Genomic DNA, 70,526 nt, shown 5'->3' on the forward strand with positions numbered 1-70,526 from the left:
CCAGACTGCAACCCCACCCATACCCAGCACTTTACACTACACATGGTGACCCAGGGACTGAGCCTCCCCCCATACTGGTCGAAAGAGTTGTAAGGTATGCTATAGATAAGAACATGTGCAGAGTGTGGTGTTAAGACTGGGACTGGGAATTCCTGCTTGAACAGGAGCTGACTCTGCGAGAGTTCTGATTGGCTGCAGCAGGGGGCGCTCCAGGTTCATTAAAACTGAGATCAGAGTGAAGCGGTTGGCTATTTTCCTTATTACACATCTGTGACCAACTGTTTATGTAAATCAGCTTACTGAACGTTTTTACAGTAAAAGCCTCTATGGCAGTGGGAATTGCACACACATGCCTCAGAGAATCCTATATCTTTTAATTCTTTTTCTTTTTTTATGAAGAATGGAAGTGTGTTCTCAGTGGGTGATCTTCAAAATGGCTACACACCTCAGCTACATACATCATCTTTGGTGCTGCAGGTAAGACACAACCTCAGGAATATTACAAATATTGTTGATTGTAAAGTGACGCTGTCAGGTGATGAAAAAGCCATCCACAGTGTGTGGGTGTTTAAACAAACCTGTGACACTAAATGGAGTGTGTTTGTCTCATCCCAGGCCCTCGGGAATTTGACAGACACTAAATGGATGTTATAAAAATGCACTGGTGTCAGCAAACAAAACTGAAGTAAGAAGCACTGGGCAGAACGTGAACTTGGAGTGATCGTTTTTAATTGTAGCAGTTTAAGTAAATATATTTATAAAGCACATTTAAAAACAAGACGTCCAGCAATATCTAGTAAAAGCAAAACATAAGATATAGATAACTGATAAAACATGCAAAATACAATACAAAATAAAAACACAGAAATATTTCTCTCTCTCTCTCTTACAGAATCAAAAGCCAAAGAATAAAAATAATATTTAGGGCGAGATTTAAGAACTGACACTGTGGGGGACCAGACTAGATGAAATGGCTGATTCTATCTGTTTATCCAATTTAATCACTACCCATCACCATCCTAGATTCTTTACAGAAGAGCTCACTTGTGGATCCTAAGACACCAAGTCCCAACAGGAGGCATTAGAGAGACCAGAGTGCCCAAATATCAACAGCATTATTTTTATTAAAGCTTAAACAATTTATTTTTATTTAAGCTTAAACAATCTGCATAGCACTGAAAGGAAACACTGTATTTCCTAAAGATGGAAAAGAGAAGTAGTATTCATGATATCCACTGAGAAATATCTGGATTATTTTTTTTAAACATTCTGCAAATTCAGGAAATGTAGAAAAATGTCTTTTTTCAGCGACCAATCACAGAAGCTCGGGGAAAAGACTTCATGCACTGCGCCTGAACTGTCGAAGAATTTTTACAAGGACCTGTGGCAACATAATTTGTGTAGTTGTAAACTCTGAGCTGATTCAGAGCCTGAGATTGTGTACATGAGTCAACGTGTGGGAATAATATGTGCCATGAATCCTGACCAAATCCTTACTGATGTTGGGAAGCACATGTTAAAGGTGGGGTATCAGCCCATAGTCTACAGTGTGTACGAGAGAAGAGGCCAGAAACTGGAATTGATTGATTTACAAACCCAGAAGAGTTAGCACCTTTAAAAGATGGAAGATCTCAAACCCAAGGAAGGACATGGAGACAGTCTGAGCTGTCAGGGTGACACACCAGGCTTCACTCCAGCATTAGCCAAGGAACTTGGGAAAGTCCTGCTTAAAGTAAACTGGTGAAGAACGCCAGTGAGCTTCAAGACATCCTCCAGGGAAAGTGGATAATGAGATAATGTCAGCTGCAGTGTTGAGGAACATGAGGAAAGCAAAGTGGAATGTACCCACCCTCGCATCTTTTACTGAAGAGGTCCAAAACGGCATCTCTCAGTCAAGTACATGAGGGGTGTACTAGTCCCTCTACAAAAACCTTTCTCTGGAAAATGGGAACCGTCTCACTGTACTCATACCGTGCTTTTTTACTGCTCCCACAAGCGAAGAAGTGCTTAAAGGCCGAAGACCGGCGGGTTGTGGCTAAGAGTATGTCCCATCTAGGGGAAACAGTTCTACACAACCACTTCAACGGTCAACGATGCAGTCAGTGCCTGTGAGCTTGGGCTATGAGCCCTTGAATCTGCACTGGGCACATCAGCCTTTGAACGGTGTGAATGTCACAATTACTGCATTGGAGCGTGGAGTGTAGTTCAGACACGAATAAGCCACGGAAGGTTGGACACACACACACGTCCCTTCAGTTAAAACTCAAGGCCGAGCGCCATATTCTTACGTGGGGGAATGGACTTTTTTTTAAACATCTATTTACATCAAAGTGTTGCATGAAAATAAATCTACATTCTGAGAAAAAATATCTCCAGCTATAAGAGTTTTATTTGCATGCAAACCTTGGATGAGCAAAAATTACTTGGCAAGTTTAAAAAAAATAAAAAAAATAAGGTGGTAAGCATTTGGAATGTTTTCTTTCCGTGGTGGTTTTGTGTCTAAATACAGAAGTAAAAGGAGTGTTAATTAGTGAAGTAAAAAGTGTAGACACACAAAAAAAAATAAATATCGGTGTACTACACCTCTCTGCTCAACATTTTCCTCTTTCTTACTTCACAAACTTCTCTGGGCAGCTGAAATGCACTGTGTTCTCATTGGCCAATTTGAATGCGTGTGTGTGCTCTTGCTTTACATTATTACGGACCAGTGACTCTTCACACATGCGGTACTGATGTGGTTTACTGATTAGACAGTTAACTACGGCTGATTCATTAATGGTCCCTGGAGTTGGTTTGTGGGTAGATTTTAAATATATTTTTTAATTAGCTAGGTCTTGAAGATTATTTCCTAAATAAGGAAAAAAAATTCCTGTTTGTTTTACTCTGGATATTTATGATTTTAAAATATAAATCTTTCTAAAAATAAATATAATTAAAAACACCAACACAATCTGGATTTAATAAAGTCTTTTTTTTAAAGGTGCTATAAGAGGCTCTCACAGTATTATTATTATTATATAAAAGAAACATGAATCATGAACATTTCAGAACATGAAAATTTTGTTTTTAAGGCACTTTTAAAAAAGTCACCAACACAAACTAGGAACTGGGAAGATTATTAAAAATTTTCAAAAGATGTTTCACCCTCATCTCATTTATTATAAAGTCTCTCTGTCTGTTCTTAATGAAACCCCGAGTAGATCTTTTAATAGTATCCTCCCAGAATCTTCGTTTTGGAGTTTTAATTTCTCTTTTGTGAAACACACTCTGATATTTAGAGTAACTCCTACACTAAATGTCCCTTAATCTGAGCAACACCTGAACTCAAGAACACCTCAGATACAACCTTTACTGACCACCACGGTGCACTGTAAAAAGAAAATTGCTTCAATTGGTAACAAGTAATTCAATTAAGTTTATCCATCTTAATTTTGTAAGTTTTTTAAGGTTAACCTTAAAAAATTAAGTTGGATAAACTTAATTGAATTACTTGTTACCAATTGAAGCAATTCAATTAAGTTGGATCAACTATTTTCTTTTTACAGTGTGTGACATTCAACAGAGTACCACCTCAATTCTTAGAAATTTAAGTGACTTTTTTTTTGCCACCAAACACTACATTTAGTTCCATGTGGAAGGATTCACAGAAAATGAAGGATGAGACTGAAGGGTCAGGAGAGTTTTTAAAGTGTAAAGTATCCCCGCATTGATCAAATTTTTCAACCCTCACACGTCTCATTTACAAACACGACTCTAAAGAGAACTGGAGCCGTTCCTCTGTTGGAACTCGCCAAAAACATTTGAGAGACTGATTTTCACAGAGGTCTGTTCTTGTCACTCATTCATTCGTCTATACATTAATTTATTTTTGTGTTGTTTAAATATTCCAGTTACTCTTTCCTTTCCTGAGGAATGGACCAATAGAAATGCTACAAATTTATGAAACAATTAAGTTGCATTCACTTTCATTAAAAAAAGTTTGTTTTGATGAAGGATTCAAATAAGGCAGGGGTGCACAACTCCAGTCCTCGAGGACCTGTGTCCAGCAAAGTTTGGTGATTCCTCTGCTAAAACACAGCCCTTAAACCTGTCAATTAACAGATGAGTTGAATCAGGTGTGTGTGAGCAAAGGAATTAGAAAAGTAGATGTAGTGGTAACACATCTGCAATAAACCAAATGCACTGTTTACATTGTGTCTGAGAATCATCTTGTTTCTGTAGAAAACCAAAACCATAACTTTAATTTGTTCATTACTGTACACATAAAATCCCTTTTATATAAATGTTAAAGACATTTCAAGTTACTTCTCATGAGTTGAGCAACGTGCCGCACTTTCAGATGCAATTCACTGAAACCTTCAGATTTCAGTGAATTATGTACAATTTTATAATAAGCCTGGCTCTTTTATAAGTGTTTATATCAAGTTTATAATTAGGTACTGCCTGTCAAACATCCTGAAAACCATAACAACCAATGTTAAATGTCACTCTGACGGTCTCCAACACTGAGTCTGTCTCTCAGTGCTGTCTATACTCTGTGTTTTAGCTGCAAAAATGATTAATCATAAGACGCTTGATTTCGTTTTCCTCTTTTTAATTACATGATTGTCTTTAGTTATTTGAGTGTAATTGAGTGACCAGCGACCTACTGCAGGACTTTCTCTTCTAGTCAAAGTGTGTAAGGTGTCCATGACCTTGACCTAATGTCTGTGACCAAAATACACATAAACGATTCATAATTAGTTCTCACCTTAGAAGAAGTGTCTGGTCTTTGCTTTTTCTCTTCTTTGTCATGAAACATTCTACACCCGTGTGTGTGTGTGTGTGTGTGTATCTCTGAAATGGAGTTGTGACATTTTGCATTGATATAATCTGTCTCTAGACACAGTGTTGACTCATGGAAATCCAGTGTGAGGTAAATTCACCGTCCTTCAGCCCTCGGTTTACACTCGTCTTTATCAGCATGGGACCCTTCATTAATGGAGGACCACGCGTGTAGCTTTGCTACAGGGGGTTCTTTAGATCTAAGACACACAAGAGCAGCACATAACACAGGCGTCACGCGTCAAAGAAATACAGTGCTGATGTGTTGTTGCTTCATCACTAAATTTGGCACTTAGTTGTTATGAACCAACAGGAAGAATGCCATAGCAACGAATCACAACGAACCCGACTTCAGATGTAGCTCCTCCACCAGCACAGCCACCTCACACTATGAAATTTAACACACATTTATTTATTCCTTAATATGTGCTGGGTGTAAAAATATGTTGATTCATTAAAAGGTGTTGTCCCAGATGGCAGCAGTGGCATTTTGGTGCCCTGTGTGTTTTTATTTTGTGATTGTTAAACTCAGGTATGGCACCACAGTTCAACATACTTTCAACCAGAACGAGCTCATGTACATCGTCAGGGTCTTAGTGCGTCTGAATCAGTTTAGAGCGCATTGGTGTGCTGAGAAATACATACAAACCTGACGCTACAAATGTTCCTTGACATCAGGTGATTGTTAGCAGCAAATTTCACCACCAGTACAGAGGGAAGAGTAGAGAAAGTCTATACACCACTGCTGTGTTGTGCAGGACGTATTCGCCTGTGTTTACCAAAGGGTAGGAGACTGTTTTAAAAAACGCATAAACAGTTATAATATCTAAAACATGTAAAGTGAAACCTGTGGTGTTATCCGTATTAGCAGACGGATGTATCCAGAAGTTCAGTCAGTCAATTGGGCCAAGTGTCAGTACTGTGGTGGTCTGCTGCACAGTGACTGTGCTGGAGGGGAGATATTGAGACCTGAAAATTCAGATGTGGACATCACTAACCAAAGCCCTGTTCATACACTTAAAGGATTCATTTGTTACTTTAATATATTTAATGTGTGTTAAGTAAAATATTGGTTGATTGATTAATTTTTTGAGCTTCCAGTTCATGTGCAGCAGCCAGAGAAGGAAAAATCATCACGAAGAAATGTTTTTATTTGTGTAAAACTAGGCAGATCTCTGACTGGACTGCAGACATCCAGCACAAACTCTCCATCTGTAAAATCTCCATCTACAGCAGAGATCTATCTATCTATCTATTCACTTATATAGCACCTTTCTAGACACCCAAGGACGCTTTACAATCCACACTGCTCAGAACACTCAATCCACACTGGTGAGAAGTGGCAGCCAAATGCGAACAGCGTACTCTCGACCAGGAACGACCATCCACCTGGAGGAATGCATCGGGCACTAGGATTTCACCCAGGACAGAGTGCCAATCCATATCTGGGCACACACACATTCACTCACACATACAGACATTCATTCACACTCATTCACCAGGACATTTATTAGACAGAAGCCTCCACGTTTTTGGACTGTGGGAGGAAACCAGAGCCCCCAGAGGAAACCCACGCAGACACAGGGAGAACATGGAAACTCCACCCAGATGGGACTTGAACCCAAGATCCCAGCGCTGAGAGGTGAATGTGCTCACCACTAAGCCACCGTGCTGCAGAGATCACATTTGTGCCATGGTCTTTTGAAGAGGTTCAAACACTCCTTTGTGAGGGAGCATCAGTGCACAGGCGCCCTAACAATGTGTTGAAATATTGCTGCTTTTAAAGCCTGTCTCTAACGTGACTCCGTTACAAACATCTTCATTTCAAGTAAGAGTGCAAGGTGTCTGCTGCTTTGTTTCAGACAAAAGCAGTGACGAAAGTGAGAAACTTCCGTCTTCTCTCATGAATGAATTCACAGCAAAGCCGTATGTCGGTGTGTGCAATCTGACACTGTGTGGTGTTCTGTGTCTCACGTTGTCAGGATCGGTCAGAATTTTTAAAACCCAGGCATTAGTCACATTTTTATTCTTCGTTTTAAATCATGATGTCGCTAAGTGACATTTCCATATCCTGGATGCAGTCAGATGACAGTTAGTGTGACTTTATTTACAGAATGATGGTGTGCTTGGTGAGCACAGAGACCATAGGAATGTTCATTTTAAATCATATTTTTTTGTTCCTACCTTTTTAAACCATTCAAATGCTTTCGACCCATTCTGACCCCATTTCAAGAACAAAATGTTGGAATACAAGTTACAAAATGGTTGTTGTGATGTCTGTTACATTGGGTTTTTAGCTCAACGATAATTGAAGTTATGTAATAACATCATTTTGCAAGTAGGACCACGCCCAAACTCCTCCACCCTTTATATAAGGGGGGGGGGGGGGGGGGTCCGGCTTCATAAGCATTCATTAGCCACCCTGAACTCCTCCCCAAAGACTTCTGAGTTCACCTCTCTGTTTCAGCGTCTACGGGCGTGGTCCGTACCCCCAAATGACAAAATAGAGCAAGAAATGTGGAGAAAAAAGGGTGTTCCATGTTTCTTTGGTCTGTTTTATTTGTACCATAATTGTGCTTTATGGTGAACTGAGTCTGGGCTCTTATGAGTTCATGTATTTACAAGCTTTCCTGAACCTTTAACCTCCGTCTAGGTTTCATTGAATACCTTGGTTTTCACATCGGGCAACATTTTCGTTAAGTCCTCCGCTGGAACACGCCTTATTTATTCAGATGAAAGAGTGTCCCGTGCTGTACGTGTTCCTGTGGATTCCTCTGCAGTCAGTGATTTCACCAAATGTGGAGTACAAGAAGGGTGCTGCTACAGTTTCTACCAGGTGTCTGTTTGTGAGTTTAGGGAAGGACTGTCCCTTTCCACTAGCCCTGAGTCTTCACTCACTCTTCCCACTGCCATGTGCTCCTCAGTCTCTGGGCCATGTATTAATAAGCTTACTCTCAAAGCTCAGGTTGTTGGCTCTGAAGTCAAATTGCATTTTTAATGCGTCTGTAGAACGATTCAGGTCCTCAGTGAACAGTAAGATAAGTAGATATAAAACTATGTAATTCTGTAAGTATGTTCACTAATCTGTACCCCTCTTTGTAGGATTCTTACTGAAGCAGAAAATCATATACAAAGACAATTAAAAGCACTGTTATTTGTAATTTACATTAAAGACAACACTGGTGTTCTCTCTGGATATAATTAAATATAATCATTTGTGGTGTGACTAAGTGCTGTCTGAATTCTCAAGATGAGTTTGAGAACTCCACACACACACACACATTTTCTCTTTAGTTTCATCTGGGTTTCTCCTCCATCTCTCAGCACCAGTTCTCTGAGACAGCGGTCAGATCGCTACAACAGCAAGGTCTTATTTAAACACTCTGCCTGACAGGTGAAGGCAGTGAGTGCTAATTAGCTGTCCGTGCCTGTCCCTGCTTCCCTCTGGTGCCTGGAGGTGGTAGTGCTAATTTGGGCTTTGACAGAAAAAGTAAAGTTATTAATTGACTGCGTTTTCTGATTGTGAATACATTTGCAATAAATTTACAATTATTTTTTTTTCTTTTTACACAAAGGCGGCTTTCTCAGTAAAACTGATGAATCAGATCTATTTTTTTTTTCAAAAGGAAAACAGACATTCCTTTTGGAAAATTTATTTCTGTGCTTAAATTATCCGGCTAACTGTAAAATCATGCTTTTTAGCCAATTATTTGTATGTTTATCTATTAATCATTCATTTTTTTTATTTATTCAAATGCACATTAATCAACATTGCAGTTTCCACGTCAATGTAAATAAATAATTTAGTTTTCTGACAGCAGCGCCATCTGTCGGTAGCGTCGTCCCTCTACAGTTCGCCTTAGCAGTGCTGTTCGACTCCGTGTGTTTTAGAGTCGATTCTTCAGCAGGAGACAGAATCGACTAATCCACTTCATTGTAAACGAAGTTTAAATAACAGAATCCTCTCCACTTTTAACATGACTAACCCACTTTCTAGAACAGGTACAGGTGATGAAGTACAAACTCATAAACAGTGACTGAATCGACTCCAAGAAGCATTTACCCGACTCACAAATGAATCGACTCTTCATCGCTCCTTCTGAGTTCGGATAAAGAGGGTTTATATTAATCCGACTCTGTGTACACTGTTGATTCAGCAGTAGCTGACCATTCCGGATAAATAACATGAACCTCAGGAAAACACTGGTTAAAGGCTATGTTCGGCTGAATCAATTATAATCTATAAGTACTGTGGCACTTTATGATTCGACCACAACCAGCTGAACCCAAACCACTGACTCACTTCTGAAATACAGAATCAAAATGCTGAGATACCAACTCATAATTCATGTGTCATAGTACTTAATCATAATTCAGAGGTACTGATTCATAATTATGAGATAATTAGTCATAATTTTAAGATACCAGGTCATAATTCTACTTAATATTGAGATAGTCCTAATTATTCATTCATTCATTATCTGTAACCCTTATCCAGTTCAGGGTCGCGGTGGGTCCAGAGCCTACCTGGAATCATTGGGCACAAGGCGGGAACACATCCTGAAGGGTGCGCCAGACTTTCACAGGGAGAACACACACTCACACATTCACTCACATCTACGGACACTTTTGAGTCGCCAATCCAGACACAAAGAGAACACACCACACTCCTCACAGACAGTCACCCGGAGGAAACCCACACAGACACAGGGAGAACACACCACACTCCTCACAGACAGTCACCCAGAGGAAACCCACACAGACACAGGGAGAACACACCACACTCCTCGCAGACAGTCACCCGGAGGAAACCCACACAGACACAGGGAGAACACACCACACTCCTCGCAGACAGTCACCCGGAGGAAACCCTCGCAGACACAGGGAGAACACACCACACTCCTCACAGACAGTCACCCGGAGGAAACCCGCGCAGACACAGGGAGAACACACCACACTCCTCACAGACAGTCACCCGGAGGAAACCCACGCAGACGCAGGGAGAACACACCACACTCCTCACAGACAGTCACCCGGAGCGGGACTTGAACCCACAACCTCCAGGTCCCTGGAGCTACCTGCTGCACCACCGTGACGCCCACTAAGTCATTATCATTTAGAATTATGACTTAACTCACAGTGACTTAGTTATTTTATATATTACACTGGCAGAAATGGTCCTCTATCAGTATGTTGTGTGGGGAATGTGCTCAAAGGCGGCACTGAGAACGATGATGCCACTGTTTGATTCGTCCTCAGCTTTAAAAAACTATTAAACCTCTTCAGTGTATAAATACATACTGAATAAAACACTGGGGTAAATGTTTACCCCCAGGCGCATCTTTAAGATTGGTGTTTTATAAAGGTAGAAACCTGCCTCATCATTTTGCTTGTAATTGAAACTGACCATTAGGACTTTTTGAAAATAAATAATACATTTTAAGGGAAGATTCTATTTGAGTAACTATTTCCCCATTCATGACAACACTTTTACTTCAGCTTGGATTTACTCTACTCTTTTCTTTCTGCTTGCAGGTTTGTGGTCAGAAGATGACAGAAAGAGAGGTACACTCATTTATCCTCCCTCTCTCCATCCCTGAGCTCCACTCTTAGTTTCATGCCCTTAGATCCACCAGAGAATGGGTAACTGTCCACTGATCATTAATGTATCTTTCCTCTTCAGTCATGTACAGACACTCTTGTATGTCCAATAGTTTGTAGACACTCCTTGTAATAAGGAGTTTTCAGGGTTAGGGTTTCTGTAGAGACTTGTAATGGCCGAATGCAGTCAACTCCACCCTGAAATGTTCTTTCATCTAGTGCAAGTCTTTCCCAGAAGCTTCCCAGGGGACAGGTGCTGGTGCTGGAGGATTAATTCTGGATATGAGCTCCATCACCTAAGTGAACACAGCAGCTCTGGCCCAAAGAGCAAAGCTGGAGGATATATACCCCTCAAGCTGACTGTTGGCATTGGACTCATTCGTAGTTGTCTGCTCCTGAGTGACCCATTTTAATGGAAATATGCATTGTAGTAGAGATTACACAAGCAGCAGCTTTGGTTCTTATGTTGGCTCTGGTATATTATTTTTTCTCTCTCTCTATCTCTGTAGTTCTGAGTGATATAGTGGGCTCTATGTTCAGTAAGGCCTTTATGGAGGAGCTGCTGAAGCCTCAGGATCTCTACTCTCTCAGAGCTTTGCGCTGTGTGATAACACGCCTAGCTCACACCTCCATCATGAGACTCAACCCAACCAGCATGGACCGGGTAAGAGCAGGAAGACAATACTTAATCCATCAATGGTTGCTCTACATAATGAATCAGTCAGTGATCTGTTTGATTTATACAACAGAAATCAAGAAAAAAAAAGAAAAAAAATCCCTGATGTTTGTGTGTAATAAAAAGTGTACAGTGTCAAGGTCTCCTGAGCTTATCTAGTGTCGAACCTGTCCTCCAGGAACGGACACAAACCCTCAGGTGTGAAACGTGACGTTAACGTCATGCCTGAAAGACCGTAAACCAATGAGGGCAGAGCTGGGTTATGGTTTAACGGCTGTCTGCTGTGTTTTTTACATTTAGTTTGTGAGAAACTCCTGCCTGCTCTCGCGATGAAGAGAGAAACTCCTGAGCTGTCTGTTTGGTGTGAGAAATTTGAAAGTGTGTGGTGTGTTCAATCAGGACGGGTCATGTAGTGTGGGCACTCTGAGAACAGCAATCAAACACAATACTCTGTGAGAAACGTCCTCTCAGTACGTGTGGGGTATTCACTAGAGAGAGAAGAGAGAGAGAGAGAGAGAGAGAGACGAGAGAGAGACAAGAGTGAGGACAGTTTGTGAGTTCACTAGAGACAGAAAGAGAGAGTGGCATGAGAGTTTGAACAGCATGGTCAGTTCAGTAGAGAGAATGTCGCCCCCTTGTGGTGAACTGTTTACTGCTAAAGGTGAGTGAGTGAGTTACAAGCCAGGTCCATGTGGTGAATTTCATGTACAAAAAAATAATAAATTGCATCACTAAGGTGTGTGTTTTAGCCCAAACTGAGATCATGGGGTCTGTGAGGATCTCTGCACTATGATTGGTGAGTGTGGGGGGTGGCACAGGGATAGTCCTCTGGGATTTGCTGCTTATTTAAGTGTGCATGTTGTCCATTCTCAGCTGTATGACCTGATAGTGATGGCATTCAAGCACCAGGTCCTGCTGTGTCCGCGTCCGAGAGATCTGCTACTCATCACCTTTAACCACGTGGACGCCATCAGAGAGATAGTCAGATCCAGCCCCTGCCTCATCCACCAGATCAATGAGGCGCAGCGGCAGATCATAGAGGTCCAGCTCTTCAAAACACACACCTACATGAGCTCCACTCACTCCAAACACCACATCACTGATTTATCCATCTGTTGGTTGAGTCCAGCTGTTAATGGATTTATTTATTATTTCATTAAATAGTTGTGCACATAATTTACACAGTTTTCCTCTTTAGATTTCCCTCTAAACCCATGAATGAGGATCAATCATAATATCAGCCAATCAATTTGTTAAAGACAAATCAACAGATTGATTGAAACATTGATTCATTCACTGTGGCTGATTCATCCTAAATATAGTCTGTCAGCAGACTGATTAAACGACTGATTCGTTTATTGATTGATTCATTGAATGAGTCACTCAAATCCATCCTCTAAGATGTTACCACCGGGAGGACACCTCTGTGGCCACTGGCTCTGAGGGGATATATTCTGGGGGGGGAAAAAAAAACTTGTTCAGTGTGTGTGCTCATTAAATTTTATAATCTGCAGCCCACCAACCCACACACTGTGAAACAAAAGCACGCAATCCATTTTGTGTGCATTGTCTAAGTCTGAAAACATGTAATATAATGAATCGTTCTGATTCTGCTCGGCTTTTGATTTCAAGGGCAGAGACTTTAGAATCGCCCCACCCCCTCATCTGAGTCTGTCCAATCACAGCACTGGGCCTGTGTTTATGTGAGAGCACAAAAATGAGTTTAAACGCAGCAAAACAGACACAGAGTGAAAACAGAGAAAATGAGAACGGAAAAGAAAGAGAACACAGCTTCTGCTCCTAGCTCCTCACTGCTATGCACTCGGGGTCGGAGTGAACAGCGAGCGGCTCGTTTTCATTTAAAGGAACAGGTGCTGATACCATGATTTCTAAAAGCAAAGCATGTCACAAACGTTTCATCGAGACTCCACAACTGTAACTGAGTTCCCTTATGGGGAAAGACATATGTCCCCTTTCAGTTTTAAGATTATAACTGTTCTGGCTTATTCACTTTCTAACTTTTTCTTTGGTTTCTTTCAGATGTTTACTCCTTTATCTGACGGGGAGTTTCAGCTCATAAGGCAAACGCTGCTCACTCTCCTTCAGGACATGCACATTAAGGTGAGATTTCAGTACATGGGAAATGTTTGGAATATTGTTCATGAGCTGTTCCATGTGTTCATTAAGGTTTTGCTGATTAAACCCTAAGTGTGAGCATTTACTCTCAGTTAGAGTAATACCATCAATTTGTCAATCAATAGTATTGTTTTCATCTGTAGTTTGAAGAGACCCTTAGGCCTCATCCACACGGATACGTTTACTTTTAAAAACTGAGATGTTCCACTCTTCATATTTGACAACATCCCCATCCAGACAAATATGAAAATGACTGCATTATCTATGCCAGTCCACTAGCTCCATGCTCCCTCTGTAGTGCACTACACTGGTCATAACATGACTGACTCTAGATCTAAACAGTGCATTATATATTTCTAATACAACATCATTTTTATTTATTCACGTGTGGGAATCTGAAACCTAGTGCTGTCTGTGTGTGTACAGTGTAGTTTATGACTGATGTACTTCACTATAGAGGGAGTAAGGAGCTGTTTGAAAAGTCCTCCGCTCTTTTCCTGTCCACCAGAGAGGTCACCAATTCCTCAAACCTGCCAAACCCACAGAGGGCAGCTTTAATGATAATTGATTACAATTCATTCCGTTTTTCAATTCATCTCCATTTTTCTTTTTCTCTGCTTTTCTCCATTTCCTTCTTTCTCTCTCTCTCTCTCTGCAGGTCTCCATCTTTATGAAAGAGAAAATTCAGAATCCAGATGGGCGCTTTGTGTTGTCCACTTCTGGCCCTGTTCCCCACGGCTCTGAAGTCCCTGGGTTAATCAGGTAAACTCTGGCTACTGAACCCTACGTCTGTGGACACCAGCTCCCACAACATTTCTTCTGAAACAAGGGAGGTAACGCAGAGCTTGTTCTGCCTCCTCTGAAAACACTTTACCCTACATTTTGGAACATGGTTATGAGGATCTAGTGATCCCCAAAATACTGGAGGGAGTTTCTGCCCAGAGAACACAGCTGGGGGTGCTTTATACCCTTCTGGCTGATTGCTGGCACTGGGTGTGATGCCCTTTGGTTCATGTGCAGTGTCCCATTTCATCTGTAATCTTACTTGACAAAGATGATTCTCTCTCTCTCTCTCTCTCTCTCTCTCTCTCTCTCTCTCTCTCTCTCTCTCTTCTCCAGGTGGTTTAACAGTAGAGGGAGGGAGGTGAGGAGGAGGGAGTTTCCAAATGAAGGATGTTACTGCAGCCCTGTGAAAGAGGGATCATTTGACATCTCTGGAGAACGAGTGACACGCCTCGGCACAAACATGTAAACATGGACATGGTTCGGTTCAGTAGATTTCAGTAGTAGACTGATTTAACACGGTGTGTTGCTGCAGTGCATTCGAGACTGTTCCTGCACCTGCTGTGTTTGGGGGAGGGGTTGTTGGGTGGTGTCAGTTGTATTTAAATAAAAGCACAGTGTAGTAGTGTTTACATCAATGCTATTGTATAAATAACTCCACCCAGTTTCGAGCCAGAGTATCGGGCCAATTATTTACTGCAGATCAGTGGTTGTTTTAGGCTGTTAAACCGTCACGCTCAGATTTACACCTACTGAAACCAGACAGGGGTTTGATTGTAGAGATTTTCCAAAGAGGAAACTGATGAAGATCAGAAGGGTTGGGGAAAGCTGTGTGCACTCGTTTCACAATCAGATTTGTCTGCAGGCCATTTTGAAGATAGAGGGTCACAATGGAGTTGCTGTAGTTGTTGTTTTTCCACTGGTGCCATTTTGGATGTAGCAGACACGTGCAGCTTGCTTGAATAATAACCTTAAAATCACTGAGCAAATCCAAACTGTTGAGTGGTGAATCTCTGTGAACTCTGTGAATCTGTGCAGGTACAATGCGTCGTCACCTGAAGACACCCGCACCTCAAACGCCTCCAGAACCCCTAAAGTCAAACAGGTAAATCCCAGGATCTAAACAGTCTTCTGTGGCTTTACACTAGATTTTGGCAGCTGCTGTGGGTATATGATTGCATCCTGCCATTTAAACATTAGTGAGGTCAGGTACTGGTGTCGGAACCCAAACTACATAATGTTCTGAATGGAGCGCATTCATTTCAGAGATCACACTTCCACTGTTCCCCGTGATCTGTAAGGTCATTTGTGACTTTATTTTGCTGTGTTCACTAAGAAATTGCAGCTTTTAATGAATTTAAATGGTTAATATAAACTACAGTGAGGTCTGGAAGCTGAAGACGTGTGTGTGTGTGTGTGTGTGTGTGTGTGTGTGTGTGTGTGTATTGGAGTGAGTGGGTTACCTCAGAAAAAGATAGGGAACCCCTGATCTAATGTAAAGACTTCAGGACGAGGCTGTCACTGCTCTAAAGAACACACTCCCAATGAATGACTTCACTTCAGTAGAGATTGTAGTTGAACATGTGTCCACATACTTCTGGCCTTAGTGCCTATGTGTAAGTATGTGCGTGTGTTGTATCAGAGTGTGGAGCCCAACCCTCTGGCGAAGGAGGAGCTGAATCTGCTGGCGAAGCTGATGGGGGGAATGGAGGTGTGGAACATGGCGAGCGGTGACGGAGGGGTTCGAATGAATCTGTTCCTCTCTGAACAGGACGAGGACGAGGGGTATGACACATATCGAATAAACCATTAGACGTTTCCTTCATAGCAACTGTTGCAAGGTCAGACAAATTTCACACAACATTTTTTTTTATTTTATTTAGCTGTTAATTTATGCAGGCAGGTCTTTAAGAATTAATTCTTATTTACAGTAGTGGCCTGGCAAGTGCTGAACGAGGCTTGAAAACATTGGCACCAACACCATTTCAACACATCCCTTATGTTTTTGGAGGGATTTTCATTACCTCAGACAATACAGTTCCACTGCTCAAAAGCCCAGCACTGAGAGGGGGTTACAGCCTACAGTCTGGTCTCATGTAGTTTCGGGATTTTGGGAGAGTGTCTGTAGCCACAAAGAGGAACCTTACAGTCACTTGAATTAATGAATTAAAATGGTGTCCAAACTTTTGAACATATAGAATTCTTTATTGTTATTGTAACTTATACAACAACATTCAGGTGCAATTCTGTAAATAAGTTATTAAACTAAAAATAATAAAAACATTTAAATTTGGTGTGGTGTGTTCTCCCTGTGTCTACGTGGGTTTCCTCCGGGTGACTGTCTGTTAGGAGTGTGGTGTGTTCTCCCTGTGTCTGTGTGGGTTTCCTCCGGGTGACTGTCTGTTAGGAGTGTGGTGTGTTCTCCCTGTGTCGACGTGGGTTTCCTCCGGGTGACTGTCTGTGAGGAGTGTGGTGTGTTCTCCCTGTGTCTACGTGGGTTTCCTCCGGGTGACTGTCTGTGAGGAGTGTGGTGTGTGTTCTCCCTGTGTCTGTGGGGTTTCCTCCGGGTGACTGTCTGTGAGGAGTGTGGTGTGTTCTCCCTGTGACTGTGTGGGTTTCCTCCGGGTGACTGTCTGTGAGGAGTGTGGTGTGTTCTCTCTGTATCTGCGTGGGTTTCCTCTGGGTGATTGTCTGTGAGGAGTGTGGTGTGTTCTCCCTGTGTCTGTGTGGGTTTCCTCCGGGTGACTGTCTGTGAGGAGTGTGGTGTGTTCTCCCTGTGTCTGCGTGGGTTTCCTCCGGGTGACTGTCTGTGAGGAGTGTGGTGTGTTCTCCCTGTGTCTGCGTGGGTTTCCTCCGGGTGACTGTCTGTGAGGAGTGTGATGTGTTCTCCCTGTGTCTGTGTGGATTTCCTCCGGGTGCTCTGGTTTCCTCCCACAGTCCAAAAACACACGTTGGTAGGTGGATTGGTTACTTAAGAGTGTCCGTAGGTGTGAGTGTATGAGTGCGTGTTGCCAGTAACAGTTGGAACAGATGATGACCTGGGTGGGATGTGTCTTTAATGATTTGTAGGTCCTCCACAATTCTCGCGCATAAAGCAGAAGTGATGAATGAGGGATTGTTCAATGAGAATTTGATCAGAACTCAGAGGTTCTGAAACTGAAACGTTGATATCTAAAACTAAACTTGAGACGTTTTAATGAAATAAACCCACTTTCACTCACTGTGCTCCCTGTGAGCTCCATGCCTCATGAGCTCATATCGCTCCGTATTCAGCGACGCCTCTACCCAGTTTTCAGTCTGGCACAGATCAGCACTGTGGGCCTCGCACTCACTAACAATACTCAGGCAACACCTCTGAGAAGACGTCTCAGGGGTCTGAAAACTCCCACCAAATCAGTCCAAACCGCTGACCCTGAATATTAGCACACATTTTTGTATGAGAGACTGGGTACTAAACATGTTTTATGAAGCATAAATTGGTTCAAATGACAGGCTGCACCTTTAATGTACAGATTCTCACTGAAAGGGGCTTAAAGGGATCTGACCCTTCTGTTGTGGATCTTCACAGGGGGCTGTTGGTGGGGGCTGACGAGACAGCTTTTGGGGTCATAAATATTCAGGCAACAAAGGTAAGGTTCCTAAACTCAACCTAATTTTGCACGTTTACCCTCTGAGTGTGTGTTCCTGCAGGGGGTGGGCAGATACTCACTGGCATCTGCTGCTGACCATAAACATATTCATAAAGTGTCCAGACTTACTAACCCAGCTCAGACTAACATCATTTTATTTGTGCTGCTGTCTAAATTTTTATTTATACTTATTTTAAGTTTTCTGTGTGATGTTTACCATGATATTTTAATTTCATACAGAACCAACCAATAGAAATGCTTCAAAATTACTATGAAAAAAAATGCATTACATTAATTGACAGTGAAAGATAAGGATGGTTTGTTCTAATAAAGTGGCCAGTGAACGTCAGTAGAAGGGGGGGTGTTTCTAATAAAGTGGCCAGTGAGTGTCAGTAGAAGGGGGGTGTTTCTAATAAAGTGGCCAGTCAGCGTCAGTGGTGGGGTGTTTCTAATAAAGTGGCCAGTGAGCGTCAGTAGAAGGGTGGGGTGTTTCTAATAAAGTGGCCAGTGAGTGTCAGTAGAAGGGGGGTGTTTCTAATAAAGTGGCCAGTGAGTGTCAGTAAAAGGGGGTGTTTCTAATAAAGTGACCAGTGAGCGTCAGTAGAAGGGTGGGGTGTTTCTAATAAAGTGGCCAGTGAGTGTCAGTAGAAGGGGGGGGTGTTTCTAATAAAGTGGCCAGTGAGTGTCAGTAGAAGGGGGGTGTTTCTAATAAAGTGGCCAGTGAGCGTCAGTAGAAGGGGGGTGTTTCTAATAAAGTGGCCAGTGAGTGTCAGTAGAAGGGGGTGTTTCTAATAAAGTGGCCAGTGAGCGTCAGTAGAAGGGTGGGGTGTTTCTAATAAAGTGGCCAGTGAGTGTCAGTAGAAGGGGGGTGTTTCTAATAAAGTGGCCAGTGAGTGTCAGTAAAAGGGGGTGTTTCTAATAAAGTGACCAGTGAGCGTCAGTAGAAGGGTGGGGTGTTTCTAATAAAGTGGCCAGTGAGCGTCAGTGGTGGGGTGTTTCTAATAAAGTGGCCAGTGAGCGTCAGTAGAAGGGTGGGGTGTTTCTAATAAAGTGGCCAGTGAGCGTCAGTGGTGGGGTGTTTCTAATAAAGTGGCCAGTGAGCGTCAGTAGAAGGGTGGGGTGTTTCTAATAAAGTGGCCAGTGAGTGTCAGTAAAAGGGGGTGTTTCTAATAAAGTGACCAGTGAGCGTCAGTAGAAGGGTGGGGTGTTTCTAATAAAGTGGCCAGTGAGCGTCAGTGGTGGGGTGTTTCTAATAAAGTGGCCAGTGAGCGTCAGTAGAAGGGTGGGGTGTTTCTAATAAAGTGGCCAGTGAGCGTCAGTAGAAGGGTGGGGTGTTTCTAATAAAGTGGCCAGTGAGTGTCAGTAGAAGGGGTGGGTATTTCTAATAAAGTGGCCAGTGAGTGTCAGTAGAAGGGGGTGTTTCTAATAAAGTGGCCAGTGAGTGTCAGTAGAAGGGGGGTGTTTCTAATAAAGTGGCCAGTGAGTGTCAGTAGAAGGGGGATGTTTCTAATAAAGTGGCCAGTGAGTGTCAGTAGAAGGGGGTGTTTCTAATAAAGTGACCAGTGAGTGTCAGTAGAAGTGGGGTGTTTCTAATAAAGTGGCCAGTGAGTGTCAGTAGAAGGGGGTGTTTCTAATAAAGTGACCAGTGAGTGTCAGTAGAAGTGGGGTGTTTCTAATAAAGTGGCCAGTGAGTGTCAGTAGAAGGGGGGGTGTTTCTAATAAAGTGACCAGTGAGTGTCAGTAGAAGGGGGGGTGTTTCTAATAAAGTGGCCAGTGAGTGTCAGTAGAAGGGGGGGTGTTTCTAATAAAGTGGCCAGTGAGTGTCAGTAGAAGGGGGGGTGTTTCTAATAAAGTGGCCAGTGAGTGTCAGTAGAAGGGGGGGTGTTTCTAATAAAGTGGCCAGTGAGTGTCAGTAGAAGGGGGGGTGTTTCTAATAAAGTGACCAGTGAGCGTCAGTAGAAGGGGGTGTTTCTAATAAAGTGACCAGTGAGTGTCAGTAGAAGGGGGGTGTTTCTAATAAAGTGGCCAGTGAGTGTCAGTAGAAGGGGGTGTTTCTAATAAAGTGACCAGTGAGTGTCAGTAGAAGTGGGGTGTTTCTAATAAAGTGGCCAGTGAGTGTCAGTAGAAGGGGGGGTGTTTCTAATAAAGTGGCCAGTGAGTGTCAGTAGAAGGGGGTGTTTCTAATAAAGTGACCAGTGAGTGTCAGTAGAAGTGGGGTGTTTCTAATAAAGTGGCCAGTGAGTGTCAGTAGAAGGGGGATGTTTCTAATAAAGTGGCCAGTGAGTGTCAGTAGAAGGGGGTGTTTCTAATAAAGTGGTCAGTGAGTGTCAGTAGAAGGGGGGTGTTTCTAATAAAGTGGCCAGTGAGTGTCAGTAGAAGGGGGGTGTTTCTAATAAAGTGGCCAGTGAGTGTCAGTAGAAGTGGGGTGTTTCTAATAAAGTGGCCAGTGAGCGTCAGTAGAAGGGTGGGGTGTTTCTAATAAAGTGGCCAGTGAGTGTCAGTAGAAGGGGGGTGTTTCTAATAAAGTGGCCAGTGAGCGTCAGTAGAAGGGGGGTGTTTCTAATAAAGTGGTCAGTGAGTGTCAGTAGAAGGGGGGTGTTTCTAATAAAGTGGCCAGTGAGTGTCAGTAGAAGGGGGGGGTGTTTCTAATAAAGTGGCCAGTGAGTGTCAGTAGAAGGGGGGGGTGTTTCTAATAAAGTGACCAGTGAGTGTCAGTAGAAGGGGGGGTGTTTCTAATAAAGTGGCCAGTGAGTGTCAGTAGAAGGGGGGGTGTTTCTAATAAAGTGGCCAGTGAGTGTCAGTAGAAGGGGGGGTGTTTCTAATAAAGTGGCCAGTGAGTGTCAGTAGAAGGGGGGGTGTTTCTAATAAAGTGGCCAGTGAGTGTCAGTAGAAGGGGGGTGTTTCTAATAAAGTGACCAGTGAGTGTCAGTAGAAGTGGGGTGTTTCTAATAAAGTGGTCAGTGAGTGTCAGTAGAAGGGGGTGTTTCTAATAAAGTGACCAGTGAGTGTCAGTAGAAGGGGGGTGTTTCTAATAAAGTGGCCAGTGAGTGTCAGTAGAAGGGGGTGTTTCTAATAAAGTGACCAGTGAGTGTCAGTAGAAGGGGGGTGTTTCTAATAAAGTGGCCAGTGAGTGTCAGTAGAAGGGGGGGGTGTTTCTAATAAAGTGGCCAGTGAGTGTCAGTAGAAGGGGGGTGTTTCTAATAAAGTGGCCAGTGAGTGTCAGTAGAAGGGGGGTGTTTCTAATAAAGTGGCCAGTGAGCGTCAGTAGAAGGGGGGTGTTTCTAATAAAGTGGCCAGTGAGTGTCAGTAGAAGGGGGGTGTTTCTAATAAAGTGGCCAGTGAGTGTCAGTAGAAGGGGGGGTGTTTCTAATAAAGTGGTCAGTGAGTGTCAGTAGAAGGGGGGTGTTTCTAATAAAGAGGCCAGTGAGTGTCAGTAGAAGTGGGGTGTTTCTAATAAAGTGGCCAGTGAGCGTCAGTAGAAGGGTGGGGTGTTTCTAATAAAGTGGCCAGTGAGCGTCAGTAGAAGGGTGGGGTGTTTCTAATAAAGTGGCCAGTGAGTGTCAGTAGAAGTGGGGTGTCTAATAAAGTGGCCAGTGAGTGTCAGTAGAAGGGGGTGTTTCTAATAAAGTGGTCAGTGAGTGTCAGTAGAAGGGGGGTGTTTCTAATAAAGAGGCCAGTGAGTGTCAGTAGAAGTGGGGTGTTTCTAATAAAGTGGCCAGTGAGCGTCAGTAGAAGGGTGGGGTGTTTCTAATAAAGTGGCCAGTGAGCGTCAGTAGAAGGGGGGGTGTTTCTAATAAAGTGGCCAGTGAGTGTCAGTAGAAGTGGGGTGTCTAATAAAGTGTCTGATGTCTTCGCCAGGACGGCCAGGTGAACACGGAGTTGACTCGGATCGTGGCTGAGTTCACGGAGCAGCAGGAGCCTGAGGAACCCAGGAACAAAGGAGACGACCTGCTGGCGATGATGGACGACCTCTAACACAGACCCGTGTTCCAGTGTGACGACAGAGAGAGACCACTCTGCATGTCCACATATTTGTGGACACCTATCACAGTTAGTGGATGCAGCTTCTTTAAGTGGACACAGAATTGCAGTGGTGCGTATGCAACATAAAATAAAAGCGATGTTCTGGACAGATGCACTCTAAACCCCATCTAATACGTCTCCTTCTTGGTAAGTGAGCCTTGGGAAGATAACTGAACTGTGGGCATGATTGTGGGAAACTGCAGTTCTTTTTTTTTCATTTATTTATTGGATTTTATAACATAATTATTTCTAACAAATCTTAAAACAAATGACATGCTACATAGAAGTCTACATAGAATACCAAACAAAGAACAGGAAAAGATAAAACAACTTCTGAATAAATAACTAACTAAATAAAAATTAAATACATAAATCATACGTAATTTAGCAGTTCTCTCTGGTTTGTTTACATTCAGAAGCTCTACATCTTTTAGGGTGGAAGGGTGAGTTTGAGGACAAAAACGGCGGTACGTTTTTATTCACTCTTTGAATCACCACAGAAACTCATTTGTAACTCGAGTTGTTCAGTTTTGTAGCACATTCAGTCTGCGTTTACTTTCATACTGTTAGTGCTCTCCCCAATTTTAGAGTGGGTTCCTACCTAAATATCCTGAAAAAGCAGACATGAGTCAATATTACTCACTTATGGAGCAGGAATATCCTCATCTCTTTCCATGATTTTCAACGTTTGGAGGGCTCTTTCCTGTGTTTTCTGAGAGAGAGGAAGCCTTGCATACCGGAGTGAGACACATTGTTTTTTTTTTTTGTGTGTGTGTTTTTTTTATTCACTTACTGACACTGGGACTTCATAAACACATTAGACCACTTTCCAACACAAACTGACAAGAGAACAGAAAATGGTGAAGAAACACCAAGAATGCCGCCTTAAAAACACACATAGTGGGTAATGTATGAAAACAATAATAAGGAAACTAAGCAGCGTGCTGGAGCAAGAGGTGGTGTCACTGCTTCCCAGGTCCAGGGTCACAAGAGCTACCTAATACTTTTGGGACAAGTTGGAGTGGTGTTTGTGATCCAGAACCAATCATCCTACATCGATATCAGACCTCACTAAAGTCAGATGAAATCATCACAGTCAGGTTTCCAAAATCTACTATGAACCCTTATCAGACGAGAAGCAATGCTGGATGAGCAGGCATTCACTACATTGGACAATTCGTGTTGAAACTCCTAAGGGTCACCAGCAGATGGCGCACCGACCACGTGTCAGTAGTGCTGTCCGAGCTTTCTGGATTCGATTCTGACGACTCCTCATTCATTTACATTTTTACCTTTTACTTAACTGTAACCTTTGACTGTAGACAATACACAAAGAGGACGCAATAGTACTGCTGTAATCAGAATCCAACATGCACGTAAATATACTACGTAGACACGCAGAATCTCGGGCAAGAACTCGACACCGAGTCACGGACATCTATGAAAAAGGAATCGATTCTTTAAGAGTTGATTCTTTATTACGTTACAACGCTAGAGGAAAGAGCCTCGTTTTATTCAAGATGCAGAAGCTAAGAAGGTAACATCTTTTCAACTTCCAGCTTTAACGCTGTGCTCATCATCTGGAACTAATGCTCAGGGTTTCGGACATACCTCTGTGTGATATTTTAATGCAGTACAATATTTACAATCAAAGTGATTTGAGCGAACCGAACCAATATATATTTAATAACATGATGTAAACATGATTCGGTACACAATGTTAAAGTTTAAGCTGATCTAGTTATTCTATTTAATATTGTGTAGTTGAAGTGTTTTGTAGGACTCTTAATTTTAAACTTGCGTGTCGCCTGGTAGTTCGTTTCCGTCATGGGAGTTGTAGTTTTTGTCCCGCCTGCTCGAGACTATACGCATTGAAATGTCGCACGATTGAAACTACAAACTATAAAGCACATTAAAAGTTTTGTGAGATGAAAACATTAGCCTACTAAGTTTACACTCTGTTTATTTAATAACACTCCTGTTTAAACACCCAGCTCCTAAATGGCAGCAGTGGAATGTATTTATTTCAAAAACATAAACCGAAATCAGTCCAAAGAGCGGTTTTACTGAGATAATGTGTTTATTTACAGTCTATTTACCATCATTAAAGTTATTTATACGGCGCATATTATCTTTAGACTTTTTCACTTGTAAACCACAAACCATCAGTAAAATGTAGAACGTTTGCTTTTTACGTTGAAAATAAAGTGTTTACCGTTGGTATCATGAATTAGTTGTGTTGTTTATTTGCTAGATCCTGAGTGAATCCTTCAGTACTGTTTCTGGGCACTTCTGCTTTGAAATTGCACTCTTACAAATATGTCTCAAACACACATTTAGAGAGCCAGGGTTTTATGTCTCACACCTAAAGAACCAATCCCATCATTGTATGTAAAGCTTTCAAGTACCAGGGTGGAGGTATGCATCTAAGACTTGTTTAAGATATTAGGGAATTTTATTTATTTATTTTCTGACTTTGGACAGAGAAGAGTTTAATTGATGACTAAAAAGGGGACTTATATACCGTACAGAGAGTTTAAATTAGTAAATCCTGGAGAAAGTTGAATTCTGGAAAAAATTTCTATTGATTTGTTCGCAATGAAATTTTCTCCCAGGGTAACTATAGTGAAGTACACTATGTTGCCAAAAAGTATTTGCTTGTCTGCCTTCGCACACATATGAACTTGAGTGACATCCCATTCTTAATCCATAGGGTTTAATATGATGTTGACCCTTTGCAGCTATAACAGCTACTGGCTCGCTGTCTTTGTACTTATTTTCATCTTAAAATTGTTCTATCAGGTTAAGGTCAGTGCTCTGCAGGCCCAGTGAAGTTCTTCCACACCAAACCCACTCATCCTTGTCCTTATGGACCTTGCTTTGTGCACTGGTGCACAGTCATGTTGGAACACGAAGGGGCCGTCCCCAAACTGTTCCCACAAAATTGGGAGCATGAAATTGTCCAATATCTCTTGGTAAGCTAAAGCATTAAGATTTTATTTCACTGGAACTAAGGCGCCAAGCCCAACTCCTGAAAAATAACCCCACCATATTCTCCCCTTCACCAGACTCACACTTGGCACAATGGCACTAGTCTTGTTCTCCTGGCAACCACCATACCCAGACACGTTCATCCGATTTTCAGATGGGGAAGTGTGATTTGTAGGCGGCACAGTGACGCAGCAGGTAGTGTCGCAGTCACACAGCTCCAGGGGCCTGGAGGTTGTGGGTTCGATTCCCGCTCCGGGTGACTGTCTGTGAGGAGTTGGTGTGTTCTCCCTGTGTCTGCGTGGGTTTCCTCCGGGTGCTCCGGTTTCCTCCCACAGTCAAAAATCACATGTTGGTAGGTGGATTGGTGACTCAAAAGTGTCCGTAGGTGTGAGTGAGTGTGTGTGTGTCTGTGTTGCCCTGTGAAGGACTGGCGCCCCCTCCAGGGTGTATTCCCGCCTTTGCCCAATGATTCCTGAACTGGATAAGGGTTACAGATAATGAATGAATGAATGAAGTGTGATTTGTCACTTCAGATTACACGTCTCCAGTGCTCTAGAGTCCAGTGACAGTGTGGTTTACACCACTGCATCTGACGCTTTGCAATGCAATTTGTTATAATACAACTGACAGTTGACTCTGGAACATGTAGTAGTGAGGTAAGTTTATGAATGGACTTGTTGCACAGATGTCATCCTATTATGGTACCATGCTGGAATTCACTGAGCTCCTGAGAGTAACCCATTCTTTCACAAATGTTGGTAGAAACAGTCTGCATGCCTAGGGGCTTGGATTTATACAGCTGTGTCCATGGAAGCGAGTGGAAGACCAGAATTCAAAGATTTGGATGGATGAGTGAATCCTTTTGCCAATGTAGTGTATGCACCCTAGGTACAGTATCAAAGTGTAGTTTACAATCTGTGTGAATCTCATTATGCAGAAACCCCTGAAATGGGAGTGGTGTCTTACCAGCCCGGCAGAGCAGGAAAATGAACGTGACCCGTAGACTGTGGTAATTCTGGATTTCTAGCTCTTCTGTTCTGTCTGTGGATGTTCTGTGGCTTTTTGGTTTCAGGGAAATACTTTTTCACTTCCACTGAGGCTGGGAATTTCTTCCTGCGAAGGCAGTGTTGTTTCTGAGGAATTGATGGTATCACCCACAGCGTCTGATGTGGCATTCTTGGTGTGTGATAAATGTCTGAGAAATCTTGAAGTGCACTGTGTACTAAATAGGGCCTGATTGGTTTATAAACATGTGGTCAGTGATTATAAAAGTCAGAGTCAGAATCATTTTAGTTTCTAAAGTACAACGATCAGCCAAAACATTAACATGCCCTCCATGTTTCTACACTCCGTTTGTATATATACACGTCACTGTAGTTCTTCAGTTGCAGACTGTAGTCCATTTATTGCTCTGTATACTTTATTTAATCCGCTTTCCCCCTGTTCCTCAGCGCTCAGGACCCCCACAGAGCAGGTGTGATGTGGTGGTGGATCATTCTCAGCGCTGCAGTGACACTGACGTGGTGGTGGTGTGTTAGTGTGTGTTGTGCTGGTGTAGAGTGGATCAGACACAGCAGTGCTGTTGGAGTTTTTTTTAAAACCGTGTGTCCACATGACCCCTAACTTTATGAAGGACAGTTGCAAATGTTGTCGGCTGGATGTTTTTGGTCGGTGGACTATTCACAGTCCAGCAGTGACACTGAGGGGCTTAAAAACTCCAGCAGCACTGCTGTGTCTGATCCACTCGCACCAGCATTGGGTCAGTGTCACTGCAGCACTGAGAATGTTTGTTCTGTAAGTTGTTAAACGTAGTATTCTTCATCTGCAGGTGAGGAAGGAAAGAAGAGAAATGGCGTCTCAGTCGGTCCGAGAGCGCACCATCGCGGAGAACAGTCTTGTGATCCTGCTGCAGGGTCTTCATGGCGAGGTAACCACGGTGGAGCTCAGGGATGAAAGCTCAGCACGGGGGCGCGTGCTTAACGTGGACGCCTTCATGAACGTGCGTCTGGAGGATGTCCTGTACAGGGACAGGCGAGGACGCGTCTCTGAATTGGCCGACCTGTTCATCAACGGACGAAACGTCCGCTACGTTCACATTCCCGACCACATGGACATCACAGACACCATCCAGACGCAGCTGGACAAGATCCACCACGTCCGCAACTTCGCCGAGAGGGGAGGGAGGAAGGAGTTCGCCAAGAAGAAAAAAGAAACGAAGGAATGAAACATCAGACACTGATTCCATTGGTGAACTTTGTTCATTTTTTTTTCTTGTGCTATGTTTTCATTGTTTTTTGTAGGTTTTGTGGAATACTCTCATTTTTGTTGCCCTCGTGAATTTATGAACACTATAAAGAAATGTTTTGTTTAGCATTTCTACTTTTGTTTTATTCCAGCAATAAATGTCTAAACTGAGCACCACCAACTGGATGAATGACCAATTTGCAATAAAATGAGATGAAATACTAATTCCCTGGAAGCACTTTTTTTTCCAGAGAGTAGCAGCTTCTCCAGTTAAAGAGGTTATATTTTCCTTGAAATAATCAAACTGATTGTTTACCTGGTGCTAGAGATGGAAACAGACCACAGCAGCAATGTGTTTTTGTTGTTGTTGTTTTTTAATTTACAACCAGAACATATCAAACAATACTTAAAAGATTTAAATCCATGTTTGCTCCTGTAAGTGACGTTCCAGCTCAGACAACCTGGGGATATTCTGAGCACTGTTTTCTAGGATGAAGTGCACAAGGTTTGGAGCCGTTTTGCTGACCACAGGTCAGCGATGTTCGAGGATCCCATACATTGGTGTCACTGAGAAATGGAGATATAAGGTTTACATTTTTGATGTTCGTATGATCACTGCTTTAGTTAGTGGTTATCTGAGTAAAGAATCTGAAGTATTTGCTTATGCAGTGTCTGTGTGTATTCCACGTTTCTCTCGTGGTGGTGACTAAAATCTGTTTACATACTTACACTGTGGGCACCGCAGGCTCGTCCCCACAGTGTAAACCATTACATTTTATGGGGTTAGGGTTTGAGTTAAAATGAAAGGTTACATTTAGAGTCTGGGTTAGAATTGGGGTTAGGTTTAGACTAGTAGACGTTTAAGGGCTGTATAAGTCTCCACATAATAAACGTAATTCAATGTAAAGTCTCCACAGCGCATGTATACACGTGTCTGTGTGTGTCTGTGTGAAGCTGAGGACTTTGAAGGGAGTTTGATATCAATGTTATCAGCCAATGTTCTGATCTTTTTCAGGAGAAGCTAAGGATGGAAAACTGAAAGGAAACCACCTTATCTTCATCCCAAAGCCTGCTGTTAGATCAGGCAAAGTTTCACTTGAAGCAAGAGAACAGCAACTGGACAAACACCAGCAGCGCAAACCTTCTGAGGGCGGTGAACCCACAGAGATCGAGAAAAACAGCAGACGAAACAAAAGAAACTGGAGCAACAGCAGACAATGTTCTAAATCATAGCAATCAGACACTGGAACCACACCAATCAGATGCCGGTTTGTGTGCATTTGTCCATGATCACAGCTGTTGTGTGTGTGTTTGTCTACATTACATTTGGTTTTGTGTTGGGTTTTTGTCTGTTAGCGTTTGATTGTCAGTGTTTGTGTTCATCTGTTTCTCTGTGTTTGTTTGTGTGTATTTTATCGTCTGTGTTTGGGTGTGTTTTCCGTTTGCTCATTGTGGTTTGTATTGATTTCTCCTGTGTACTCTGGTCTTTAGACTTGTAAATGTATGACAACATTTTAATTGAAAAAGTCATCAGTCCTGGAGCTGGAGAAGCAGAAAGCTCTGAGCCATAAATCATAATTATTCAGAATCGAACTAGAATCAAGTTCTCCCAAAGTGTTCACAAAATTACAAGGGGATGGTGATAAATGCAATGAATCTAAATGTTGTGTCATAAATCTCATGAGTCATACCATTAATTAATGACCGAATCATCAGAATTCATACAGTTATTGAAATAACTGAATTTTATATCTGATTTTTTTTTAGTTATTTTATTGTATTGCTTCCTAAACTGTAAGTGGGACATATATAATGAACTCGTTCAGTAAATAGAGCCCACCGACCCACAGACTGTGAAACAAGCACACCCAGTTAGTTTTGTCCAAGTCTGAAAGCACGGTATAATAACGAACCGTACTGATTCTGCTCCTCCCCCCAATCCGAGTCTGTCCAATCACAGCGTTCGACCTTTGTTTATATGAGAGCGCAAAGACGAGGATAAACGCAGCAAACCACACACAACCAGCGCTGAGAAATAAGAGCACAGAGTAAAAACTGAGAAAAGGAGAACAGCTTAAAAACCAGAGCTTCTGCTGTGAGCTTGGGGTTGGGGTGAACTGTGAGTGGCTCATTATCATTGCTGAAGGCATCTGCACTGAACAGAGCTGTTTAGACAGGGGGAAGAGTGCTGCTGTGGGGTTTGATCCTTGTTCATTTCATTAAAGACCCAGAACTGTGTTCCACTGTGGAGAACGTGGAGAATGTACATCCTATAAATGGGAGTCAGTGGGAAATAAAGCTGGTCTCTAGAAGGCGGTAGAAAAGGCATTGAGTCTAGCCCTGTGCTGTGTGCTCTACTGTCTGTACTGTCCTGATGATGACGAGCCGAGGGATGTTTGTATCAGGCCCTGTTTGTGTCTGAGTGATTGTCTCGGCCTGTGGTCTGTGTGGGCTTTTCTGTTTCTTCTGTGTTATTTTTAAGTGAATATTTCTGGTCCCGCTGTCGTGGGGAGCAGGAGCTGGTTGGATGGACGCTCACCACATAATCACAGCCTCTGAACCTCATTCACACTCAGCCCAATCAAAACACAGCTATTCTGGGCTTCACAAAACACACTCTCCTGCAGCGTACCCCAGGATTTAGGCGTTCCTTTTTCTTTAAGTGTTGTTTGGGATGTGTGTTTGAATGTAGTGCCTTTTTCAGTCGTGCCTCAGTACAACTGTGGACAGTTTCATGGGTTCAACATTCACTCAGTCGTTCACTCACTCACCTCTGTAGATGATTTCACACCCTCACTCAGTCACTCACACAGATGTGTGGATTATTTAACACACACTCACCCAGGCACACACCAACACACACTCTTACCTTTGACCAGTAACACACTCACCCCATCACTCTCCAACACACATGCACACTCACACCTGTGGAAAGTTTCACACACTCACTCAGTCATTCATATACACACCTGTGGATAGATTCACCCTGTCACTCACAGCTGTGGATAATATCACACACTCTCCAAGTAACACACTCACCCCATCACCCTCCAACACACATGCACACACACACCTGTGGACAGTTTCATACACTCACACCTGTGGACAGTTTCACACACTCACCCAGTCACTCACACACTCACACCTGTGGACAGTTTCACACACTCACCCAGTCACTAACACACTCACACCTGTGGACAGTTTCACACACTCACCCAGTCACACACACACACACACACACCTGTGGACAGTTTCACATGCTCACCCAGACACACCTTTGGACAGTTTCACACACTCACTCAGTCACTCACACACACACCTGTGGACTGTTTCACACACTCACCCATGTAGGCAGTTTCACACAGCCAGTCAACCTACCACTGTGTGTGTTCGGACTATGGGAGGAAACCCACACAGACACAGGGAGAACACACCACACTCCCAGTCCAACACTGCTCTGGATAAAATACTTTTAAATAAACATTCAACAAAAGGAATGTCTTTTTTACCTTCTGAAAGCTACCATTTTAGAGACGAGGGGCTTATTGTCAGTCAGTGACCACACCTTTCCACTGGGGACAATCTGACGAGAACTACTACAATATTCAAACAGGAATATTGGATCTCCAGGTGAATAATTCACCTCTAATATATACATATAGGTCTGATCTGAATGGGATCTGAGTCATTGGCTTCTGGAAAAGGGATGTAGGGAAACGCTTTAAGGAACACACCAGGTCTCTAGGATTGTAGCTGTAACTTCGAGGGTCCATTAACGCGTTCTGTTCCTTCAGTGACAAGCACTGTTCCCGTACAGTCCCCCACCACAACCCTACAGCAGCAAACATGAGGAGAGGTGGAGTGAAGGTGGTCCTGAGGACACTTTACTATCTTGTGTTTATTATCTACAGATGCTCCTCAGAAAGCATGGGTTCTGAAGACATCGACTGCAGCCTGAGAACACACACAGGGGTATGAAAAAATGAGTACACTCCAGGGGTTGGTCCTGAAACAAACCTGAACACAAAGAGCTCTTTCTAACTGTGGAGTGAAATTCATGCCCTCCTCCACTATTTCCTGCTCCACCTTCCAACTCCTGGCTCCAGATTCATTTCTCTCTCTCTCTCTCTCTCTCTCTCTCTCTCCCTCTCTAACATTCCATCAAAAGCCACAAATACATCTTTGAGAAAAGTTCTGGTTCCTTTAGAATGAAGGTTTAGTTTTAAAGATTTAAACTAACAGTGGAGTTTATCCTCATTATTCGCTACACTGACCCCTGGTGGTCTGGCTTTTTCAAACGTTCTGCACTAAACTTATTTAAATATGGGGGACCCTCTCTGTGGAGTGTAAATGGTTTCAGTCAGGGACCAGGTTGCATATGATCCTGCAGAAGCTTGATTGTACAAGGCTGCCCCCTATGGGGAATTATCAAGAGGGATATTTCAACCACTTGCCAGGATTGTAAAAAAACATGTAAATACTTGGTTCTTTAGTACACCAAAAGTATCTAGAACTCTTGCCATCCCACCAGGCTCCATCAATGTCAAATGCATGTCTTTAACATGACCTCAGTCTTGGTTCTTCCACCGTTCTGTAAATTGATGGCCGAGTTGCTGTGGTTCCTAAACGCTTCCATTTTTTAACGACACCACTCACAGGTTATCATGGAACATCTAAGAGAGAAGATATTTCACTGACTGATGTATTGGACTACAGTACCACACTCGAATGATCAGGTGGTTTGTCCCAGTACTTCTTTCCATATTGTGTCATGGGACAGCAGTGTGTAAACGGATTATGGAGTTTGGTGGTGAAGTCCCACACCTGGGGAAGCTGTGAGGTGTTCTTTCATGAGTGAGGGTTAACACTGAACAGCGCGCTCATGGCTGTGCGATGTGAATTATCAGAGTTTGAGCCAGGGGTGACAGTGGGTGCCAGATGGATTTGACGTTCTGTTTCTGAAAGTGTGCAGGCGTTGAACTTTCTATGATCCACAGTGTCACGTGTGTACCCTGAATTCATCGTAGAAGGCATTGCCACCCACAGTGGAGAGCACAGTGGCTGCCCTCGGGTGCTTAATGACTGACCGGAGGCGTCCAGCTAGAGCTGTGTATGTGTACAGACAGAAATAACATCTACATTCAATACAGGAGACCCCACACTCACAGACTGGTCGAGTGAGCACACTGACCCCTGACTGCACACACACACACACACACACAAACCCCTATCAACACCAGTCAAACCCCTACTGTGTTTGTGGAGGTTCAGTTGACGACATCATTAACACAGCAGCTGTCCTTCACACTGTGTGATTATTTCATGACGAATCGACCAATAGAAATGCTCCAAAATTACATTGACTTCCATTGGTAGATAATAAGGTTTTTAACCCATTTTGGAAATACATGTTTTTTGGTTTTTTTTGCAGGTGTGTGAGTGTGAGAGAGAGAGAGAGAGAGAGAGAGAGAGAGAGAGAGAGATGGAGAGAGAGAGAGAGAGAGCTCATTGAAGAAGGTGTGGACCACTGAATAAACCACAGACACTAAAGGAGGTGACGGTGAGTGAAGGAGGTGTGATCCAGTCTGACTCCTGATACTTTGTGGGTGGATCCAAAGAGTCACACCGTTACTCTTTCACCACTCCTCCTTCTCCATGTTCTTACTATATTTCCTTCACTGACAGAACAGCCTCCTACTGTCCCTTACTCTGTGTGTGTATGTGTGTGTGAGAGAGAGAGAGTGTGTGTGAGAGGGAGAGAGAGGGAGTGTGCCTTTTTGTGCCGGTCACTTCTGTGGAAAGAAAGGCGTGTTTGACTCTCGTAACTCCCCAGACCCTCAGCCTCCTCTCTCTCCCTCTCTCACTTTCCTTTCACTTGTTCAGCTCCGATCTTCTCCTCTTCTTCAGGGCAGAACCATCAGAGAATGGAGCCTCATCAGCAGCGAAGGTGAGTGAAAAACCTGTGCTTTTTTATTGACTGTTACTACATTAAATTATTAATAATAATAATAATAAGAAGAAGAAGAAGAAGAAGAAGAAAATGATATAAGAGTGGAGTAACGCTTTGGGAAGTGGAGTAATAAGATTCCAGTAAGTGCAGGTCCATCCTGCTCCAACCTGACCTCAGTAATGTTCTCGTATCTGCTATTAATTCCTCACAGCAATGTTCTAATACACAGTCTAAACCAGAGCACACACTGTTACTGCAGTAAAGAGGAAACACACTCCTTCATTTTAGTAGAAAACTCCAGAACATTCTGGTCATTCCCTGCTGGTCATTTCTGCGGCCGGGGAACGCGGTTTGTGTAAAAGCTGTTTGTCTGTGTGTTGGTGATTCACTGCGCTGTAAACAAGGAGTCATGTCTCTCTCTGTGTGTGTGTGTGCATTGCTCAGGTTTTCAGTGGTTGTTTCACCTTTCTATACAAACCCCAAACCAAATTACAGCTCTCGCTCCCTCACTTTTATGAGCACTTCCTGGGTCCTATTATTATTACTGTTATAACACTGTTATTAAATCCCCACTATATGTTTTTGTGTGTGGACCTTTTATTTTGTGTGTGTGTGTGTTTGTGTGAAGAAGCCTCTACAGTAACTGAGCGTTTACAGGTGTTTGTCCTTTAGTTTAACCACACTGTAAAACAATTACACACACACACAGATGTGTATTGTAAGTGTACAGTGAGAGTATAGCGGGTGTATTGTGAGTGAATTTGTAATGAATGAGTACACAGTTGAATTTAAAGTGTTACTGTTCGTCTTTAAAGTTCTCCATGGCCTGGTTCTGAAATATATTTCAGATCTTCTTTGTCTTTGATCTACCCCACGTGCCCTACGTTCCTCTAACCAATTACTTTTAGACACCCCTCGTTCTTGGTTGAGGTTCAAAGGAAACCGGGCGTTTACTGTAGACTTACTGTAGCCGCCCCAAGACTTTGGAACAGTCCACTCTTCACAAAGCAATCCCCTACAATAGTGACATTTAAGTCCAATTTGAAAACCTATTTATTTTCACTGGCGTTTGAGTCTTTTTAAATTATTTCAGCCGTTCCTTCTGCCTTAATGTTAAATGCTGTCTTGCCATCAGTATTTTCTCCACAACATTTTATTGTTAGATTCTTTTACTTGTTTATGTCTTTTATATGTATATTTTATAATTTTATCTGGTTTTGTTTGTTAGTTGATTTTCAATGTTTGACTGACATTCACTGTCTTTTAAATGTGCTTTATAAATGAATATGACTTGACCTATGAGTGTACTCTGAGTGAGTGTGTTCACTGTGTATTGTAAATGTGTATCCTTTGTCTTGTGAGTGTATAAGGAGTGTACTGTGACGGAGTGTCAGTGTATAGTGTATGTTTATATAGAGTGCACTGAGTGTATAATGAATATAAAAATGTATTCAAGCTAAAGTAAAAAATAGTACATTTGAAATTTACTCAGAGTAAAAGTTACTTTTTTATAGTGTGTGTGTGTGTTTGGGGGGCTCATGGAAAGGCCTAAAGATATAACTTCAACTATTGTAATAGTCAGGTTCATGTCTATGCTACATTTAACATCATATTCCAATTGAAGGAATGTACTTAAGTGAAAGATTTTAAAAAGTATAGGTAGACAAAAATAGTACTCAGTTACAGTAACATGAGTCAATGTATTTTCTTACTTTCCACCTCCTGTGAGTGTATAGTGAGTGTGTTGGGAGTCTATTGTGAATTAATAAAGTGCACTGCGAGTGTATAGAGAGTGCATTGTGCGTTGATTGTGAGTGTATAGTGATTGTATTGTCAGTGTATTATGAGCGTATACCAGTGGTTCTCAAACTGTTTCTATCATTCCCCACCTCAGACGAAGGGGAATTTCCGAGCCCCACCTGCACCACATCGCCCCCAAACAATGATAATAAAATACACGTGTAGGTTTACAATGATTTAATTTACTGAAGCAACACCACCTTCTCTCTCTACATCAGTAGCTTAGCATTATATTAATACAACATTAACATCAGTGTTCACACACACAGAGAACTGGCCTCATATTTAACCTGGGCTCCAGTTCCTCACTTTTCAGTCTGAAACACTGAGCAAAGGCAGGTGCAGGGCGCAGGAGTGAGTTTGATATTTGGAGGGGGACATATTCACTGAGTCAAAGCCCACCCCGTACACACAGTATTAGCTCTAAGCTGATTCCTATGTAGAGGAGGCAGTAAAGTACTGCATTTATAACGATGTGGAACAGTGTTAGATTCACACTAACGTTAGAGAGTGAGGCTGTGGACCCTCACACACTACAGAGACACTGCTGAGGGTGGTGTGTGTATATTTCCCCACTGTTCAGTGCAGCAGTGTGCGGTTTGGGACACGGTCAGAGAGAGCGCTTCCTCACGACCTGAACACTGCCGATGTTAACGTTCACTGACTCTCAGCTCCTCCTCTGTTTCACTGACGGTTAAATACAGGCCTCTTTCAGAACTGTAGTGATCCCTCACTGTTATCTGTCGTGCTCTCGTCACTGACCTCGAGCCCAGAGCTGGTGAACACTAACGTTATAAACCACACTCTGACGGTGAAGCAGAGGTGGAGCTGGTGATTGAAGCAGGTTTAGATTTGAACAGGGGCCTTAACGAAGGCTGAAAGAAGACCACCCTGTGTCCGACTCACTGCCAAAACACGGCGCATTTTCAAAATAAAAGTTAGAGAATAAAAGCATATTTTGGGTCCAGGGAAGCTACGTTTATCTGGGGTCCTCTCTAATGTTCTTTTAGTCTGTTTAAGGGCTATTAATGAATCCATTGTGATCTTTAAAAACTTTATTTGAAAAACAGAAAGGCATTAATAAAGACATACAATGCTCATTTCTTATGATTCCTTGTGCCCCACACTTTGAGAAACATGGGTGTATACTCAGTGTGTTCTGAGCGTATAGTGAGTTTATTGTGAGCGTATAGTGAGTTCATTCTGAGTGTATAGTGAGTTCATTCTGAGTGTATAGTGAGTTTATTGTGAGCGTATAGTGAGTTTATTTTGAGCATATAGTGAGTTTATTATGAGTGTATAGTGAGTTTATTTTGAGTGTGTATTGTCATTTTATTGTGAGTGTATAGTGAGTTTATTTTGAGCATATAGTGAGTTTATTATGAGCGTATAGTGAGTTTATTTTGAGTGTGTATTGTCATTTTATTGTGAGTGTATAGTGAGTTTATTGTGAGCATATAGTGAGTTTATTATGAGTGTATAGTGAGTTTATTCTGAGTGTGTATTGTCATTTTATTGTGAGTGTATAGTGAGTTTATTGTGAGCATATAGTGAGTTTATTGTGAGCGTATAGTGAGCTTATTGTGAGCATATAGTGAGTTTATTCTGAGTGTGTATTGTCATTTTATTGTGAGTGTATAGTGAGTTTATTGTGAGCGTATAGTGAGTTTATTATGAGTGTATAGTGAGTTTATTCTGAGTGTGTATTGTCATTTTATTGTGAGCGTATAGTGAGTTTATTGTGAGCGTATAGTGGGTTTATTGTGAGTGTATAGTGAGTTTATTCTGGGTGTATAGTGAGTTTATTATGAGTGTATAGTGAGTTTATTCTGGGTGTATAGTGAGTTTATTGTGAGCGTATAGTGAGTTTATTATGAGTGTATAGTGAGTTTATTCTGAGTGTGTATTGTCATTTTATTGTGAGTGTATAGTGAGTTCATTCTGGGTATATAGTGAGTTTATTGTGAGTGTATAGTGAGTTTATTCTGAGTGTGTATTGTCATTTTATTGTGAGTGTATAGTGAGTTCATTCTGGGTATATAGTGAGTTTATTGTGAGCGTATAGTGAGTTTATTATGAGTGTATAGTGAGTTTATTCTGAGTGTGTATTGTCATTTTATTGTGAGTGTATAGTGAGTTCATTCTGGGTATATAGTGAGTTTATTGTGAGTGTATAGTGAGTTCATTCTGGGTGTATAGTGAGTTTATTTTGAGCATATCGTGAGTTTATTGTGAGCGTATAGTGAGTTTATTATGAGTGTATAGTGAGTTTATTCTGAGTGTGCATTGTCATTTTATTGTGAGTGTATAGTGAGTTTATTCTGAGTGTGTATTGTCATTTTATTGTGGGTGTATAGTGAGTTTATTTTGAGTGTGTATTGTCATTTTATTGTGAGTGTATAGTGAGTTCATTCTGGGTGTATAGTGAGTTTATTGTGAGCGTATAGTGAGTTTATTATGAGTGTATAGTGAGTTTATTCTGAGTGTGTATTGTCATTTTATTGTGAGTGTATAGTGAGTTAATTCTGGGTGTATAGTGAGTTTATTTTGAGCGTATAGTGAGTTTATTGTGAGCGTATAGTGAGTTTATTGTGAGTGTATAGTGAGCTTATTCTGAGTGTGTATTGTCATTTTATTGTGAGTGTATAGTGAGTTTATTCTGGGTGTATAGTGAGTTTATTGTGAGCGTATAGTGAGTTTATTATGAGTGTATAGTGAGTTTATTCTGAGTGTGCATTGTCATTTTATTGTGAGTGTATAGTTAGTTTATTCTGAGTGTATAGTGAGTTTATTGTGAGTGTATAGTGAGTTTATTCTGAGTGTGTATTGTCATTTTATTGTGGGTGTATAGTGAGTTTATTGTGAGTGTATAGTGAGTTTATTTTGAGTGTGTATTGTCATTTTATTGTGAGTGTATAGTGAGTTCATTCTGGGTGTATAGGGAGCTTATTGTGAGCATATAGTGAGTTTATTCTGGGTGTATAGTGAGTTTATTGTGAGCGTATAGTGAGTTTATTATGAGTGTATAGTGAGTTTATTCTGAGTGTGCATTGTCATTTTATTGTGAGTGTATAGTTAGTTTATTCTGAGTGTATAGTGAGTTCATTCTGGGTGTATAGTGAGTTTATTGTGAGCGTATAGTGAGTTTATTATGAGTGTATAGTGAGTTTATTCTGAGTGTGTATTGTCATTTTATTGTGAGTGTATAGTGAGTTCATTCTGGGTGTATAGTGAGTTTATTTTGAGTGTATAGTGAGTTTATTGTGAGCGTATAGTGAGTTTATTATGAGTGTATAGTGAGTTTATTCTGAGTGTGCATTGTCATTTTTTTGTGAGTGTATAGTGAGTTTATTCTGAGTGTATAGTGAGTTTATTGTGAGCGTATAGTGAGTTTATTGTGAGTGTATAGTGAGTTTATTCTGAGTGTGTATTGTCATTTTATTGTGGGTGTATAGTGAGTTTATTGTGAGTTTATTTTGAGTGTGTATTGTCATTTTATTGTGAGCATGCAGTGAGTTTATTGTGAGTGTATAGTGAGTTAATTTTGAGTGTATATTGTCAATTTATTGTGAGTGTATATTGAGTTTATTGTGAACATATAGTGAGTTTATTGTGAGCATATAGTGAGTTTATTCTGAGCGTATAATGAGTATATTTTGAGTGTGTATTTTCATTTTATTGTGAGTGTATAGTGAGTTTATTGTGAGCATATAGTGAGTTTATTGTGAGCATATAATGAGTTTATTCTGAGCGTATAGTGAGTATATTTTGAGTGTGTATTGTCATTTTATTGTGAGCATATAGTGAGTATATTTTGAGTGTGTATTGTCATTTTATTGTGAGTGTATAGTGAGTTTATTGTGAGTGTATAGTGAGTATATTTTGAGTGTGTATTGTCATTTTATTGTGAGTGTACTGTGTGAGTGCATTGTGTGTGTGTGTGTGTGTGTACACTGGTGCAGATAGTCATCAGGGTGTATTACAGACAAAGTTAATTGCTGACCATCAGACAGGAAGTGGGTAAATACAGAATAACACCACCCTCCATCCCCCCTTTCCCTTTGGAGATAATCATTTATGGGTCACTCACTGAACAGAGTTGTGGTGTTTATTTATGTCCTGCCTGAGAGAGTTCACCCACTCAGTGACGCAGCGCTCCGTAATTACAGCTTCACTCGGGGTCCACAAAAGGGGCTGGTGTTTTAATGTTACTTCCTGTGTTCCTGTTAATCATTCCCTTCCTCATTATCCAAACAAAAACATATTTATAGACACTGTCACCCTCGGGCGTACGTCCAGAATGTCCCAAAGAACCTAAAGCACACTGGGGTCTAGAAACCTGCTGTAGAAGTGGAAATATTATTCATTCATGATATTACACGTGGCACGGTGGCGCAGCAGGTAGTGTTGCAGTCACACAGCTCCAGGGACCTGGAGGTTGTGGGTTCGAGTCCCGCTCCAGGTGAGGAGTGTAGTGTGTTCTCCCTGTGTCTGCGTGTGTTTATTCTGGGTGACTGTCTGTGAGGAGTGTGGTGTGTTCTCCCTTTGTCTGTGTGGGTTTCCTCCTGGTGCTCCGGTTTCCTCCCACAGTCCAAAAACACATGTTGGTTGGTGGATGGGTGACTCAAAAGTGTCCCTAGGTGTGTGCGTGTGAGTTAGTGTGTGTGTTGCCCTGTGAAGGACTGGTGCCTACCAAGAATCACTGGGCACAAGGCGGGAATGCACCCTGGAGGAGACCAACCGCAACCCTGAACTGGATAAGCAGTTACAGACAATGAATGAATGAATTAATTAATGAGCGAATGATTGAAATATCATATGGAAGAATGAAATATCCAAGTCAACTGTGGCTTTTTAAACCCTGTATCCACTAACTCACTCCTCCCTCATTGGTCCACCTTGTAGATGTAAGGTGAGAGACAGTAGCTTATCTGTCGCTGCACAGTGTGTGTCGCTTGTCCTCTAGTCCTTCATCAGTGACACAGGACGCTGTCGGCTGGGTGTTTTTGGTCGGTGGACTGTTCTCAGTGCAGACACTGAGGGGTTTAAAAACTCCAGCAGCACTGCTGTGTCTGATCCACTCTACACCAGCACAACACACACTAACACACCACCACCACGTCAGTGTCACTGCAGCACTGAGAATGATCCACCACCACATCACACCTGCTCTGTGGAGGTCCTGAGTGATGAAGAACAGGGGGAAATGGGGCTATCAAAGTATGCAGAGCAACATATGGACTGCAGTCTGTAACTGTAGAACTACAAAGTGCTCCTGTGTGGTCAGTGGAGCTGAGAGAATGGACAGTGTGTGTAGAAACAAAGATGTGGTTGTAATGTTACGGCTGGTGGATGTAAATAATATTTTGAAAACACTTAAAAGACAAATACTTTTCAAAACAAACACAAACATGTTCACATCCTGTTCTCCTCTGAGAAGAGAGGGATATACTCCGGGATTGGAGCATTTTCCCAGAGATGGAGCTGTGGGAAAAATGGTCGGAGCGCTGAGGGCAGAGAGCAGAGCACTGACCGCTTCACTCCCTTATTAACCCTTACAGCTGCTGTACAAACCCCAACATCTGGTATATCTTACATCAACAGGCTGTCTCTGTGTTGTTCTCCTCCTCCTATGTTTTTCTCTTTCTCTTCCTCTGTCTCCTGTCCCTTTCATACAAAAAACCACTCTCTCTCACTCTCTCTCACAGGGTAGGTGTGGAGTCGAGGGATGAAGGGATGAAGTGAATAATGCAAGCTAAATTGTGGTGATCAGGAGATTACATAATAAAGGAAGGAGGATGAATCCCGTGAAGAAGGACATGGAGCTGCTGAGTAACAGCATGGCAACGTATGTTCACATTAAAGGTGAAGATATTGGATGTCTGTCTTTATTTACATTATACATACTGTCACCTGTAAACCGGAGAGGAGTGGGGCCTAAGTACATTAACTCTCATTCTCCCTGTGTCTGTGTGGGTTTCCTCCGGGTGCTCCAGTTTCCTCCCATGCTCCAAAAACACACGTTGGTAGGTGGATTGGAGACTCAAAAGTGTCTGTAGGTGTGAGTGAATGTATGAGTGTGTGTTGCCCTGAGAAGAATTGGCGCCCCCTCCAGGGTGTGTTCCCGCCTCGATTCATTCATTCATTGTCTGTAACCCTTATCCAGTTCAGCGTCGCGGTGGGTCCGGAGCCTACCCGGAATCACTGGGCGCAAGGTGGGAACACACCCTGAAGGGGGCGCCAGTCCTTCACAGGGCGACCCACACATATTCACTCTCTCTCACACACACACACCTAGGGACACTTCTGAGTCACCTATCCACCTATCAACGTGTTTTTGAAGCGTGGGAGGAACCAGAGCACCCGGAGGAAACCCACACTGACACGGGGAGAACACGGCATTTGTGATTTAAAAAAATTAATAATTGAAATAAGCAGTGGGTAACCTAAAAGTGATCTCAAAGCCAAAAGAGTAGAATCCGTTGCTGCAGCAAAGATGGGACAACCACACCATAAAGTGAGGCTTTGAGATGAGTGTGTTACCATATGAACACACACAATGACCCTGTGTGACCCGACCCTTGTTGTGTGTGACAGACAACATGGAGAGCTTTGCTCTGTACTTCATGCTGGGAGTGTGTTTCGGGCTGCTACTCGCTCTGATGCTCCTCATCCTGGGAATCACCTGCAAACCACGTCCGGCGAAGAAGAAATCTGCAACTGGCCGCAAAAAGCCCAGAGAGCCCAGAGATCAGGACCAGGACCAGGGTAAGGTCAAAGGATATGGGAAAAAGATGATACAAATGGCCCGCTTACTACACTAGAACCTAAGACTTGGAAACTCAACAGGAAAGTCCTCTGGTGAGGGAACCTACAACCTTGAGGAACAGCAAGGCCTTGTCCTTAAGCGAGGGAATACCTTACAATGTTGGACCCACATAAGACATCTCAAAACACCACTGAATGTATCATCAACTCATGACACCAAGCAAATTCAGTTCATATCCCATCTCTGGTGATTTGAGGATTGTCTCGAGACGTGATAAGGCTGCAAGTCATTCCCACACTTAAGGGAAAGGCCTCCCATTGTCATCAGGTTGTAGTTTCTTCTCACCTGAGGTTCTCCCCCTTTAAGTTTCAAAGTTCCCTGGGCTCTGGACCTGCACATGAGCCTACAGACACAACAGCTGGAGGGGGGTAATAGGTGTCCACTCAAATTTTGCCCATGTTTCCAGTGTTTTTCATGGAAATGGAAAATCTATTTATATTGTTATAACAGTATTGTCATATCATCCTCCGGCAGATGAGGCAGAAGAGGAGGAGATAGACGGCAGGGAAGTGGATGACGATGATGAAGGGGCAATGCCGAAGGATACAGTCATGACCGTGAGTGAGCAGAGTCAGAGGAACGGGACGCTGAGGAGCGAGAGTGTGTTCAGCTCAGCCGAGGAACTGGAGAGGGCGCGTAGGCTGGAGGAGAGAGAGCGCATCATCAGGGAAATCTGGAGGAACGGGCAGCCGGACATACTGGTCACTGGCACAGGGACACTGGGACGAGTCCACTACCGCTAGCAGCTCTTTGTTTTATCCAGTTCAGTCTTGCCAAATCCACCCTTTAGTTAAGACTCCTCTAAACATAGAGCAACAACAAAGCTGTGAGGGTGAGGGCAGACAGTAAACTCCATCACAACTCGTCAAACTTCTGCTACCACAACTGCTACCCCTGGAGTTCAACACGCTTGGAGGAGAACACTAATTGCCTAGATCTGTTAGCCCAGCTAACATACGCCCCTGCTGCAGTTTGTACAAAATCATTGAAACTCAACACGCTTGCAGGAGAACACTAAACTGGCCAGATTTGTTATGCCAGCTAATATTCACTTTACACAAGGTCACTGGGGCTCAATACGCTTGCAGGAGAACACTAACTGCTCTAATCTGTACTGATAGCTAACATCCACCCCCATACTGCTGTTTACACATCGTCATTTGACCTCAACATGCTTGCAGGAGAACATTAACTGTTCTGATTAACAGTTCTGATGTGTTAGATGTCTGCTCTGATTAGCATTGCGGTGACTGATAAGGAGAGGGAGGGCAATCATGGTTATTTTTTTCCAGAGGATTTCATTTACGCTCAGAGAACTTTGTCAAAGGCTTTGATCCAGAGCAGCTTCTAGGTTTAATCCTGTTCCATGAAGGTGAAATCATTGTTAGGAATCTTGCCCAGGGACACGTATGGTGCTTTTCCAGTGAATGGTACCTACTCTCCTCTGCTCTGTTTGGTTTTCCAGTACCACATCTCCCCTAAGTGGTGTCATCTCTAAACCCAGTCTCTAACAGGAACAGCAGGCTTTGGAAACCACACCAACAGCGGTGGTAATGTTAAGTGTTGTTTACTCATGGTGTATTGGCGTGTTGTTGGTGTTTGGGACTGAACACAGCTCCGTCATCAGTTCAGACAGGTCAGTAGAGTTTGTTCCTTCCTTGTTGCAGCATCCAGCTCTCGATGGATTCTTTTGTCGGCCACCGATCCAAGGAGCGTTTGAACCTCTTCAAAAGACCACAGCGTAATTTTACGAGCTGCCGTCGTGATTCGGATAAAAACAAACGTGATCTCTGCTGCAGCTAGAGATTTTACAGATGGAGAGTTAGTGCTGGATGTCTGCGTTGCATGGCGTAGAGTGACGGCTCTCTCTGGACAATCAGCGCTCTGCAAGGTTTACACGCCACGGTTTAGTCCCTACTCGACTCGCCCTGAACCAGAAGAGAACAGCCACTAAACAAGAACCTGGTTCCAGATACCAAATTCACCTAAAGAAATGAAAAAAAAAAAGAGTACAGTCAAACCAAGTAGGAACCAAACAGTGGAAAAGCATCATTATTGATGTGTTGTGCCCCTGCCCAAGAGGTTCCCAATCCCAGGGCTGTAGGTTGTTTGGTACAAGGTTGAAACAACTGCCATCTACTGCATGGGGATGTAGCACATATTTCTATGATTATTTTAAATAAACCTAATTCCCATAATTAAAATAATTGAGATGTTGTATGTGATTATTTATGTCACAAACGACTGTCACGTCTCCATCACTATGAATTAAAGCGAAGACCGAACCCTGAACCTGAGTCTGAGGACATTGTTCCCTTTTCCATCCACAGGTTTGTCAGGTCAGGTTTAGCCGTTTTCAGCAGAAATTAATCAGAAAGGTGTTACCATGTTTTGGCTGGGACAGCCCAGAGAAAATGGACAGAGTGGTCATGTTTCACAATGTGTGGGTTGGTGGGCTCCAGATCCACACATTAATTTGAACATGCACTGAACATGAGATTTGTTTATAGTAATTTGTCCCCTGTAACAGACCCAGATTTCTTTACAGTGGTATTAAATGGCACCAGACATCTCTTCGTCTTCAGCCCAAACACAGCATTTTAGACACCAGTGAACTGGAGTGTCTCCTGAGTTTCTTATGGAATAGTATTGATGGCAACACAGTCTTAGATCAAATGATATTTCATTTGGTGACTATATTATCTCAGAACATCCTGACATACCCAAGCAACTTTAACTTGTGTAGGTTTTAGTCGGAAATCTGTTGAGACATTAGACTCTTGAGAGGTCGCATTCCATTCACTACCATTGTGAAGAGTCCTGGTACCAACTCTAATCAACTACTTGCTATTTGGTCCCTGGTTTGTTTTCCATTACCGCAGCTGAAATGTCAACTGAAGGGGAAGGTTTGAAAAAGTAGTGGATGTCCACTCCCAAAACCTTGGAGAAGAAATATATTTTTACATTGTTAGTGAAAACAGTTGATGCCCTGTATTTCTGGAGTTTGTGGTTACACACGGTCAGCAATTTCACAATGAAACGAACAAACTGTCTTCAAAATAAAACCTGGTTTTGTTTTGTACAAAAGCAGCCAGTTCTCTGTGGTCCTCTGTTCAGAAAATGTTCTGAATGTAGAGCTCAGATCTGATCTCAGAATGACTGGTCAACAATCCCACGCCAACCAAGAAACAATCTCCAGAAGAAAAAACAAACCCCCTCCACCGCTGGTCACCCTTCATTTCTCAGGCCTTCACTTCCTGTGGCTGTTTCAGCACGTTTCTGCCCTCCCTCCACAGTCCAGAAACGAGGCTCAGGACACACATCCACATTTAGCCTGGTACTTTTACTCTCAAATTAGCCGTTAAGTACAAGATGTTTATCGGTTAGGAGGTCATTCTGAGGAGATTGGGCACAAGATAACCCACTTCCATCAGGCCAAGCTTAGACTCTGATCATATCACTGGGAGTGCTTCCACCTGGCATTGACATGTGTGTGTGTGTGTGTGTGAGTGAGTGAGTGAGAGAGAGAGAGACACACGTCCAGAGTGATCCCCAGATTCAGCCGCCCTGGACTCTCTGAAAAATGGGACACCCTTGGAGAGAGACAACTTTATACACAGCCATGCCCTTAAGTGAGGGGGCAATCCTCACATCCTACAGAGCCCAGTGTGGCCACTCCCACCTGAGCAAACCCAGTTCAGATACCACTTCTGGCAAGTTTAAATCTGTCTCTTCAGATCCAAGAGCATTCAAGTTCTTGAGAGTGTGAGGCATCCCCTCGCTTAAAGATGACGTTCACAATTATAATAAAAACAACCCGGTCTCACACTCGTGATATAGTCACAAATATAGGAGACTGCAATTCATGACATAGTCACATATTTTCAACATTTTATGCAACAATATCACAATTATAAGTGTATGCATAATTACCATAGAAACCGTCATATCCGTGCGCCGTGTTATGCGACAGTAACACGACAACACTTCCTCATTAAGTCGTCATTTCCATCCATTAATTCCACGGTCTTATTTTTATTTACGGAAAATATAACGTTACTAGTTCATTATTTACTAAAATATCGAAGCAAATAATGGCCTTTTCAGTTTTAACCTTTTGAAAATTAGTCAAAATAACGTTAAGTGAAAGAAATGTTCTTGTTCAAGTTAAAGCTAAAGGAGGACACTAAAGGAGTCACACAGCTCCAGGGGCATGGAGGTTGTGGGTTCGATTCCCGCTCCGGGTGACTGTCTGTGAGGACTGTGGTGTGTTCTCCCCGTGTCCGCGTGGGTTTCCTCCGGGTGCTCCGGTTTCCTCCCACAGTCCAAAAACACACGTTGCAGGTGGATTGGCGACTCGAAAGTGTCCGTAGGTGTGAGTGAATGTGTGTGTGTCTGTGTTGCCCTGTGAAGGACTGGCGTCCCCTCCAGGGTGAATTCCCGCCTTGCGCCCGATGATTCCAGGTAGGCTCTGGACCCCCCGCGACCCTAAATTGGATAAGGGTTACAGATAATGGATGGATGTTATGTAATTCACATTATGCCTTTTTCTATGTTATAGGTAATGACGCCTGTAATGAGGAAGAGTTTTCGTGTTACTGTCGTATAATGTTTCTATGGTAATTACCCATTCACTTATGATTGTGATATTGTCGCATAAAATGTCAAAAATATGCGACTATGTCACGAATTGCAGTCTCCTATATATGTGACTATATCACGAGTGAGTGTGTCCCAGACAGCGACAGCCACTGCTGGTCCACCATCGGACCACTCAGATTACTGATTACTGTCCTGTACAGGATATAACTCATTTATAATCTCCTCAAACAGAGTTTACATTCACAGAGACTTTTATTCTGGAAAACAAACTAATACAAATATTACCAATTGTGAGAGGTATAATAATGAGTATAAGCCTGATATAAAATGATTATGATGAAAATGTTGACACTGTGCTGGATTAAAGTTATTTACTAATCTTATTTATAAAGAATAACAAAAAGAACCTAATGAAGGAAAAAAATGTAAATTGGACTGTGAATGGAAAAGTGCTAAAATGTGGTATTTGTCTAAAATTCTGTCTCAGGGGAGACCGGGTTGTCAGAAGGTGTTTCCTTAACATTTGCTGCTCTGCAGTCATTTTGCACTCAGAACCAGTCTGATGTGTTTACAAAGCCCTGGTGTCTGTGAATGAGTTTTAAAAACAGGCTCAGTCCAGTGCTATATTTCACATTTGCCTCTCTGCTTGTGTCATAAGTGGATGGAAAAGACTGTCTCTGTGGTCAAGTCCATCTCTGACGGTCTCAGAATGTGTGTGATCACGTCACAACTCAATGCATCTTGGGTGTGTTTATATAGACGTGTTGGATTCTCTGTGTTCACACGTTTAGAGCCCAATGCCGTTCTATAATACCTTAGCGTGTTAACATGAAATTATATGCTACGTGTTAACACGGAGAATCCAACACGTTTAGAGACCAACGACGTTCCATATGTTTACACCTGGAGGGCGTAAGAAAGCAGGAGGTAGTTGGGTGACGTAAGCCTGAAGCATTCTTGTCCTCCAATAAAAATGTGCTGCTCCTCTCTTTATATACTCATAAGAGACATAGTTAAAGGATGTATTGTGCTTTGTGGAACACACCTTGTAGCCGAGTGAAATCGAAATGTTTCCCGATCACTCTCACCATATTCAGGAAGGTAGCAATAAAGATCACTGAAAAACTGTTTGGAGGGGGCGATAACATTGAATGGTTTATTGAATCTACCGGCCAGTGTGAGTACTGCGTTTAAGTTTTCACTGTAATTGCTGGATTATTATTTTTTAATGACCCAAAAATTAATATGAGTTCTCTCATGGTAAATATGTAGGTACATTTACACACCTATATGTCCTGGAAAATCAAAAAACTAGGTAGTGTCACAGTCACACAGCTACAGGGTCCTGGGGGTTGTGGGTTCAAGTCCTGCTCCGGGTGACTGTCTGTGAGGAGTGTGGTGTGCTCTCCCTGTGTCTGCGTGGGTTTCCTCCGGGTGACTGTGAGGAGTGTGGTGTGTTCTCCCTGTGTCTGCGTGGGTTTCCTCCGGGTGCTCCGGTTTCCTCCCACAGTCCAAAAACACACGTTGGTAAGTGGATTGGAGACTCAAAAGTATCCATAGCTGTGTGTGAACGAATGTGTGTTTGGCCCTGTGAAGAACTGGTGCTCCTCCAGGGGGTGTTCCCGCCTTGCGCCCAGAGATTCCGGGTAGGCTCCGGCCCGACCGTGACCCTGGCTGGATCTTGGCTATTCTCAGATGGACTTTGGGGGTAACAGAAACCTGCTGTAAAAAAAAAAAAAACACACACACACACACACACACACACAACACCGGACCCTTAATTAAAATAAACACTGCTAAATTAAAATTCACTGTATAACTCCAGGCACCAGCCTGATCTCCTCACCATCAACAGACAGTTCCACCCTTTGTAAGAACTGGAGAGAAGTCTCTGTTCGTTTCACCAGCAGGAAGCCTTCATAGACTCCTGCATTCTCAGCTCTAACATCCTTCAACACCAGAGAACAGTTCCCCTTCAGCAGTTGATCTTCAGGAACGTCCACACGACCTTCATACCCCTCGCCCTGGTACAGTCTCTCCTCACTCCTCTCAAACACCGTCCCAGACAAAGTGCGCCACTCCACCTCAGGAGTCTGACTGAACGAGTGTGAGCCGGTTATATCACAAGGAAGAACAGCTGAGGAGCCCACTCTGGCATTGATTTTGATTTGAAGTTGCGCAGATAGAGAGCCTGGGTAATACATAAAAACATACAACATTTAAAAATATTTATACACAAATATAAAATGTACATTAACACCAATGTTCAGTTCCTGAAGGAAAGTGAGGACAGTGAGCAGCTCCCCTGAGGTTGCTGTGCTATCCAATGTAGAGTTGGGGACACGCTGAGTAAAGTCTTACTCTACACCTTTCAGGTCACCACCGTAGTTTAGTTTAGGGTTTGTACTGCATGTTATTTCAAAATGAGATGATTATCGACTCGTTTATTTCATGCTGCATTCACTACATTAGATTTCCAATGAAGCTAAGTGTGTAAAATGCGCATAAATGTAAATAAAAAATGAATTTGTAAGTCTCATTAGACCCATATTATATTCACAGTAGAACACAGAAGACATCATGGTGCTGAAAGTAAGACATTTTATATTTTCATAACAAAATATCGTCGTGTTTTTACTTTTATTATCTTCTACACCTTGCGGTTAGCATTAGCCACTTGCTATCGGGGGCAGCGGCTCACCTAGCCTCTGTGCGGACTGTTCTTCCGCCCGAGAAGCTGTGGAGTAGAGGTGGGCGATACCGGGAGTTTTGGTATCGATCCAATACCAAGTAAATACAGGGCGATATTGATACGAATACCGCTAGTCTTCACCACGTGCAGGTGCCGAAGCAAAAGACAGGCGCAGCGCGCCTGCTCTGCACTGACTCACTCATATGGCGTTATTTTTGTGCCACAATTCAACACACGCACGTATATTTCAAGTGAGCAATAAGATTTCTGCGTGTGCCCGGATATTTTTGGGCAAGCAAGAAGATTTCTGTGCATGCGATGTCTCTGACCTCTGAGTTTTTGTGTGTGTGTGTGTGTGTGTGTGTGTGTAAATCTCAGGAGGGTTGATTTAAACCTGCCTTCCGCTCTCTACATGAACAGTTTTTGAACTGCAGTATTAAGCTTCCCTTAGAAAGTTATTTACTGGTCTCCGGCCTGTATGTCCTTCCCACTTGGCGGTGAGCAAGATGTGCAGGTTGTAGTGTGCGTTCAAGAAACCTCCTTGCTCGCTTAAAAATATCCACGCGCGGTCGCAAAATATCCAGAATCCCCGCGTACAGAATGGTGGCACAAAAATAACGACTTACACCAACAGACTTTAGCAGGAGAGAAAAAAAGCTTGAGTATCGCTCTTTTTCCACGAGTATTGGTCAATACCAATACCAGTGTAGGTATCGATATTATCGATATTTGGATCGATCCGCCCACCTCTACTGTGGAGATGCCGTAGGTGAAGGTGAGGAATGAGAGCACACGACAAAGCAGAATTCATTTAGACTTGTAGTTAGGACGTAGTAAGCAGCTACAGCGTATTGGACCGACCTGGCTCCAGCACCTGAACTAAATACTGAGCTCAATGCTAGGGCTATACAGTGAGTTACACACATTCCACACCCTCAGGATGAAGACTCTATACGAACAGGGTGCTGCGTTCTGATTGGCTAAGAAACGTCACTCCAATCACTGCTACAGTATTAACTCATTTAGAAATTAATGGCAGTAACGCATCTCAAAAACAGTTCAGACATTTGGCAACAAACGTCTGGAAATCTAAGGGGCACTAATAAAACAGGTGGATGAGCACATATTTAAAAAAGCAGTTCAGAGAGACAGGGTCTCAGAAGCAAAGAGGAGCAGAGGTTCTCCAGTCCAAAAAAAACCCAACTGGATTTATTTCAGAAAAAAAAGTCCCTCAAAAGTAAAATTGTGAAGACATTGGGTATCTCTCCATCTACAGAACACAGTACCAGCAGAAATCCCTGTGTGTAAAGCTGATGGGCTGAAAATACTGAACCCTCAATTCTCTGGTCCTTATAACTGCTTTAAACACAGGCCTGATTCTGTTCTGGAAGTCACAGCATCAAGAACACATCCAGAAATCATTGTCTGTGAACACAGTCCTCAAGAGGAGAGGCACCATCATCAGCGTATTATCAGCACACAGTTCATAATCCTGTATCTCCAATAGCACAAACTAGTCTATGTATTAAATACAGGACTTAACAGTAACAACAGCAGCAAATGTATTTTAAACATGATTATGAATTAATTTGATTCTAAGTCATTCAGCTTTATTGTGATCACCGATGTGTTGAGGGAGAATGACCTGTAGATTCTCCAGGACGCGGTGCTAACATTAGTTCTGTCTAAAAGCAGAGCTTTAGTTCCCACTGTTTCAGCTCTGACCTGCTGCTCTCGCCACAAAACAACCCCCTGAATCCAACTCACAGGAATGTGGGTGTGTGTGGAAGAGTCAGACAGGAGAGTGTCGGAGCACACACTCACTCACACGTGGGGAATTAGCTCGGGGTGAATGGGTGAACCTTGGTCCAATTTGGTGGCTAAGCCAGAGTCCCAGGCCTTCAAAACACTAACGTCATATCAGAATGTGTGCTCAGGGATGTGGCACTATCATTAAAAACAAGATGTTTGATCTAAACTATGTCTTTACACTTTATTCTTTATCAAGATGCTTCTCTGGTTGTAAATACTCTTGGGTCTAAAAAACCTATTAAGAAGATAAACAATAAATATGCTAACAATGAAATGCACAGAAATAAAAACACAATCTCAGACTCAGCCAACAGTCAGTGGGAAAAGATGAGTTTTATGACTAGCTTTGAACATAGCCATGGACAAACAAGCACGTAGCTCAACAGGGAGAGGCTGGAGGGAGCCAATGAAGATGTTTCAGGGTTGGACTGATATGCTCCCAGGATCCAGCATGAGTCAGAACCCTTGCAGCTGAGTTCTGCACATACTGGAACATACTGGAGCCTGTTCAAGACCCGAGCCGGAAATGTCCTCCCAAAACCCCTCCACCCAGGTAAACACAGCTGACTTACAGCCCGTGTGACAAACCCCATTCAGACACACATTGGAGGCAGCAATGGACGCTACAGACCTCTACCCCATTTTTTTTTAAACAAGTTCAGTGTTATAATCTTTTCTTACTTAACAGGATTATTTTCCCCTTCTCGTCTAGGTTCATCTGACCTAGAAACCATCCATCCCATTAGAAGCACTGAAGGATTATCACAACTTTGTGGAGGTATGGCTCTGCTTCTTATTGTATCTTCTGATGTTTAGTTGTTATTCAGATTTCGTACATTTCCTCAGAACTGTGAACACAGGGGAGTTGAATCTGAGTTGTTAGAGTCGTCTTATAACTCACGGCCATGTTATAATTCTTATTGTGTGGCACATTAGTGTGTAACCGATTTGTTCCCAGGGTTTGGACTGACACGTTTAGTTGAAGCAACAAATCTCTTAACACTGCCAGGATTCAAAGTTGTTCCCGATGCCTCTACAGCTGGTGAACCACAGGACACTGACTGTCAACAAACGGCCACAGGCCAACAACATTTACACCGTGTTTAACAAGCAGTCCAGGGGTTTCACTGCAGAGTGGAAGCACCCCAAGGGTCATCAGTTAGTCTGTTCTACAAGGAAAGCATGGAAGTTTTGGACCTGGTGGTGCTCAAGCTCGCACTCGAGTGGCGGAAAATGTCTTCAGTTGGAAAACACCCACAAAACAAAAAGAGAAATACAAACTAAATACCGTTTGTGATATTTATAACACAGCGGATGAAGGTAAACAAGTTTAATAACTGAAATCTGTTCACAGATATGGACAACTATGACCTGTCGGTGTATGAGGATGGTGCTGATCCCGAGCGTTACTGGATGATCTGATGAGTTAATGAAGACATGGAATGAGAACAGTTTTACAGTAAAGGAGGACAGGCCGCTTTAAACCACAGGCGTGACAATGTCATTCAGAAGCAAGATGAATGCATTGAAGCACTGCGTAAAGAACAAGTTACTAATTCTGATTTAGTTCAAAGGATGTTCTTGAATTGAGTAAGGAACAGGTCGATAAAAATATAGAGCTAGAGCTAATGTACAAAGAGATTTTTACAATTAAACTGATGCCTGTTGCAGGACCGTCTTCTTCTAGATAATTATTATTAGATTGATAAATTACTGTCATTTGCTTTAAGTTTGTTTAGTGTTTTTTTTTTTTTGGCGCTCAGGAGGAGTGTTTGTTAAATAAATCAACTCCAGTACACACTGAAATATTAGCATTATTTTATATCTTTAACATTGAAAACTGCCAATTAGTGTAACGAAAATCAATCAGTGGGCCAAGGACTGAACCTTGTGGGACACCATATAAAAGAGCCACGATATTAAACTGTGGGCTGCTGTAGCCAATCAAATGCACAAGCTGCTGTGAAATTACTCACAGCAGAATGAGCAGCATGAACAAACGACAAGACATCCCTTATCTACTTCAACTGCCATCAGTCAGGAGCGGCAGGAACTTCATCCAGTATCTTTTTAAGGTACTACTTTTATTTTTAAATGAGACTGTTGTTACTGCTGACAGCTTTGTCATTGGAAGTGGCTATATATTTGCAGGGCGCTTTAATACATTTTTAAACATTGTTTCTTATCTCCGTCAGCTGAAGGTCTGTGGGACTTGGACAGCCATGTGGTAGAAACCATGGGAGTGGGAAATGCTACAGCAGATGCCACTGTTGAGGTCCAGAGGTCCCTCAGTGACCAGGTAATTCCATAGTCTGAGGAACCTTTGCGGTTCTTGGCGTCACAGAAGGATGTTTACCCTCAGCTTTATCAGCTGGCACTGGAGTCATGTACACCAGCCTCTTCAGTCTCACGTGAGGGGATACTTTCAAAAGCTGGAGAAGTTGTAAACAAAAGAAACCAGCTGAGCCCCAGCACAGTGGAAAAACAAAAACTGAATGACACAGGTATAAATCCATAATCACGGCCATTGAATGAAATAATCACTGCCCACAATAAAAGTACTTTCACTGTTTCTGTTCTCAAGCACCAACACATCCAGGCACACAACTCTGCCACGTTAAATACCTCAAAGCAAGCCCACAGGAGCCTGGCCTGTGAAAAAAACAATACAGTCATTAGACTAGCACTGTGATAAATGTGTTACCAAGAGCCCTGCTCAAGCCCTGGATGTGTGTAACCCAAGTCAGCAATGAGAGATGCACACAACAATTTAGTTTTATTTAAACAGCAGATACCATGGTTGTAATGCACTCCAACCGTTTAAAAAGCTGTGAAACAGATCTTCCCCAGTCAAAGGAAGCATTGAGGTTGGCACTAATGTACAGTGTCAAGAACACAGTTAGGAGGAAAGCTTCGATATACATCACTGATGTCTATTTACTTCACAAAGTTGCTTCTCTTTAATCATAAAAAAGCGGGAAAGGGGAAAAGAACAGAGCAAAGCCAGAGAAACTCTGAAGGGAAAAGTCTGGTCGAGAAAATAAACTGGAGAGCAGAGAGACCCAAGAGAAAACCCGAGAGTCTTTACGAAATTACTGGCCAGGCTTGTGTGTGTCACTCTGAAAAGAGAACCCCAGTCTGAGCGCTGAGGTGGAGGCTGGTTTCCCTTAAATAGGGGAGGCGCAGGTGGTGCTGATTGCCTCGAATTAAAGATTAGTGGTTCTGTGTCTCCCTCTGGTGGCTGAGGGTGGCTTAGCAGGCATTTGGTTGGTCAATTTAAACAGGCTCTTATTCCTAGGATAATATTAAACTGCGTTTCTTAATTTGAGTGTTACTTACACACACACATTATTGTGGTTTCTCGCTGTGATTTGTGAGTAATCTGAAATTAACTGAAAATGCTGATACAAGCTACTGCTTTATCTCTTCATTTAAAATTAGAATCACTTTAGTGGCCATGATGGTTGCACACAGGAATTTATTTTCTGCATTTAACCCAATCCGTGCAGGATAACACACATTTACACAAACACTAGTGAGTGGGCAGTGGGCAGCCCTAGCCCTAGCACAGCACAGGTTAGGGTTAGGTGCCTTGCTTAGGGGCACTTCATTCATGACCTTCCAGCTCTGGGGATCGAACTGACAACTGTCTGGTTACACAGCCAGTTCCTTAACCACCAGGCCACAGCTGTTAACTTATGAAGAGAAAAGCGCTGACTCACAACATGCAGGTGGCTAACACAGAGATGAGAGCCTGAAGGATGTTCTTCGTGTCCAGCACTGGATGATTCTCTGAAAAACATTTAATCACTAGTTACCATCCACTGTAACCAAGGTTGTGAATTTATTAAGACACTAATGTAAGAATATCTCCTCTCTGGCCATTCCTTCTCTAGTTTGTTTCTGTCCACACCCAGAGCAATGTAGCGAGTAAAACTACACATCAGTAGAAGACTACTGATGTGCAGACTGACCAATTAAATGTTTAAATAACGGTAGCTCTACAGTCAGACCGTCCAATCAGAAGATTTTAGGCTACTTCACCACGCCCCCTTCTCACTCAAGCGAACCAATCGGAGTAGGGGAGGGCGGGACTAGTTTGTGAACAAAACACTTCTCGAAGTTCTATGTAAGCTCTAGAAAAACAAAATATCGGACTTTTGTGAAATTCCGCCTGGACATACATAGATAACACTTTGTTATCTAGAACTATGGTGATATAATTTATCTCTCTCTAACATGTAATTTCTAACTATTCACCACTGCCTGGAACCAGTTTCCTCAATTTTTCAAAACTTTTTAAGGGGGCGTGGTGAAGTAGCCTAAAATCTTCTGATTGGACGGTCTGATTGTAGAGCTACCGTTATTGGTCGATAACCTTCTCTGTAAACATTTAATTGGTCAGTCTGAACGTCAGTAATCCTTGTTTACGTCAGACAAAGCTCATGTACCCATCCTCATCTCGAGCAGCTATGACGAAACATAAATATAACTTCTCAGATGAATTAAAAAGGAAGTTCCCATGTTTTGTGTAGCAAATAAAGATGTAAAGGATCTAAAAGCACACATGGGTTCAGCTAAACATACAACGGCAGCGAGGGGCGAGAGCTCATGTGTCCTCTTTTTCACCATCTCAACCATTGTCACCCTAGATACAGATGTAGGAGAACACTGAACACATTCAGTTCACACTACAGCTCTGTCTCTCTTTACAATGAGGGAGACATCTGCAGAGTTAAGGCTCTTAAGGTGGTACAGTATAATTGAATGTGGCACTGTTTAAGAATAGAGCCTTTTTAAAGGGAACGTCCCTTTAACGCCCAGATTAAAAAACCTTCACTGACTCCCAGTTGATTATTGAATACAATATAATTCCTATTCCTCGTTTTTAAATCTACCTCTGTGCTCTGTTGTCTAGACACAGTCCTTCCCACTCACTCCAGTCAACTGATGCTCATTTGCTCTCTGTTCCTCCTGCCAAACTACACAGGTATGGGGACAGAGCTTTTAGTGTCGCAGGCCCAAAGTTATGGAACTCTATCCCCCTGCATCTTCGTCTCTGCCCGTCACTTTCCACCTTTAAGAAGCATTTAAAATACTTTTATTCAGACTGCTTTTCCTAATGTGTAGTTTTACTGTCTCACTGCCTTTTGGTTTGTTATAGTTGTAGTAGTCCTCTATTTTCTTACTGTACTCTTATGTCTTTATGTTTAATTTCATAGTTTTCTTTTAATCCTCACTGCTTTATTTTTGCTGTTTTACCCTTTTTGTCCCCTGCAGCTGTTCCTGAGTATCCTGAAAGGTAATTTTTATATAAAATTCAGGTGTTTCCTCATCGTTTGCTTCTCTCCATTCTGTTTGTGCGCTGGAAACTGGTGTATCATTTATAAAAGCTGCAGTGTTAGGAAACAAGTTTAAACGTTTGTAATTATGATCAGTGCACACACCGTGCCTCTCTCTGTGCCTGTGCGTTTCAAATCTGTGCTCGAGAGAGGGCTATTTAAACACGTGAAATGTTCAAACTTGCAGGTTTATATTTTCCACCTGTTGTTTTTGCGCCCTCCTCTTTTGACAGGATATGCTTTAAATATGATTGTACATGTGAATAGTGACAATAAAAGACATTCAAATTCAAGTCCCCTCATAATGAACGAGAAGTTATTGACTTACTTGATGAGGCTGTTGTTTCTTTGCCATGGTCCAGTGGATCTTTGTGGATAACAAAAAAAGAAAGTATTCTTTAAAACTAAAATTTAAATAACGTTTTTGAAAAATTAAAATAAAAATGACATGAAATGTCTTACTTGCTTCTCTTTCATCCTCAGGCCTCAGTTCACGCTCCGGTGGATCTTTGGGAGTAAGAAGAATAAAGTAATGAGCCGTTATAACAGTTCCCTTATATAACATGTTGAATCCGTTAAATCAAACTCCATGAAATCAGGACTCATTCTCTGTATAACTCTAGACCTCAGGACTGAGCTCCTCACCATCAACAGACAACACCACTTTCTGGAGGAAGACACGTTTAAACTGGAGAGAACTCTCCATTTGTTTCACCACCAGGTAGCTCTCATAGACTCCTGCATCTTCAGCTCTAACACTCTTTATCACCAGAGAACAGTCTCCAATCAGCAGTTTATCCTTGGGAACGTCTACACGGTCTTTATACGCCTCAGCCTGATAGAGCCCCTCATCACTCCGCTCAAACACTGTCCCAGAAACAGTGTACCATTCCACGTGAGGACTTTCACTAAACGACTGTGTGCTGATGTTATTCTTCAAGTTGCAGGGAAAGATGCCTGAGGAGCCTGTTCTGATCGTGATGTTGATTTGAGGTTGTGAAAATTGAGAGCCTGGGTAATACAGAAAATAAACAGCATTTAAAATGGTCAATATATATTTAAATATTTATGGACATTTAAATAAAACGTTATGTAGATTAACCAGAAAGTGCAGTTCCTAAAGAGGCCAATTTTTTAAAAAACACTTGGAATAGAGACTTACACCTTAACGCAGTTCAGTCCACAGTAAGGATTTCCCCTTTGTATCAATAGCAGAAAAACACTGGCTTTAAAAACAGACCCTTAAATACAGTCACATGTACAACAATGTGCTCCTGATGTGGCAAGTGACCAATCAGAAGCTTCAAACAATTACCATCAATTTTTGAAATACCTACAACTTTTTAAGAGATGGTGCAGCTTGGTGAAAGTAAATGGTATGACCTCTGAAAATCTGTGAATTAAAGCAACAACAAATGTGTCTCTAATCAGTCGTTTTATAAAGTAGCTCTGACATGAAGATAAATAAAAAGTGACATGAACCATGTGGCATTTGAAAATCTATAAAGCAGGTGTGTGGAACCCTTTTTGGCCTCAACTGTTTTTTGCTAAAGTTTTGCTCAGCAGTTGCTAGTGTGTCCCAGGTGGTTGCTAGAGCTCTGTTCCTGATGGTTGTGTAGATTGGAAGCTGCTGCTATTCCACAGTGTATTCTGTATACAGTGTTGTATATCTGTGGTCTCTAAGGTGTTGTGAATTTCTGCCGACTCTATGAACCAAACAGCATGAAAAAACAAGACTCATAATCTTGATGAAAATTTGCTGATTACCTGAAAACAAATAGAGGTGTTAAATTCAGCTTTTTTTATTAATGTGACAAACTGTGTTAAGAAGAACTATCCGGCTTCATATCTGCCTTTAATGCTCTTTATTAAAAATTTCTTTAAAAACATTAGAGAATAAGAACAAGTGTCAGGCAGCATGTGGGAGTGGCTTGTAGAGAGACTCAGCTGGAACCTATTCAAAGTTTTAGTGTTTCACTCTGAGGGTGAGGGCTCTGAAAAAATTGTTTTCACCACAATGAAAGAGTCCAAACACCAATAAACAACCTAAAAGCATCCTATATATTACTCCCACACTCACAGCACACAACAATGAAAATAAAACCCCAAAAAAGTGAGTGCATGCTGGGAGCTCTTCCTGTGCGTACCAAAGCACCGCCCACAGCCATAACTCACAGCTTCAAGTTCATTTCACTCTTCATTGGAGTAATTAAAAAAACTTTTTTAAAGGAGTAAAAATTCGGTTTTAAAGGAGCTATCTGTAATATATTTGCTGTACTTGGTCATAAAATATGCATGTTGTGTGACTGTGGATTAAGGAAACCGGCTAGATTGAAGCACTAGCTGGAGCAATATGTTCTCTTTGAGAAGTGCCCAGTCAGGAGGTGAGCTCCAGCCTCAGATCACGCCCTCTGTCCAATCACATTACAGTCCACACCCACCACTGTGAACAGAGTTAAAGTTATATTTTACCGGACCCAAAAAGCCCCACTGACCAGAGATGGAGTAAAATGAGAGGAAATATTGGCCCTGTGTTTGAAAATGGAGGCAGTTTAGAAGCAGAAAAACTACAGAACAGAGCCAGAGCTGGATAATATTCTCCTGAACAGGTTACAGCTAATTATTTCTGAAACAGACTCCTATGTAGAGATTAAAAGGAGTAAAGGCCATATGTTGTGTGTTTTAAATAAAGAAAGTGAGGCATAGTGAGGTTTGAAAGGTGTTAGGGCCGTGTTTTGTGTGTTTTATACGAAGAAGGTGAATAACAACACGATTGAAAAGTGTAAATACCATGGTTTGTTTGTTTTAAAGAAACTGAGGCAGATTCATGTGTGTTTTTCCATGTTGTGTTTGTTTTAAATAAATTAAGGAGTGAAAATTGTGTTTGAAAAGCCTCGTGTATTCACCTATTTAAGGTGGAATTGCAAAATCAAGCTTGGTAGTACACAGCAAATATAAGCATTTCTTTAGTAGGTAGATGTTTTAGTGACATAATGTTCACCTGGTCGTGGGTTTTAAATGGATAAAGTGGGAAATAAGGGTTTCAAAACGAGTTTTGTTCATAAATCCTAGCGCTAACTAGGTTTGTGTTTTAGATTGATACAGTGGAATAACAGTTGCTTCAAAAAAGCTACAGCACTAGCTTCTGTTCTTAATGTGGAACAGAGAATTCAAGAAGCTGGTGAATAACGGCAATAATGGGGAGGAGGAAGAGGAGGCAGACTGCTCTGTCCACTGTTTTGAAACTGTAATATACTTTCACTTTTGAACGCTTGGTGGCAGTATTACAGACTGCTCCTTTAAAGTAAATGACAAAAAGATGATGTCATGTTTTGTTGCTTGACTCAGTTTCACAGTGTGGACACAAAACCACTAACTAGACTCTCCCATTTTAAAAATGCTCCTTCATACAGTGCAGACAAATGCGTCAATTTTCAGACAAATAAATGATTCAATAAGTGGAACCCTCATGTCGGTGAGGATTTAATCACCATTCATGAGCTCACATAGGCTTTACCCAGACTTAGTTTTAGAGGGTAACAGATGATCAATACAGAGCATACAGATGTATATAGAATGTGAATGAAATGAACAGAATAAGGGACCAGCTCTGACTTCACCAATGAACTACACTTAGAGAATAAACTAGTACAGAATATAAAGCATTCTCTTTTAAACTGAATCTTAAAAGCACACTTAAAAAGAGTTAATAAAGTAAAAATAACATCATGAATCCATTCCTTGCTGCTCTCAGGTGTAGTTTGTACGTTTTGTGTGTTTATGGTTTTATTGTGTAATAGCTGTGGCTTACCTCCATCTCTGATGTTCTGCTGAGGTTTCATCTCCTAAAGCTTTGAATCTGCCGTGTGAGAGCCTTATATGTTATTGTCAGTGAGCGCCAGCTTGTTAGGGTTTTTTTCTTCAGATGTTTTCTCAGTCTGGGTTTTCCCTTTACAATGATTCTGACTTCTCCATTGTTTCTTACATATCCATATTAGATAACCATGTTGCTTTACTTTCCCTTTGTTTCTGTGTTTCTACTCTGTTTCTCTCTATCTTTCTCTCTCTCTCTCTCTCTCTCTCTCTCTCTCACGCTCGCTCTCTGTCTCGCATGTGTGTGATGATAAAGAGGAAATAATACATCCTCATAAGAGGGCAAATGATGTACAGTGCGCAGTGAACAGTAAGGAACTGATTCTTATTTACTTTCTTCATTGTCTGAAACCGCTTGAGCTGATTATTATTTCCTCACATTCATCTTCTCTGGGAGAATGTGATTTGTAGCCAGAAGCAACAAGTGACAAATGAAGCTTATATGTTCTCTGTTTGTGCAAATGAGTTATGATGAGGTGAAGTGACATTTTTAACCAAATTAGCTCCAGCAAAGTCCTCTGCTCAATCCCAGACACAGAGGCCTGATGTTCCCTCACTCAACTTTTGTTCCTATCCTTAACAGAGTGGTTTTACACTTGGAAACTGAAGCTCGTAACCACTGTTTCCTGTTTTATACGATGCATCTTTGCACATATACAGGGGTATATTAAAGAGAAAATGCAGCATGGAATAAAGTAGCAGATACTGTTTTGTGTCTCTAGTGAACCGTGACACTTGGTAACCATGACAACACTAGTGCCTCAAACACACCCACAAGAGAAAAACTAAGCCACTTATCATTTGCTGGTGTGAACAAGGTGTAAGAAACATGGTGTTTTGATTTTGGCCCTAATTGTATTGCACATACTGAACTGTTGTAAACTGATGTATGCAGTTTACAGAAAATAAACAAGTATCATTAGGCTCTGCCAGACCCTCCTTTGCTTTTCCACAGCAATGCTGAAGATGATGTGATAAAGATGTGACCCCAAAACACCATGCAGTAATATGTTTGTAGAAGAAGCTCAGTATAATCCAGAAACAGTGAATACCCCAACGCTGCTCACAACGGTTTGAAAGGCATGTGACAACGAACAATATAATCTTGGTGAAAAATGTGTATTTATTTTACACACCTGTAACACAGCTGTTCATGAGGCAGTTAAACTGATTGAGACAGATGTCTTCTGTTTATTTGATGAATTCTTGTAAGACGTCTTATTTCTCATAATCTTTGGTAGACTTGTAATCTTGCCTCATGTGACATTCAAACATTCGAATCCCTCTGGTTCTTCACTGAACACCAGTTTATATAGTACCAGTGTACGTAACACATACTTGAATGCTGCAAGAACCAAGAGTGATTTCCCAATACAACATTCACATTCTTAATATTCTTCAAAACTGACTACATTACAACCTTCCTTTAAAATCTTTCAATTGTAGGAGTGGACACTAATGAAAAAAGTCAGATCACACATTTCTCTTCACTTTGTTCTCCAGCTCCTGCAGACTCACATGCTTCCTGCCTGACTTCTGTTTCCATTTTTAGTGTGACCACAGATCTATCTAGCATGTTCTGACTTTGCACTTTATTGTCAAACACTCGTAAGAATGTGTCAGGAAGTGCTCTGTATAATTTGTTTTTCACACACTGTGCGGCTAACAGGACATATCCCTAATTGAACACCTTTTGATGTACCCATAACTGCCCCGTCCGTGGTCTGCAACACTTGACACACCTGTAACCACCACGTCTGCAGTGTGCAACACTTGACGTACCCATAACTGCATCTATAAAGGCCCTTATATAAAAGTCACTTTTCATGATATTGTCAGACTGAGCCCTAATACTCAGTTCATGAGTTCATCTGATCCTGTTTATTCATTGCCCTTCCTAACAAAACCATACACTGCCTTCGGTGTGTTCAGAGTTTTCTCTTGTTCTAAAAACTCAGCTCATATCTCATAGACATCTGTGGGTGGTCTGGCACCAGTCCACCTTTCTGAACTTTTACACTCTTCATGTCCTGCAGGATCTGCTGAGGGTAGAGCATTCAGTGTTGTGGCACCCAAGCTCTGGAACTCTTTATTACGACATCCTCACCTCTTCCTTTTCTTCCTCTATATCTCAGCTAAAACCCTACTTCTTCTCTCAGTTCTTCTCCACTCCACAGTCCTAAGTTTCATCATCTTTCTGTCTCTTGTGTTCCTTTCTATGTAAAAATATTTTGAGTTTTACAAAGTGCTATTTAAAGGCAACTTCCCCATCTGTGGCCACTGGAAATACATCATCAACTATTCTATGTGTCATTGAATGTTCCCATAACTGATCTATCTGCAGTCAGTGGACCTATTCGTAAATGAAGTAGAGTATGCTGAGAGATAGTTTAATAAAATCTGTGTGGTCTCTCCATTATCCACAACCACTGTGAAAAGGCTTAGTTGGGGAGAGAAAGGGAGGTGGTGTTTGATCAGCATAGGACAGGACATTAGACCACTATTTTAAGTGCAGCTAATACTCAGGCTACATTCATGAGCAGGGAAAAGTGGCCCAAAAACTTGGTATTTTTATTTGAATGTTATCTTTATTAAATGATTTATTTGAAATCACTACATATCCACACAGACTGTCAATGTTTTCTTGACTGAGTATGTCCAATCTGGGGAGTTGACCTGTGTTTATATGCATGCACAAATACGATGGTAAACCAGACATAAGTAGTGCGGAGGAATAAGAGAACTGAGTAAAAACCAGAGCTTCCGCTCCTCAAGCTTGGGGTCAGGGTGAACAGCAAGCGGCTCATTATCATTTAAAGAACAGGTGCTGAAAGCAGTCTATCTGAACAGAGCTGTTAGACAGGGAGAGAACGCTGCTGTGGGGTTTGAACCTTGTGGTGTTTTCACAGTCCACAATCTACTGCCCTTGTTTCCTACGCTTAAGAATCAATACTAATCCAGTGCCTCTTGTCACAGTTGGGGCTTGTAAGCCCTCGAAAACCAAATGAACAAGTCAAAACACAAACAAGGTCTGAACACAGTTTATATTACAGAACATTTCAGGGTGTGTTTTAAAAAAAGAAAATCACCGTTTACAATTTCCTGTCCTCCACAGAGCAGGACAGGAAACACCTTCAAATACAAAAAACTGAAGATTACACAGCAAAAAACACAGCTTTAACAGAGATGTTCTAGTTAACCCATTAATAACGGTCCTGTTTCGAGTACATAGTACCTCTGTCCACAGAGGAAAAGCTTCTGCAGAGTGTCGAGGTTAAAACACAATGAGGAAACACGGGGTCAGTTTGTTGATTAGGGCAGTGGGGCGACACACCTCCAAAGGGGAAAGGGAGGACTTTTTTTTTTCTTGCATTCTACTACAATAAAAACCCATGGCTCTGTATTAACCAAGCTCTGCCACACAGTATGTCCCACCTCTATGTATCACAGTCCACTCATGGCTAGGTTTTGCTCAGTAAAGTCCCTCTCTCTCTCTCTTGCCCCAGACTCCTCTCATAAACTCTCATGTTAAGGTTATTTTTTCGAGCTGCAGAGCCTTCAGTTCATTCTCAGTGAGTTCCAGGAAGGCTTGTCCCACTGTAAACTATATAGTAAATAGGGCACTGATTAATTTTGGTCACAGCCCTGTACAGATACCTGGAGCAACCAGAGCCCTGTAGAGAGAGCAGCTAGCGATCTGTTCAGTACAACTTCAGTAAACTTCACAATACTTTATTCTGGAACTCCTGCACCTAAAATAACATATCTTAAGACTGAAGAGTGAAAACTGTAGAGAACTGCATGAGAGTCATGATAAAGCTGGTCTCTCTTTATAGTATCTGTCAGGGTGACTCAATAGCAATCTATTTTTTTATGAATCAGAATGAGAATCCCTTTATTTGCCAAGTATGTTACACACACAAGGAACTTATTTTGGTGAGAGCACCGGACAGACCGGACAAGCACAGACTATTAACAAGTATTAAACAAGTATTATAGGCAAAATATACAGAGTAATAATAATGCAGAGCCCTGGACAGGACCTTAGGAGAAGTGTGAGCTGGTGAGAATATCTATAGTATTATTATATTAGAAATATATTATTATAGTAGAAAACTACTGTATGCAGAGTACTACAGAATAATATGAATACGGAAGAATTTAAACATCTGTACCACTGTGAAAATAGCATTACATTCCAGAAGAGTCACTGTAATACAGTAGGGGAGTTTGGTGTTTCAGTGTAAATTTAAAGTGCAAAGTGTCCACTGTGGTTGATGAGTGTTACGGCTCTAGGGAGAAGCTGTTAGCATGTTGTAGTGGAGTATGAGCCAAATATGAATATCGGACAATCAAGAAATGAAAAGTTTTGAATTAAAACTTTTCCAGTCTGCAGAAGACTTTTCGTCTGCAACATAGCAGCCCCCACACACACACCCAATCTAAGACATCAAAAGAACCCTTTTAAGTAACACATGGCCCCAACACCCCCCTTCTCTCTTTTAACTAACAGGAACTGTCGAGATAACTAACTTTTATGATGCTTTTAAAGAGACAGGAACCTCAAACAAAGAAGAGAGCTTTTACGGCCCGTTTTTATGACAATGGCACCTAAATGTCTAATCCTTATCTTTCACGGAGATCAACAAATGTTCAAACCAAAGTGACCTCGAGTGAACTCCCGTGAATCACCAGCCGAAGCACGGATCAACAGCGACACTAAATGGACACTGGCGGAACTACACCTCGCTCGGAGTCGCTGTAAAACAATAGCGGAAAATAATCAAACTCTGATTATTTGTGTATTAAACCTATGTATTGATGTCACTTTCTGTACCCTCAGATGAATGCCTACCTCCTAATGAAATGTGTATATTGTGGACTGTTTTCTATCATGAAGAGAAATCCTACCTCTGAATAGGATTAAACGAACTAATATACTTTCCCAGCATAGCATCATAAATGGGACGTAAAGATGAAACCTTATGTAACTGTCTGATGTTAATAGTACAATGTACTCATTGTTATATGTTGATAGCGGGTATAAGAATTTTGATATGAGAAATTCATATTCTTTATGTGAGAATCAATGATTCAAACTCCCTTCGACTCTCTCCCCCTAGCGAGAGTCACGTGAGACTGAACTCGCGTCCAATCAGAAAGAGGACGCCTCCCATTAGGGCGTGACCGCGCCAGCCTTGAAAATAGCAGCTCGACTGCTCACATCCAGTTCGAAGTTTTGAAGAGTCGCGAGGACTCTACAGAAGTAACGGACCACTGAAAAAGAGAGGACGCCGACGAGAAAACTTTGAACAACAAACACTGTCTCTTCCACGCCGACAACAAACAAAGGAAAAACTCAGAGACTTCATTTAAAGCTTACGAGAGACGTCTCGAAATTAGCTAAGAGTATGAAGTTTTACTAATACGTCGAGTAATTTGAATATCTTTCTTTTCTTTTAATCTTGTTTATGTTTATTACTTATCTAAGTTTAATCTCACGACTGATCGAAGCAGGTGAACTTATTCGTGGCCAGAGTAAGGAAACACTGCCGAGGTACCATAGAGTCTTAGAATAAGTAAGTTTATTGAAGCGGTTTTTCAGTTCTGGAGCTGCCATAACTAGCGAACCGCTCGTCCAAAACGTCCATATTTTGGACTCTCCCACTCCGGACCGAAGGCCGAAGAGAGGATCCTGCCGCCTGCGTCATCACACTCCGGGTACGCCCGAGACAACTCAATCAACGAAGAAAAACCTCCACGCTAAACCAGCCTGGATACTTCGGCGGTAAGAACCGCGAGACTAAGTGAGACGCCTCCATTCCTAGGACTTCAAAGAGCCTCTGCATCCAAACGGGTGGTGAAAATCGACGAAAAAGTAAGCTAAACTTATGCATTTCCAGAGCTGAAACCGAATTAAGTTCTTGATAAATTTTGTATTAATTAAACCTTAGCTAGTAACTTCAGTCCCAAATTAGAAAAGCCTAGCTCACCTTTAAGCTTGAATCAGTTCCCCCTGCCGGACACAGTGAGATTACAAGGTTGTGCTATGTTAATTAAATACTTCTCTTTATTAATAAAACTCTCATTATTTGAAATCACAGTGTGTGCAGTTTGTTCATTAGAATTTCTGAAAATCCGGAAGAACTCATTTAGCATGATTATTATTCATTCTCAAACTAATTATTAATGTTCTAATTGCTTAAACCAATTATAAATCTTAATTAATTTCATTAAGTCAAATATCAGAGGTTGAAGGAGTTTGAATAAAGTCAAGGCTATAAAACAAATTATAAAATTATATGTATATGTATTTGTGGTGTACCTTACTACGCTACATATACAGAACTTTATAAATTTTTGGCGCCCAACGTGGGGCCGGAAAAAGGCTTTTTAATGAACAAACTAAACACTGAAACAATATCAGCTTGGGTTTATGAAATACTTTACGCTGTTGTGTTACTGAATAACGATTGAGAGTCAAAGCTTGATGTGGGTAATTTCGTGTTGTGTTTGTTACTGCTGAAAAACTGTTCTGTGATATATATACCGGTTAGAAAATAAGCTTGGTTGTTTTTGAAAGAGCGCGGCTCTGCGCCATTTTGCATGCATTAAATTGAGGCCTGGGCACGTCTGAACTGCGCGAAATTCCGCTGTAAGACTTTGCCGTCGGATTCGACCTCCCGCCGCGAAACTCCGGCGAAGTGAGACCACCGAACCGAACACCCCCGTTCGTTTTAAACTGGGTCGCTACCAGCGTTAATAACGAGATCGCGCGCTAGGCGATTGGGAGGTTATTAAACAGCCGAAAATACGGCTTGTATGAAGAGCGGTCTGCTCTTGTCAGCTGTTCCTGTTAAACTGAACTCGTATTCAGAAAGGAGCGAACCCCTTTGAAGGGGCGGAGCTGAAACTAAGGAGGGAAATTCAAAACGCCCCCAAAACAGAGGAAGACAAATTCCCTCTTGTGGTATAAGTGCGTAATTGCAGGGAAAAATACTTCATAACTAGCGTCTATTGAAGCGTGTCCTCCCGTGCTCCTCCTTGTGGTCAAGTGGTGCTACCCTTGACGTTTGATTCCCGTACACCCTCTAGTGGTTGGGTGGTTATACCGAGACAACATAAGTGTTTAGCAGCCCTCTGGTGTTTAAAAGTTGTCATTACAGATGAAATTCTTTTAAAATACCTTAGTGTAAAATCTCTGTTCCCCTTTTAAATTGTTATTTTTATTTTTGATAGAGTATCTGAGCGTTTAAAATCTTTATCCCATTTTAGATTTTAATCTGATAACGCCCTCTAGTGTTGAAACTTCCCGCTACAGTGGAAATTCCCACTTGTGTTATATTGTGTCTGCCCGTACTGTGTCGATTGGGATTCCCACCAGCGCCGACTGGTGTCCATTGCTGCTATTGCATTGTAACTTGCTTGTCGCCCTCTGGTGTCCTAGTCTGGTATTACAATTTAAGTTCAACTTAAATACTGAAGCTCGCTGTTGCCATTCAGACTTACCTTCAGTACCCTCTGGTGGAGAAAACTTGCTATCGCAATTGAAATTGTCGACCAGTTCACACTGATAAGACCTGGTATCACAGCTCTAGTGGCTGTCTCTAAACTCTGCACATCTGAATAATTACAAGTAAAGGCTTGGAAGCATAATAAGTTGATACAACTACAGCAGACAGTGTGCAGTAATTAGAGATTGACACTTTAACTGATACCAGATCACAAACGCAGTTAAAAGAGAGAGTCTTTTAATCTTGCTATTCTTAACAATTCTTTAATTCGGAAAATTCTTTTACTTTCATAATTCCTTAATTGGAAATTATATCTAATAATAAACCTCACTTAATATTAAAATTCCTTCATCCAAATTTTTCGACAATTCTTTAATTCAAAATTTTTAATAATCTTAATTATTGAAATTTTTTTATTTTCTCTCTTCTTTTATTCACTCGCGCATAGCAACTTTCCCTCCACTCTCTCATACTAGCAGTTACTCTTAGAGCACTCGGTACCAGTGAATTTAGTTCAGATTTAGTTAGAAAAGGGATTAACGGAATTAATCCTAACTAAATAGAAGTAAGTTACACCTCGCAGTTAAAAACACAGCTAACATGGCAGAAGGGACTTTTTCTTCGGAAATATATGTAGAAGGTTTGTGGGATGAGGCATTCTCTGTTCTGACCAGCATCACCAGTGATGTGATGCCTGGACTCGCAGAAACTGTGCAGAAAACCTCACAGGCCCATCGTGACCACATGGTGGCTAAGTGGGTAGAGAACCACTTAACCGACATCCTCAAGGGCAAGCCCCTAACTGAGGCATTAGGTCAAATAGCCCTCCTCGCTGTAGTACAGCTCAGAGCCAGCGAACGTGAGCTTGACGTATCACGGCGACAGCAGGCAAAGGTAGAGGCAGAGTTAAGTCGACTTCAAAGTGAAATAGCTGAAGGGAACACACTGCCCCAGGTCACACCTGATGTGCCACCTAGTGCCGCTACAGAAAGACAAGGCCAGCAGGAAGATAGTGAGGATCAGGAACCAGACTCAGGGACCGTAACCTTTAGAGCTGCTGCAGCACCTCCTCTGGTATCAACGGGTATTTCCCCTTCCCCTGTGTCTCCTGTCAGTCGTCCCTTACAACGCCCTGCTAGACCCAGAGCACTGCAACCCAGTGTCTGGTCCCCTCAACCTTTACCCTCTCACGGTCCCTCATACAAGGACCTAGATAAAATCGCGCGTAATATAACCCGCTTTGATCCCAAACCTGACGGTTCTAATGATATCTTTTCCTACCTAAAAGATATTGACTTCTACCTCCAAAGGTTCCCCGGGATCACCATAGATGACAGACTATATGTGATTAAACTGACCTCCAACCGAGACGTCAGCAATTTCATTGAACGTCAGCCAGACTATGTAAAAGCGCGATATGATGTGCTGTGCCAAGCCTTGGAGGAAGAATTCTCCAATCACCTGTCACAGACCGGACTGGCCGCTGCTTTGAATATAAAACAGCAACGCCAGGAATCCCCTCAGCAATATTATAACCGACTCAGACAGGCGTACTTCGGACCTAGAAATGACTCCGGAATGGAGGAAGAGTTAAATTTCAAATCACTATTTATCCAAAACCTCCATCCCCACACCAGTCATCAGTTGGGAGTCTCAGCTTGCCCTCGCACCCTGTCTAGCAGACAGCTGCGCGATTTAGCACTCAGAGGTTTCCTAAAATCCCAACAAATTCCCAACAGGCGGTCCGAAACACCCCAAGTCTTTAATGTCGACTCCCACTCCTCACATTTAGAGTTAGAAGGTGCCACCCAAGCGATCCACAAAGATCCACCCTGGACCCTTCCTCCACTCCGTGGACCGGTGAGGGCCCGAAACCTCATCCGCCCTCACACCAATACAAGCGCTACCCTCCTCGCAGGCCAGGCAGAAATCACGACAAAGATTTCTGGAACCCTCGGGACAGGGCTGGGTATGGTCGTGACTATTACCCTGTAGAAAACCGCGGTGCGGGCCGTGGAAAACCATCACATCCCCATAAGGGATATGAGCGAACAGCTCCGAACCAGCTTTCTAATTCCTATAGAGAAAAGAAAGAAAAATACTGGTATCAAAATAAAGAAAATCACGCTAAAGACAAGCTTAAAGACAAGGAACTCAGCTCTAAGGAGTTAGAGGACATCCGCCGAATGCTTGTAATGATTTGCAAAGAGAAAAAGAAAAAACCTGACGTTCTTTCTATCACCTCTTCGCGGTCTAACCCAAAGCCATCCTCTAACACCCCAGAAATGTTAGAAAGTTATGTAGGAGAAGTGACAAGCGAAGCTCCGTCTTCTAGCGCACCGTGCAATCTCCTCGTGACCCAAACAAACACTGAAAACCCGATGATACAGGGGGGTGACTCGCAACCACCCTCCAGTGCTGTTTTAGTTGTTCAGTTAGACGGTAAAGAAGGTTTAACGCCAAATGACCCTTCAGTCATTGAAGGCGACACACCCGTCCGACAATTCATGGGACACCTAACGGAAAAAGGGGTTGCACGCAAATTCTACTTGTCCACCATTGTGGAGAGAAGGCTAGTACATGAGGCCCTGTTGGACACTGCATCAGATGTCACGCTCATGTCTTCCGCCTTGTTCCACCAGGTTCGAGCCATTGCGCGGCGTGAAAATCGCGAGATACAGCTCCAAAACTGTTCTCTTAAAATTCAGCCGTATTCACATGCAGGCCTCACTATCCAATCTATGGCACTAATACACTTAGCCATTGGACCAATGACTTTAGTGCATCCAGTCCATGTGTCTCCTCTCGAAACAATTCCCTTCCTCATCGGCAAAGATCTCCTTAATCGCTTCGAACCACTGATTGACTTCAAAAGGTCAAAGATCTGGGCACAAGTGCGTGAGCCTTTACCCATCTGCACCCCACACCACCGGGAAGCTCAGTGTTGCCGCCTCGAAATCCGGCCTGAATCAATAGGAGATCCACCAAGTCAGATCCCTCACTTCGAGGAAGAGGAAACTGAGCCCATGGCGGCCACACCAGAGACAGCAGTCTCTCCCTGGCCCCCTAGTGCCATGTTAGAACAACGGAACACATTCCTATGCACTTTCACACAGCCGTCCACAACAGACGCTCCAGGCCTTCCCATCGTGAATGGTCTCACAATGCAGGACTATCATGTAGACAATGCAGTTCTGGCTCTATG

At 42.2% G+C, this 70,526-nt stretch overlaps 4 protein-coding genes across 8 annotated transcripts; 3 read left to right on the forward strand and 1 right to left on the reverse strand.

The window, feature by feature from the left end:
• Positions 1 to 368: 368 nt before the first annotated feature.
• LOC136695536 (protein OSCP1-like) lies at positions 369 to 21,972 on the forward strand. Of its 2 annotated transcripts, XM_066669660.1 has the most exons (11): positions 369 to 477; positions 10,360 to 10,467; positions 10,935 to 11,089; positions 11,975 to 12,142; positions 13,142 to 13,222; positions 13,896 to 13,999; positions 14,357 to 14,485; positions 15,059 to 15,125; positions 15,663 to 15,805; positions 17,589 to 17,649; positions 21,508 to 21,972. In XM_066669660.1, the coding sequence occupies exons 2-11, from the start codon at positions 10,464 to 10,466 to the stop codon at positions 21,622 to 21,624; spliced, it is 1,029 nt and encodes a 342-aa protein (XP_066525757.1). In that variant the 5' UTR covers positions 369 to 477; positions 10,360 to 10,463; the 3' UTR covers positions 21,625 to 21,972. The 2 variants fall into 2 exon arrangements, with proteins under 2 accessions (XP_066525757.1, XP_066525755.1); XM_066669658.1 differs by lacking the exons at positions 17,589 to 17,649; positions 21,508 to 21,972 and adding an exon at positions 15,952 to 16,153 and having other exon boundaries at positions 15,663 to 15,861.
• A 1,155-nt stretch (positions 21,973 to 23,127) lies between these two features.
• On the forward strand, positions 23,128 to 27,117 carry lsm10 (LSM10, U7 small nuclear RNA associated). 3 transcript variants are annotated; one of them, XM_066669708.1, is made up of 3 exons: positions 23,178 to 23,209; positions 25,601 to 25,672; positions 26,492 to 27,117. In XM_066669708.1, exon 3 carries the CDS (start codon positions 26,513 to 26,515, stop codon positions 26,885 to 26,887), a length of 375 nt encoding a protein of 124 aa, XP_066525805.1. In that variant the 5' UTR covers positions 23,178 to 23,209; positions 25,601 to 25,672; positions 26,492 to 26,512; the 3' UTR covers positions 26,888 to 27,117. The 3 variants fall into 3 exon arrangements, with proteins under 3 accessions (XP_066525804.1, XP_066525805.1, XP_066525806.1); XM_066669707.1 differs by lacking the exon at positions 25,601 to 25,672 and having other exon boundaries at positions 23,128 to 23,209; XM_066669709.1 differs by lacking the exons at positions 23,178 to 23,209; positions 25,601 to 25,672 and adding an exon at positions 23,399 to 23,689.
• Positions 27,118 to 32,592: 5,475 nt separating this feature from the next.
• eva1bb (eva-1 homolog Bb (C. elegans)) lies at positions 32,593 to 44,569 on the forward strand. Of its 2 annotated transcripts, none has more exons than XM_066668560.1 (4): positions 32,593 to 32,854; positions 40,366 to 40,522; positions 41,255 to 41,423; positions 41,956 to 44,569. In XM_066668560.1, the coding sequence occupies exons 2-4, from the start codon at positions 40,456 to 40,458 to the stop codon at positions 42,227 to 42,229; spliced, it is 510 nt and encodes a 169-aa protein (XP_066524657.1). In that variant the 5' UTR covers positions 32,593 to 32,854; positions 40,366 to 40,455; the 3' UTR covers positions 42,230 to 44,569. The 2 variants fall into 2 exon arrangements, with proteins under 2 accessions (XP_066524657.1, XP_066524658.1); XM_066668561.1 differs by having other exon boundaries at positions 32,599 to 32,854; positions 41,255 to 41,425; positions 41,961 to 44,568.
• A 3,325-nt stretch (positions 44,570 to 47,894) lies between these two features.
• LOC136695480 (V-set domain-containing T-cell activation inhibitor 1-like) lies at positions 47,895 to 59,805 on the reverse strand. The gene is made up of 6 exons (XM_066669591.1): positions 59,746 to 59,805; positions 56,580 to 56,945; positions 56,397 to 56,441; positions 56,263 to 56,301; positions 54,315 to 54,384; positions 47,895 to 48,279 (listed from the first exon to the last, which is right to left on the reverse strand). The coding sequence occupies exons 1-6, from the start codon at positions 59,774 to 59,776 to the stop codon at positions 48,210 to 48,212; spliced, it is 621 nt and encodes a 206-aa protein (XP_066525688.1). The 5' UTR covers positions 59,777 to 59,805; the 3' UTR covers positions 47,895 to 48,209.
• Positions 59,806 to 70,526: the final 10,721 nt, after the last annotated feature.

This window comes from Hoplias malabaricus, chromosome 4, assembly GCF_029633855.1.
Source record: "Hoplias malabaricus isolate fHopMal1 chromosome 4, fHopMal1.hap1, whole genome shotgun sequence".
Classification (NCBI taxonomy): Eukaryota; Metazoa; Chordata; class Actinopteri; order Characiformes; family Erythrinidae; genus Hoplias; species Hoplias malabaricus.

What these genes read in the sequence shown, in the direction of transcription:
- lsm10 (XM_066669707.1), top strand. Translation starts at nt 26,513, where the DNA reads ATGGCGTCTCAGTCGGTCCGAGAGCGCACCATCGCGGAGAACAGTCTT.
- LOC136695480 (XM_066669591.1), bottom strand. Translation starts at nt 59,776, where the DNA reads ATGAAACCTCAGCAGAACATCAGAGATGGAG. An exon ending in AGTGGTGTTGTCTGTTGATG is followed by an intron (nt 56,442 to 56,579) that starts GTGAGGAGCTCA and finishes TTACTCCCAAAG; the next exon opens with ATCCACCGGAGCGTGAACTG. An exon ending in GTGTTAGCCACCTGCATGTT is followed by an intron (nt 48,280 to 54,314) that starts GTGAGTCAGCGC and finishes TGTATTACCCAG; the next exon opens with GCTCTCTATCTGCGCAACTT.
- LOC136695536 (XM_066669660.1), top strand. An exon ending in TTCAGGACATGCACATTAAG is followed by an intron (nt 13,223 to 13,895) that starts GTGAGATTTCAG and finishes CTCTCTCTGCAG; the next exon opens with GTCTCCATCTTTATGAAAGA. An exon ending in ACACGCCTCGGCACAAACAT is followed by an intron (nt 14,486 to 15,058) that starts GTAAACATGGAC and finishes GAATCTGTGCAG; the next exon opens with GTACAATGCGTCGTCACCTG.
- eva1bb (XM_066668560.1), top strand. Translation starts at nt 40,456, where the DNA reads ATGAATCCCGTGAAGAAGGACATGGAGCTGCTGAGTAACAGCATGGCA. An exon ending in AACGTATGTTCACATTAAAG is followed by an intron (nt 40,523 to 41,254) that starts GTGAAGATATTG and finishes TGTGTGTGACAG; the next exon opens with ACAACATGGAGAGCTTTGCT. An exon ending in AGAGATCAGGACCAGGACCA is followed by an intron (nt 41,424 to 41,955) that starts GGGTAAGGTCAA and finishes ATATCATCCTCC; the next exon opens with GGCAGATGAGGCAGAAGAGG.